The sequence below is a fragment of the Cucurbita maxima genome, unplaced genomic scaffold (genome assembly GCF_002738345.1).
Source record: "Cucurbita maxima cultivar Rimu unplaced genomic scaffold, Cmax_1.0 Cma_Scf00026, whole genome shotgun sequence".
Taxonomy (NCBI): Eukaryota; Viridiplantae; Streptophyta; class Magnoliopsida; order Cucurbitales; family Cucurbitaceae; genus Cucurbita; species Cucurbita maxima.
Window position 1 is genome coordinate 2,676,698 of NW_019272042.1, and position 66,308 is coordinate 2,743,005.

Here is a 66,308-nt window from a genome sequence, read left to right on the forward strand (position 1 = left end):
TGTTTTTTTTTTTTTTTTTTTTTTGTCTTTTTTGTTCCCGGATGTGGAAAATTGTATACATCTAAATTATAATTTAATGGGAATCTATGTTTAAATCAAGATATAATTTAAAGTAAGATATAAAAAAAAAAGTTATTATAGTAAGATAAAAGTCAAATTTAAAATTAATATCCCGTTTAAAAAAGAATCAAGCGCAGAATTAACATAAATTCAATTTATAATTAATATCTCGTTTAAAAAAGAATCAAGCTTCGTATAAGAGCATAAAGATAATTCTAAGTGATAGCAAAGTAGAGTCAAATTTGAATCTAAGATGGTAGACCCAATTAAAACATGATATTAAAGGTAGTTGATTGTTTATTATAAGACAAATATCTAGATATTTACTTCATATTATCGCTTACATATTTACCCTTTTATTATAAGTAATCATTTATTATTATTTCTTTTATTATTCTTTTCATATTATTTGTAATTTACCATAATTTTCTCTAAATGATAAATAGAGAACTTTCACCACCATTTAGGTTGGTGATTTCAGCAAACATTTTCATGGTATCATAGATTGTTTCGGTTTTTAATATGATCCTTTTTTCTCTATGACTTTTGAATCCTCTTATCATCTTCTTCCTCTCAATACTCTAATCCATATGATCACCATCAAACTTTCTTAATCCAATTATCTTCTTTGAAAAACAAACTTCTCCCTTTCTTTGAGAGTCAAGACATGCGGTGGGCTATTTTGATGTAACTATGGTTCCACCACCTCGCTTTGAACTAGAAACCTCTTCAACACTCAACCCCAAATATTTGGCGTGGAGAGTAGCCGATCAATGACTTCTTTATCTCTTACTCTCCTCTCTCACCGAGGAAGTCATTGTTGTTGTCGTTGGTCTCTCCACTGCACGTGATGTTTGGCTTGCGTTGGAAATTACATTCAACCATCATTCGAAAGCTCGTGAACTGAGACTTGAGGATGACTAATAATCTTTTTACTATCTAGAATTGTCAAATATTTCCTTTCTCCGTTACATTTACTAACGTCTGATTAGTGGCTGCAAATGAAACGTGACACCAAACCTGTTGTTGAGTATGTCCGTGCCTTCAAAACAATTTGTGACCAACTTCATGCCATTGGCAGACCCGTCGAGGACATTGATAAAGTTCACTGGTTCCTTCGTGGACTCGGCACCGATTTTTCAGCTTTTTCTACTGCCAGATGACTTTCACCCCTATCCCCTGTTTTGCAGATTTAGTCTCTAAAGCTGAAAATTTTGAGTTGTTTCAACGCTCCCTTGAGTTCTCTGACTCCACTCCTACAACATTTACAGCCACTAATCGTGGTCGCACCCATGGAAGCCACCCTCCTTCCTCTACCAATCAGCGAGATCGTTCTTATTTCCACAAAAACAACTCTTCCAATCGATGACGAACCCACTTAGGTTAGGGTCGTCGACCACCTCACTGCCAAATATGCCGCAAAGAGGGTCATTATGCTGACCGCTGCAATCAACGGTATGTTCAACCTGATTCTACTCATGCTCACCTTGCTAAAGCCTTCAACACGTCCTGTTCTATTGCTGGACCCGATGCTGCTGATTGGTTTCTAGATACTGGGGCTTCGGCCCATATGACCGCCGATCCATCTATTTTAGAACAGTTTAAAAATTACAGGGGTAAAGACTCTGTGATCGTAGGAAACGATGCATCGCTGCCTATTACCCACATCGGTACTCTTTCTCCTGTTCCAAATATTCACTTATTAGATGTCTTGGTTGTTCCTCATCTCACTAAAAATCTTCTTCCAATCAGTAAATAACGTCTGATTTTTCTTTCTCCGTTAAATTTACTAATAATATTTTTACTATTCAGAATCGTCAAATAGGAAGGGTAGTGACAACTAGTAAAAGAGATGGACAGTTATATGTGTTGGAGCGCGGCAACCCTGCTTTTATTTCAGTACTTAATAACAAATCTTTACATGCTTCATATGACTTATGGCATGCTCGCCTGGGTCATGTGAATCATTTTGTTATTTCTTTTTTAAATAGAAAATGTCATCTTTCTCTTATGTTTTTATTGCCTTCTCAATCACTTTGTAGTACTTGTCAGTTTGCAAAAAGTCATCGATTGCTTATTCCCACAATGAACGTAGGTTGTCTCTGATGGTGTTAATATAACACATGCGGAAGCAATTTGGTTCTTAGGCACTTTTAGAACATCAATTATAGTAAATAACTAGCATGTTCATAAGTATTAAAACTTAATGAGTTTGAATACTAACCTTTTGTAGTTCAAATTCCTTTTTCCTCACGAACCGGTTTTGAACCACCACTAGTGTCTTCTCCACTATCCTCCGGCCTTAGAACAGGATTGTGGAATCCGGTGAGTGACTAAACTTGGGAGGGATTTTGTATATATGAAGAGAGTGTTTGTGAGAGGTTTTTCTCCAGGTTTTTCACCAAGAAGAAGACCTTTCATGTTTTATGATCACTCTTTTTATAGAGTCATATTTGCATGTTCATGCAAATTTGAGATCACCTAATTTTGACATTCAAAATTTCACTCAAATGTTTGGGGTTATGTGGCAAGCAGCATGCTTGAGTTAACCAAATTTTGACACTCGAAATTTCACTCAAATTTGTGGGGTTTATTTGGCAAGCATGCAAGTTTGGTTAAACCAAATTTTGACACCTCAAAATTCCACTAACATGAATTTTTACATTAAATGAAGTCAACATTTTGAATTTTTTATTTTGATTCAACCATCAATTTGAATTATTAATTTCAAATTAAAGTAATATTAAATGATCAATTAAACTATTTAATTAATATTTAATTTTAATTCAAATGTCAATCCAAATTAATTCGGACACATATTTGATTAAAATATTTAAATATCTCAGATTCTCTCTTTTTGTTTAATTCGTAAATAAAACAAAATTGCGGTTAAATATATCGTATATATGTAGTGCATTCTCCCTAATTTGAATTCGAACACTTCGAACACACTCGTCACACTATTTTATGGTTTAGTCTGATATGAGCTACCAGAGGGACCTAATAAACCTATAGATCATAGGTTCTAACGATCCAAGATTAACCAGTTAAACTCATTAACTTGTTAACCAACATTCGTTAACTACTAGGACACTCCACTATAGACTAGTAGTTGCACTCCCCTCAGTATAGATATATTTCTGTCCATTTGATATAACCATGATTAGTAAGTCAATCCTTCACAGGTTGTTCGTAACTAGAGCTGGGTCAATTTATCGTTTTACCCTTGAAGTTACTTCTTGTTCCTTATGTCTCACCGATCTTCTAATGAACAATTAGTTTGTGGTCAAACCAGTAAACCGAATCCCTCTCATGCCAATGAGAGAGTGGGGTCCCTTGTTCAAGATCTGGAGTCAGTACTTAAGGGAACTACCTCTCTTCTATCCCTAAAAGTGGGTAGGAGTGAATTCCATCTTGCACCCCACGTTTTCAGCCATTTACCCAGTCTTACCCATGAAATGGGAGGCTTATTGAGTCGGCGAACTTGAGCAACTCTCACCCATCAAATCTAAGGATAATTCTGAATAAACAGGAGTTCATGGTTAGCTCAGGATTAAAATCGAGTTACCTAGATCATCGAATGAAAAGAAAATTAGTCTCAACAGTAAATGACATTATAAAGTGAGAGTGATTTTCTTCATGGTCCGATCTTATGCAATACCCATTGCATAGGACACCTCCACTCACATATCTTCACATGTACAATTTTAGTGATCACATTGTTTATATCATATACAGAAGTGGACCGCATCCATAGTGTCCTCAGAATAAGGTACTCAGCCTTATCCTTATATTAGAGATCATTTTGACTATATACTTGAACTTGATCAACTCTTATGTCTCTACATATAGTTCAAGTAATCATACTATAGCCAGAGTGTTCTTCGTTTATTGGATTTAGATTAATGATCGTAAAGTTCACTTTATTCAATAACAATCTTTACTTAATAAACAACAATAATAACTTTATTGAAAATAGAATATGTTTGTGTTTACAAACTATGAATTTTAGGACATAAAACCCAACCGTCTCATGTGTTAGATCTTATTCATTGTGATCTTTGGAGTTCTTCCTCTGTCAAATCAAATTCGGGTTTTCTTTACTATGTTATTTTCATTGATGATTATTCTCGATTCACTTGGTTTTACCCTTTAAAATTTAAATCTGATTTCTTTGATATTTTTCTTCAATTTCAAAAATTTGTGGAAAATCAATATTCTTCTCATACCAAGGTATTTCAAAGCGATTGAGGTTTGAATTTACTAGCACTTGTTTCAAATCTCATTTACGTACTTCTAGCATCCACCATCAACTCTCTTGTCCATATACATCTGCTCAAAATGGTCGTGCTGAGAGAAAACACCCTCATGTGACTGAGACTGGCTTGACCCTTCTCTTTCACTCCCATTTTTCTCCACGTTTTTGGGTTGACGCCTTCAGCACTATAGCTTATATTATCAACCGGTTGCCTACTCCACTTCTTGGAGGTAAGTCACCCTTTGAACTCCTCTATAGCTACTCTCCGCATTATGACAATTTTCATCCCTTTGGTTGTCGTGTTTATCTTTACTTGCGTGATTATATGCCTAACAAGCTTTCTTCCCGCAACATTCGTTGTATTTTTTTTGGGTTATAGTCCTGCTCATAAAGGGTTCTGCTGTCTTGATCCCACCACCACTAAGCTATATATCACCCGTCATGCTCAATTTGATGAAACTCACTTTCCTGCTATCCCTAGCTCCCAGGCCCAACCTTTTTCTCTCTTCATATTTCAAATTTCTTGGAACCACATCTTTATCATATTGATTCATCCTCCCCTACCACTTCATCATCGCACATTCCTCGATCTAGTTCATCCCTGTGTGATATTTATTCTGACCTTGTGGATGAGTCTATGCAGGTTGATACTTCTCGTGCAGGTTCTACTTTGCCACCCTCGACTTCTTATCCGACCTCTATTGAACTTACTGTTGATTCCTCTTCTTTGGGCTCTCATCCTATGATCACATGAGTCAAAGTTGATATATTCAAGACTTGTCATCCAACAAATATTGGTATTTTGGGCTCATCTGGACTTCTTTCTGCTCTTCTTTGCATCCACTGAGCCAAAATGATTCAAATCTGCGACTAAGAATCATGCTTGGGTTGCTGCAATGGATGAAGAAATTCGAGCTTTACAACAAAATGATACTTTTGGTTCCTCGCCCTGCCAACACCAACATCATGGGCTCTAAATGGGTGTTTCGTATTAAATATTTGTCTGATGGATTTGTCGAGCGTTTCAAGGCTCGTCTTGTTGCTAAAGGTTATACTCAGGTTCCTGGTCTTGACTACACTGACACTTTCAGTCCGATTGTCAAAGCTACCACTGTCCGTGTTGTGCTTTCTATTGGAGTCACAAATAAATGGCCTCTTCGACAACTTGATGTCAAGAATGCTTTTCTCAATGGAACTCTTATTGAACATGTTCATATGGAACAACCTCCTGGGTATATTTATCCTTGATTTCCCACTCATGTTTGTCTATTAAAGAAAGCCCTCTATGGTTTAAAGCAAGCTCTGGTTTTAGTGTTTTAGCTCATTTCTTCTCACACTTGATTTTTCTTGCAGACGAGCTGACACGTCCTTAGTTTTTCTTGCAATCGCGCTGATACGTCCCCTTTTGTCTTTCATCAGCAATCTAACCTTATCTATATGCTTCTTTATGTTGATGTCATCATTGTTATCGGCAACAACTCATCTTTATTGACAGCTTTACTCGCAAGCTTCATTCTGAGTTTGCTACCAAATTTGGGCTCTCTCAGTTACTTTCTTGGTCTTGAAGCTTCACCCACTCCTGATGGTCTCTTTCTTAGTCAGTTAAAATATGTTCGAGATATTCTTACTCGTGCTCAGTTGCTCGATAGCAAACCAGTCCACACTCCCATGGTTGTTTCTCAACACCTGACTGCTGATGGTTCTCCTTTCTTTGATCCTACTCTCTATAGATCTCTTGTTGGCGCCCTTCAATACTTGACTATTACGCGTCTAGATATTGCCTATGCTGTCAATTCTTTCAGTCAATTCTTGCATGCTCCTACTGCAGATCACTTTCTTGCTGTTAAATGTATTCTTCGCTATGTCAAAGAAACACTCCACTTTGGTCTTACCTTTCGTCCATCCACTGTTCCTAGTATGCTAGTCGCTTATTCAGATGCTCACTGGGCTGGTTGTCCTGATACTCGTTGTTCTACATCCAGCTATTCAATTTATCTTGGTAATAATCTCGTTTCTTGGAGTGCCAAAAAGCAACCTACTGTCTCACGCTCCAGCTGTGAATCTGAGTATCGTGCTCTTGCCACGACTACAATTGAACTTCTTTGGGTTACGCATCTTTTGCATGACCTCAAGATCTCTATTTCACAGCAACCCTTTACTCTTAGTGATAACAAAAGTGCTATTTTTTTGAGCTCTAATCCCGTTTTTCATAAGCGGGTCAAACATGTTGAACTAAATTATCATTTCCATCGAGAACTTTTTATCGCTGGCAAATTTCGCACACAATATGTACCTTCCCATCTCCAAGCTGCTGACATCTTCACGAAAAGTATTTCTCGACCTCTCTTCGAATTTTTTAGATCCAAGCTTCACGTTCGTTCAAAATTGACGCTCAGCTTGCGGGGGGGTGTTAAGGATAGTTGACCGTTTATTACAACTAGATATTTGTCTTACATTACGGCTTACCATATTTGCCATTTTATTAAAGACAAATATATTGGATTCATTTATTATTCTTTCCTTTTATTGTTCTTTCCATATTATTTGTAATTTACCTTAAATGATTATAAATAGAGAACTTTCACCACCATTTAAGTGGGGTGATTTTAGCAAACATTTTCAGTAGTTGCATGTGTTCACATTTTCTAAACAGTATGGTAACTGATCGAGTATATCTTATTATTATTAACCATTTTTGAGGCAAAGATAAAAGACTAATGTATGAATGGGGACATCTACTAAAAAGACCATGGAATTAAAGGCTTAATTTTTTGTTTTTTCCACCTTTTGTTATGCTTTCATTATTAAGATAACATAATAATGTTTTCCATTTGAATTTTTTTTACCGTCAAACTTTACTTCAATTGTAATTTCTCTATGTAACAATCAAAAATTAGAAAGAAAAGAAAATGGTAGATTGAGAAAGTGAGAGTTGGACTCTTTGTAATAAAGGAGGTCACTTGATTTATTAAGTCACAACAATTGCTCCGGTTTATTTCACTTGGGCAATTCAGAGCCAGTCGAAAAATGCATTTTCTGACAGCCCTAGCTCGACCTCTCGACTGATCTGGTTTAGGTTTAATATTTTTAGACCCTTGCGAGGCTGGCTGATCTGGATTTAATATTTGTATATGATTGCATTTACCAACCTCAACAATAGGTTACTATATTTCTTTAAATACTATTTATTTTTTCAAGTAAAGATAAGACACTTTATACGATGACGAAGATGTAGAACATGAGAATGAAATTAGGATGGTTACATTTTCTATTTAAATTGTATCCCTTGTGATAAATCAAGACCGTTTCCATTACTGTGAAATTATTGTTATTTCATTAATATTTATTTTTATTGAAATGAATTTTATGAACTTTTTCTTGCATAATAAACGTGGCATGGCATGCATGGACTGACGACCTTATTTTAATAAAAAAATTAAAATAGTTAAAGTTAGTTTATGATTATTTTTTTAAAAATAATATTTTAAATAGTTTTCTAACATAGAATTTTTTTTTTCTTTTTTAAAAATTAATGTTTGAGCAATTCAAACCAATCAAGAAATAAGAATGAAAGTTTTCTCAAACATTGACTAATGAGAACAAGTCAAGCATGTTTCTCTATTTGCTTTGACCGTTAATATTCTCTAAGCCTTTGACTTAGTCTCGAAAATCAACCCATAAGAGGAATTTAACTATATATATATATATTTATGTTTTTCTTTTTTAATAAAAATAAATAAATGTTGGATATTTAATAAAACATATAAGAAAAAAAAAATCCTCATGTTTTTTGACCATTGACTATTTGGAAAAAGAAACAGCCATCCTTTTAGAAAGTCAACAGTATCGATCTCATAGTCAACAAACCTAATAAAAAAGAATTAAAATTTTTTAATTTTGTAAAACAAGTAAGTATTTTAATTATTTTTTTAATTAAAGAAAATACAACTTAATGCCAAAAGAGAAAAAAAAAATGCTACGTCATCGTTCCTTCATAATTATTTTAAAGATACCGTATTAAGCTATCATACATTATAATTTAATGCAAAAATTCATTACATAATAATAATAATAATAATAATAATAATAATAATAATAATAATAATATGGTCAAATTACACTATTAATATACATACTTTAACCATATTACTCTATCCATCGAGAACTTCAATTCTTATTTGCACTGGATTTTCTTTCGATCGAGAACTTCAATTCTTAAATCGGTTGTCAGTATCAGTTTGTTATTCTCTTTATTTTTCATTACCCTCGAACTTGATTTATCATCCATTCGTTGTAGCAAATGCAAAGCTTTTTAGAATCACCCTCGGCTAAAATTTCTATCCTCTCCCTCTTTGACATCAATATCACCTGTCGACCGGCCAACAAATTAGGACTAGTTCATTGTATTCAAGAGTATCGCTCTATCTATCGCTATCTTTTTCTTATTCTTGCTCATATTTTAGTCGAGTTCAAATTCCTCTAGTTAACCCTAGATTTCCATGTCGTATCAACAATCTTCTTTTTCTTTTGAATCTCCAAGTGCCCTTTTTTGAAAGAGTGATGAGGTTCTCATGAAAAATTAGATGAACAATGCCTAAATCTCATAGGAGTTAGGTCGAAAGTATTGTTGTGTTGAGTGTTGAGTTTATTGGGTCAGGCTATGTATTTGGTCTCTATTTCGTGGTGTTTTGTTCTCAGTTCTTGTATCGATATGATTTTAAACTCTCAAACGATAATAACGGGTAGAGTTTCATTAAAATATTCTTGTCTCTTCGAATTGAATCATTGTTCCAACTCAAAATATGATTAATCTAGCATCAACTACATGAGTCTTTATCGGCCATTTCCGACACATTATCCTTTTTTATTTTCATAGCGAACTAGTGAGACGAAGATTTTGAGTCCTCTGCTCTACCAACTAACTGATACCGGCTATTTCCTAGACGTATTTTCAATGGCTTACTTGTTGGGCATTCCTGAGTGGTTCTTGGTCAGCAAAAATGTATCACAAAGCCTATGAGTCAAGCTTAAAGAAACAAACTTTAACACTCCGAAAGGAACTTTATGTTACAAATTTCTATATATCATCAAGATAGAACAAGTTTTAACTAGGAATCGTCTATTCTCGTGCTAGATCTAACTTTCTTAATATCCATCACGAACACTTTTAACCACGAGAAGGATTCAAATTTGGAAGAGATAAAATCTAATTTGAAACGATAACACACACATGATCCTCAGTTAGCGGGATCCGGGTTGAACTTCATGGATTCTCTCCATACAAGTTCCTTAATGTGTTCTTCGGTATACGATGGCTGCTCGAAATCAAAACTGAAGGGCCTTGGACATACTGGCTCCACATTGGTATCATGAAGAGGTGCTAAGTAAGGATGGCACAGCGCCTCATCAACTGCAAAGCGTTCGAGGTTCGAGGTGATCATCCAAACGAAGAAAATAATGTATAATCTTAAAATCCCAATCTCATCTTGTTAAAGGCATGACTTAGAGCTAGTTGGTTTAGTTTTACTAGTCATCGATTCGAATTATACCTGTAATGCGCTTCGTAGGATCGAAGACGAGCATCTTCTCCAGCAAGTCTATTGCAGCAGGAGACATGGTGGGAAATCGAGTGGAAAACTGTTGCCTGGGGAAGTGAGGAAGAAGTCTAAAATATTTTTGTGGATTGTCGCTTCGTAAGAATCCGAGGCTCGAGTCATCGGGTGATCCAATGAGCTTCATAAACCAAAAGAAAAAGTGTAAAGTCAGATTAGAGGCATGGTGAAGGTTGTGCCACAAAATAGAAATACACCCACTGGAAAAGAAAACAGATATTTAGTTTACTTTCATTCGGTACTCAGACTTGGGGAAAGAGCGAAAAATAGGAAGCTAAGTGTGAGATCCACTTGGGGAGGAGAACTAAGGGTGTAGAAACTTCTCCCTAACAAACGCATTTTAAAACCTTGAGGGGAAGCCCAAAAAGAAAAGCCCAAAGAGGACAATATCTACTAGCAATGAACTTTGACTGAATGGTATCAGATCTAGACACCCATTCTTTTTAAGGGTGTGGAAACTTCTCTCTATATCGGTTGGGGAAGACAACGAAACATTATTTATAAGGGTGTGGAAACCTCTCCCTATATCGGTTGGGGAGGAGAACGAAGCATTCTTTATAAGGGTGTGGAAACCTCTCCCTACATTGGTTGGGGAGGAGAACGAAGCATTTTTTATAAGGGTGTAGAAACCTCTCCCCTAGTAGACATGTTTTAGAAACCTTGAGGGGAAGCCCGAAAGGAAAAGCCTAAAAAGAACAATATTTGCTAGCGGTGAACTTGGACCGTTAGACTAAGGCCGATTCTGATTCTGATAACAGGCAAGCGTACCTCAGTAATAAGTTTTAGCTGATGAACATAGTCTCTTCCAGGAAACAGTGGTTGTCTGTGCATAATTTCACCAAATATACAGCCAACAGACCAGATATCTATTGCTCCACTGTATTCTGAACAATTAAGAAGCAATTCAGGTGCACGATACCACCGAGTAACAACATACTCAGTCATAAAATCAGTTTCAGAAGTTGTCCTTGCAAGCCCAAAGTCTCCAATTTTCAGGTCACAATTTGCATTCACGAACAAATTGCTCGGTTTCAAATCACGGTGTAGAACGTTAGCAGAATGTACGTATTTTAGCCCTCGTAACAACTGGTACACAAAGTACTGCAGACCAAAAACTTGTACTAATAAGATTCAAAATACACAGCTTGGGAAAAAGAAGATAAAATCTAATAATCATTAATTCTTTATGAAGGTGTTTCATCTTTAGTAAGAAGTATCATATCCCACCTATGGGAAAAGGGTGTAAATTTTTTCATGATTCCTCTTACAGAAAGAGACTAAAGGAAAAACTGATGATGTTAAGAATGAAACAAAGCTGAAAAAATTTAGAACATGAGTTAAGTAAAAAACTGTAAGAGCCCAAGCATACCGCTAACGGATATTGTTTTCTTTGGATAGTTCCTTTCGAGTTTTCCCTCAAGGTTTTTAAAATGCATATAGTAGGGAGAAGTTTCCACACCCTTATAAAATGCTTCGTTCTCCTCTCCAACCGATATGGAATCTCACAATCCACCCCACTTTAGGGTTTAACCTTCTTCTTGGCACATCGCTCGGTGTCTGGCTATGATACCATTTGTAATAATCTAAGCCCACCGCTAGCAGATATTGTCCTCTTTAGACTCTTCCTTTCGGGCTTCCCCTCAAAGTTCTTAAAACACGTATGCTAGGGAGAGGTTTCCACACCCCTATAAAAAATGTTTCGTTCTCCCCAACTGATGCGGGATCGCACAATTTTCATCCCCCTTCGGGACCCAGCATCCTCGTTAGCCCTCGTTCCCTTCTCTAATCAATGTGGGAACCCCTAATCCAACCCCCCCTTTGGGGTCCAGTGTTTTTGCTGGCACACCATCTCGTGTTCACCCCCCTTCAAAGCTCAACCTTCTCGCTGGCACATCACCCGGTGTCTGGCTCTGATACCATTTGTAACAGCCTAAGCCCACCACTAGCAGATATTGTCCTCTTTGGACTTTCCCTTTCAGGCTTCCCTTCAAGGTATTTAAAATGCGTCTGCTAGGAAAAGGTTTCCAAACCCTTATAAAGAATGCTTCGTTCTTCTCCCCAAACGATACGATGTGGGATCCCACAAAAACCACTCAAGTTGGAGGCTATCTTATTCAAATGTTCATTGTTATGTAATTGCAAGAAGATGAGAGGTGCTAACCCGACAATGTTCATCAGTCAATGATTCGTTGGACCGTATTATCTGATTCAGATCAGTATCCATCAATTCATAAACAAGGTATACATCATTGAAATTCTCCTTCTGAGGAGGTCTTATAATATCTTCAAGACCAATAATCTGCAGTTTGGGGGGAAAGAAAGTTAGCCCACATGGTTCACATAATAGCAGCAAAGTGTAGTCAATACTCAATGCTCATACTTAATATGGCGATGGATACTCCAATAAGGCAAAAACTAATAGATATTAGTAATATTAAGATCAAGAAAAGGATATCATAAACAAGTTACATATTGTAAATAAAAGATCTGAAGTAATATAGACACTGAAATTTACATTATCATGTTCCATGTGTAGAAGAAGCTTGATTTCTCGCAAGGTTCTTTTAGCGTCAATTCTATTGTCAAATGCATTGCCAACCTTCTTAATTGCAACCTCTTCATTTGTTTCTGAATTCAAAGCAGCACTGAATAGACAAACAAGTAATGTCTTGCTTTAATTGTTCATATACAAATATGTAACTGGTAATAAACCAAGCTTTCATTGAGAATAATGAGAAATACATCTGAACAAGTCAATGTGATGCAGAAGAGCAGGAATAAGAAACAATGTCAAATCTCACATTCATCGTTACAAGAAAGGATTAATGTCTATAATGATTGCCTAAACATGTTTAAAAAATTTTACATCGATCATAGCAAGACGAGAATCGTAACAGCCCAAGCCCACTACTAATAGATATTGTTTGATTTGGCCCATTACATATTGCCGTCAGCCTAGCGATTTTAAAACGCGCCTTCTAGGGAGAGGTTCTACACCCTTGTAAGAAATGTTTCGTTCCTCTCTCCAACCGATATGGGATCTCACAATCCACCCTCCTTGGGGGCCAGTGTCCTCGCTAGCACACCGCCCAGTGTCTGCTTTATACCATTTGTAACAACCTATTATGTATCGCTGTTAGCCTCACGGTTTTAAAACACGTCTACCAGAGAGATGTTTCCACACCCTCATAAGGAATGCTTGTTCCCCTCTCCAACCAAATGAGATCTCACAATCCACCCCCTTGGAGGCCTAGTGTCCTCGCTTGCATACTGCTTGGTGGTCTGGTTCTGATACCATTTGTAACAGCCATTACGTATCACCATCAGCCTTATGGTTTTAAAACACGTCTGCTAGGGAGAGGTTTCCACACCCTTATAAGGAATGCTTCATTCCCCTTTTCAACCGATATGAGATCTTACAATCCACCCCCTTAGGAGTCCAGCGTTCATGCTGGCACACTGCCCGGTGTCTGGCTCTGATACCATTTGTAACAGTCCAAGCCCACTGCTAGCAAATATTGTCCATTTTAGCCCGTTACGTATCATCGCCAGCCTCACGGTTGTAAAACGCGTCTACTAGGTAGAGGCTTTCACACCCTTATAAGGAATGCTCCGTTCCTCTCTCCAACCAATATGGGATCTCACACGAACCTAGTAAATTGTAGAGGCCAGAGAAGATGATATACTCAAATAATATAGGTAAAAGGAAGAGCCAGTCCATATTGATCTGTAAAAGGTAATAATACCCTGAAGATGTCCTTCCTAACTGATTGTTTTGATCACACTTTCAGCTCCCTTTTCTAAAAACTATTGTTGCTCTCTATTTCCAAAAATTACACAGCACAGCAAAAATGTGTTGTAAAGAAAAAGAAGAAACAAGAACAAGCAAAAGCAAAAGGAACAAGCAGAGAAGAGAAGCTTCATACCAGACAATTCCATAAGCTCCTCTTCCAACAGGCCTTATGGGAGGAATATACTTCCTAGGAACTTCAAATAGATTGCCATAGATATTGTACTGAATGTATTGACCCCCATGAGTGGGCACTCCCCTGATGTGGTGATTAAAAGGACGGGGCTCCATTGACACTCCCGAGGCCCCAATGAAGTGAACAGATCAAAACTCACGAAAAAACCTAAATCGAAAATTAGAAACAAAGATTAATCGACTTAGATTAAGGCAAAAACTGAATTGGGAATTGGAGAGAGGGCCAAATTTGAAGAGGAGTGTGTTGAAATTTGCAGAAAAAAGTAAGTGAGCATTTCTGCCAAGATTGTTCGACTTATAAGAGAGTTAGAAAGGCATATGAACCTTCATCCAGACGACTTCGAGGAGACTGGCAGCCCTGCGTCTGTATCCGCTCTCTGATTAGCACCTCCATGGACGACTTCGATCATTTTTTTTTTTTTTTTTTGACTACTCAACTTATTAATTTAAAAATAGTTTTGTTATTGAATAAATTTATGAATTTTTAATGTTGGAGGATGAAAGTCGCACATCTACTCATTTAGGGAAGAATATTATCTCCATTGACATGAGATTTTTTGAGCCGTCCAAAGCAAAGTCATGATGTATTTATACTCAAGTGGATAATATCATATTAAATTTGTGAATTTCACTATTGAAATAATATTTTAGAGTATAAGAATGTCTAAAGATATAATTTATGAACATTTTGTATGTAATTTTGTTCAAAAGAGTGGAAAAAAAAAAGGAAAAAGTTCGACCAAATTGGAGGAGTTGGAATTGTGGAACTAATTCTAGATTTGACCTCGTTTTTTAAAATAGTTTTTTTTTCTTGTATCTTCTCCTCGTTTTCTTCTCGATTTCTCTTGTTTCTTCTCTTTCTTGCTCCCTCTCTTATTTCTCGATCCATGATGATTTTCACATTTGGGCAACGAGTTTTAAAGGAAACGAATGATTGAAGTATTGAGAACCAATTTGATTTTATTAAAAATTAAAATAAAACATTCGAATATAAGAACAAGAACTCATATTTAGTTTTTAGTTCAATGACATTTGGAGAAGTGAAATGATCCGAACATTTGACCTATTTGACCTATTGATTGAAACTATATGTCTTAACCAATTGAAGTATACTTAGTTTGGTAATTCAAGGCGTTGATAGAGTCAAGGCAGGGATTAATACTTATAATATGTCTCTATCTTTGAAAAAAGTTGGAGAAAATTTTCTTCGAACTCCAATCCCGACCGACCTTTCTAAAGAAATAATGGGTCTTTTTTTATTTAATCATCTTTTGAAATTGCATCTTTAAGGACGACTACATCAAAGGTAATACACAAAATTAGTCCATTGAAAATTCTAATATGGAATCTCCACATTAAGTCAATGGACATAATTCTCATAGGATGGCTATGTCTATGGACGGATCTCAATCACATGTTGTCAATTATTTATTGCTTTCACTTTACGTCCATTTTTAAGAAAGTCTTCAAATACGATATATATGGATTTATATTAGAGCAACATTGATTATAGAATGAATGATCACATGACTTGATAGATATATCACTAAGGTACTCTTATAGGATTTGTCAAACCTCGATAAAACTATCGTTTAAAATTACGAAAAAGCTCATACAAAAAAGAAAGTAAAACTCGTTACCCGTTAGTTCTATAACCATTTTTATTAGATATAACTTAGTCTCAACTCGATCAAAATAGGTCATATTTGTATTAGAAAAACTCTAAAAAAAAAATAATGATTAGATGTGACACTTACTATCATTGCTCATCATTCCAATTTGGAGAAAAAGGCTTAAAAAAAGATATGACTTTGCCCACTTAATTCAATTCAATTTTTGCACCTTATTTCTGGTAGCTAGATCCTTCTGAGTAACTAGACAAACCCATTTTAGATTCCAACCAGTTTCCAAGCCTGCTTTCTCCACCTATGAGCAAAATTGTGGTACTGTATGATGTACTCGTTAGGGACTACGAGTATAAGTAAACTACAATTAGCTCTATCTATTACTTGAGGTGTGTTCCTAAACTACGAGTCATTCTAGGAATATCTATCAAACCCTTTTTGAGACCTCACTTGTTTCTGGCGCACATCTCACACAATTAAGCAATAGTATATGTAATCTTTTGGTGTACATTTTTTGTAAGATTGTAAAAATACCAAACATGACCCTTTCTATAACAGAGATATGTCCTTGAACCACAAGCTTACTAAGAAACAATGTTGTTATGGATTCAGCCATTTACATAATTTTTCTTCTATGGAATTAAGTGTTCGTCTTCTAATGCACATCTTCTGCAATGAACTTTGTGCATGATGTTGGTCTAACCCGAGATGGTCTCCAGATTTTGAACTATTAATTGTTGAGAATAACAAACTTAGCCATTTGGGTAAGTTTCTGACATGAGTTTAACTCATGACTAACCATAGGGTATGCCAAGTAGTTGCTTTGGTGCTTTTCTTCTTTGATTTGATGAAGAATTGATTTGCAAGGATCTTTGGGCTTATTAGAGGAACCATCAGTTTAGAGTTTGGATGGGTCGAACGACATGAAGTTCCATCCATAATTGATAAGTGTTAAAAGATATTCCATGAGAACCTTTTTACCATCATAGGACTTGATGGTTAATGTTTTGACTCAATTAGAGCTTCGAGATCCAGTCCTACAACTTGTCGCACCTTTCAAATATGAACATTGTCTATCTTTTTCTCGATCTTCAACAAGTAAATTTTCTATGGAGGACTCTTTGTCTTAACCTCAAACTTCAACTTTCACTTTTCCTTCACTAGTCTCATAAGGTTGATATTTGGTCGTGGCCTCGGTCTCAGCCTCGAGTAAGGCCTCTTCTAGATGAAGTTCTCATTCTATACCATTATGCTATGACCCATTCCTAGCATATCTTTATGCAACCAAACAAATATGTTTGCATTAAGTCACGAGGAACTCGTCTATCTTCTGATGTGAGCACAATAGATTCTAGTCTCTCTAGGTTAGACCTCTTTGATTAGCCTTGGCTAACTCTCTGTGGTCGGAAGATTGATCGACATTAACCCAAACGGACAGGTTTGCCTCAACCAAAGAAGGGTCAACCTCAGACAAAGATGGGATGATCTTGACCAAAAGAATCAACTATTTCGTCTTAGTTTCTAGTAACAACAAGGAGAATATAAAGAACATATGCTCAAACATAGAAACCCCATATTACACATTTCCATTTCAAAGTTCCATCTAACAAAACTAAAAAGCAAAAGACGGCAATATTACACTACTCTATACTATGGTTAGTTAATATTCTTCTGTTAAGAGAAAAAACAAGAGATACCATCCTATTATCCCTGTACACAGGTTCGAGTTTAGCTCCACCACAATTGGTCTGATTTCGTGTTCCTCGGATCCGCTCCATATGATCAAACCTTCCTTAGGTTTGAAAGTAACGCATCACGCCCTGCCAAAACAATTTGGAAAAAGTTGTCGACTTCCTTTGACAGCAAATGTACACCTTCTGATAGTTTCTCTGCCTTTCCTCCCAACTCGGATATGACGTTCTTCAGCGGTTGAACTTCTTCGACTTCAGGATTCTCTGGGATCATTTGACGAAGATTGGCCACACATTGATCAATAGCTTCAAGCTCCTTCAGAGGGGTAAACTTTCCATGGGTGTATATACTTCTAATTTCACTATTTACATCACTTTGCAAGGAGGAGAAAGTTTGTCCCCACGAATATGTAGCGGCAATTTTCAGATCGAAGAGTTTTGGGGAACCTAAGAAGGCTGAGGCAAAGACACTGCACACAAAAACTGTCTGTACCTTGACCCCGTACAATGCGTGCATTAGAACCTTACCCTTGGCTGAGTTCTTAACTTTTGGAAGATCAAGAGATTCTACAAGGCTGTCTAAGATTACACAACAATTCTTAATTCTAGAATTTGTCGTGCTAATGTTCAGTCTCCATTCATCTAATGAAGCACGGGCTCGGGTGAGACGCTTTGAGTCCGCAGAATCCAAATTATGGGTGATGCATCGGAGCATGAGGTTGCTTTGGTTCAAGTGTGAAAGCTCTGAGCTAACAACGTTGCAGACATCGAGTAATTTCACACTGATGTCCAAATAGACATCGATCCATTTCTCATTCCAATCAGTCACAGGGAGCTCTAACTCCTTGATAAGATTTTTAACATCACTGTGAGTTTCACAAAGCAACTCCATAGCTAATATCATCCAAGAAAGGCTAAGAACATCATCCTTACCAGATGGATGGAGCTTTCTTAATCTTTCAGCAAGGTTTCTCTCAAAATCATTCAATATTGCCCAGAGTTTTGAAGAAAAATTCGAACCTTTGGGAGATATCGAGCGGAAAGGATTCCCAAAGGGGAAAAATTGTCTGTGTGGTTCCTGTGGGCGGCTCATTTCCGTGAACTAAGGTATTTATGAGATCTTGATGCTACAAAATGGCTGCAGAGAATATCAGATCACATAGTAAGGTACGATTCATTGATCGAATGAGGTAGAATTCTTCAGAAGTAAATTAAAATCAGGAAATAAAACCATATTGATAAAAAAAGTATCAAGTTTGAATTACATGTGAGTTCATGTTAAAGAATATTGCATTAGCAAACTTTCATCTACAATCAACAGCACTAAAATCTCCTTAGCCAATATGCTCAATAGTATACATGGAAGGTTGCAAAATGACATTGTTCTCTGCGCATAAAAGTCTAATTCTTCGTGCAAGGTCCTAGAACTCGATGTTAGACTTTCTAGTAACAGAATTTGCAGAGCATCAAACAACCAAAGACAGGAAACATAATTGAATAAACCCCATCACATCCTATTTTCCCAATTACAGAAAATTGGATATCGGGGTGGAGGAGACAGCCAGTAATTCTCATTATACAGCCTAAGTTTCAAGTACAAGGAAGGAAAGAAACAGAGAATCCTCTTATCTATAAAACTTTACAAAACATATCTCTTAAGCATAGATCTACAGATCCTACATCAAAACTAATACAGAATCCAAAAAAAAAAAAGACTAATTATCTTGAATTCGCCTTGTGTTGTGTTCCTGAGATTTCCAATCCACAAAAATCAAATTGAACCTCATAGAGTACATCCTTTTCATGGAATAACACAGAACCAAGGATAGAAACTGAGCCGTTCAGATACAAAGTCTTCAGATCTCCGTTTTCACATCTACTAATCTATCCTTTTAGCCGCAAACATAACATACATATTGTAAACCTCAAAGATCCATCAAACTTTCTTCGAAAAAATACTTCCAAGTAGCTAATTCAAAGAAGAAGAAGAAAAAAATATGGAGATCTGAACCTAATATTACGAGAAATCAAACAATACAGTATAAAAAGAAACAAATATCTGAAAAATAACTCACCTAAGAGATAGATCAACGAATTGATGAACCAACAGATGAACAGCATCGAAATCCTAAATATCCAGCGCCAAATCGAACAAAAAAAGAAGAAAAGAAAATCTAACAACTAGAAAAGCGAAAAAAGATCTCTACAACATGAAAAATAGAGCTAACATGCTAAAAAATTCATCCAAAAGAAACGATAAATAACAAGTGGTTGAAGAAAGGGCTCTGGGAATTTCCGGGAATTTCCGGGAATGTCAGTGGATCTAGAAAGAGAAGGTGTATGAGAAAACAAGGGCACGGAGACTTTGATAATGTTATTCATCGGTGACTGAAGGGGAGTCGTGGTTATGACGTGGCGGGACTTGATTGGGTTAAAATGGTGATTTTGACAAGGGTATTTTGGGAAAGTTGAAACGGAATATGTTAAGAAGAAAAAACAAACGCGGCATTCGGCATATTAGGGTTTCTTTGACAAATTCCTTTCCCATACTTTTCTAAATGACCATTTTGGGTTTTTTCTTTATTTAATTTAATTAAATATCTTAAACTTTTTAAAAAATAAAAAAATTGTTAAAAAAGTAAAATGTTTATTCGTAAAACATTTATTTGTTTATTTTTAAATATTTAATGAAAATTTACGACTCAATTTATCACTCAAATTTTCTATACATTAAAAAAAAATAATAATAAAAAGCTAGAAATGGTAGGGGCAAAAGCATAATTTGACTATCTTTGGACGGGTCTATCCGAGTATTCAATTATGGTGTTCTCTTCTTAGCTGTCGCCGCCTTTGACAAGTCCACATTTTCCCAACCTTTTCCAATTGAATAATTGAGTTTTCTTTTTATTTATTTATTTATTTTCTAAAAAATATTAAAAATTTAATCCTTTCATAAACTTAAATTTAGGGTTTATTGAAAAAAACATAATATTGGTTGAAGCTGTGGAGACAATAACTTAGACATGTTTGAAAGTGATTTTGAAATAGTTAAGCTCATTTTTAAAATTAATTTAATGTTTAGTTTCGCAAATTTAAAACACTATTTTATATACTCACAATTATTTAAAATAATGATTTTGAATTTGTAGTTTGCTTCGGAGTCATTTTGTGCCAGCAAAGTGTTCTAAAGATTTATTCTAACTTATTTAATTTTGATTGAATTATTTGACTTATTCTATTCTAAAGACTTGTTCTATGGTTGAGAATGCTCTCTGGGAAAAAATTATGGGTACATAAGTGGGACATTGATATGAACTACGACATCTCAATTGTACAATGAACTTAGGAAGTTGCTAAGAATGCTGTTTAAATTACCACAAGATAAAATAAAGTCAAGTTCTATTAAAGTTGAATTCAAGTTGCAATCAATCAATTTCACATTAAAAAGCAACAAAACCTTTAAGATAAGTTCAATGTGCTTTTAATTTATTCTTATATGGTTACAAATTATGATGAATGATTAAAATCTACATTTACGGTGTTTTGTTGTGTTTTAAATTTTAAGACTTTTAGCTAAACATGGTTATAAAGTACGAAACGTCAAAAAAAATTAGTGTATACCTTTGTAGTTAAGACTTGAAAAATGTAGTAAAAAAATATTTTTTTTTCTTCCCTCTAGCCGAGAGTCAGTTTCTTTATAATTTTATGTAGTTTAGATAGCACGTTTAGAATCATTCAAGTTACTTGTGATTCCATTGAACGACCCTGTTAGAGTCCCCCACAAGATATAATTGTAGATATGAAATACAATTTTCAGTAATGAACGACTCAACTCTTAAAGAAATAATTGAGTGATTCGAATCTTGATTAAGTGTGATCAAGGTAATCCAAATTTTACTTCTCCTAATTCCTTCTCGTTAGAGCTAAGTGTTCTTACTTTTCCACTCATAGCAAAGTTTCTTTGCAATTCCATTTAGTTTAGAACGTATGTTTAGAATCATTCAAACTTGACAAGATCGATTTTCCACGTGGAATGATTTGAATCTCGAATAAAAATTATCTATTAACTTTTAAAAACAAAAAGAGAAACTTTTATCCCTCAAATTCTCAATCAGCAGATTCCAATCATAGAAAAAGGTACGCACCAATCAACCAGCTGTATGCTATCTCATTCTTTCATGTTCCATCGGTACAAATCTCTATCTATTACACATACTTTAATAAACAAAAAGAAAAGAAAAAATCTCTCTGTTACATATAATTTCCTTACATTACCCCACAAAATATGATTTCTAAATCAAATTAAAACATTGACAAGAAAAGGTTTATGATCTAAGCTGTGTTCTTATGAGAAAGAAGAATCAGTCAGCACCTGGTTTCTTAAACCACAACCAAGCTCGAGTGGGTCTCAGAATTTGGTTCAGTAAAGCCATTTTAGGAACATTCCAGTGTTCTACATGCCTGAGAAATGGTGATTTTTTAGCAACGAAGATTCAGAAACACCAATGGATTTAGAGGTCTGCCTATAATAAAGTGGGTATTCATTCTTACCTGCTTACTTTTCCAGATCCTGCATCAAAATAATACTCTGTATATCCAGTTGCTGCAATATACAATATTTTGTTCAGAGTATTCACAGTAACTTCACAATACCTCTATACAAATTTAACACAAAACTTATCTTATACTCTATGACTTTTTTTTTTAAGAGAAAATGCATTAATCCATTAAAGGTAGTCTTAAATTTCCATCTTACTAGGGGTTGTATAGTCCAAAGTGATTTCGAACGGTAACGGCCCAAGCCCATCGCTAGCATATATTGTCCTCTTTGGGTTTTCCCTTTCAGGCTTCCCCTCAAGGTTTTTAAAATGTGTCGGTTAAAGAGAGGTTTCTACACCCTTACAAAGAATGCTTCGGATCTCACAATTCACCACCCTTTTAGGCCCAGCATCCTCACTGGCACTCGTTCTCTTCTCTAATCGATGTGGAACCCCTCAATATTTGTAACGACCCAAACCCACCGCTAGCAGATATTGTCCTATTTGAGTTTTCCCTTTCGAGCTTCTCCTCAAAGCTTTTATAAAATGCATCTGCTAGAGAGAGGTTTCCACACCCTTATAAAGAATGTTTCGTTCTCCTCCCCAACCGATGTGGGATCTCACTATCCACCCCCCTTCGGGGCCCAACAACCTTGCTAGTGTTCGTTCCCTTCTCAAATCGATGTGGGACCCTCCAATATTTGTAATGGCTCAAGCCCACCGCTAGCAAATATTGTCCACTTCGTGCTTTCCCTTTTGGGCTTCCCCTCAAGGTTTTTAAAATGCATATGCTAGAGAGAGATTTCCAAAGCCTTATAAAAAATTCTCCTCCCCAACCGATGTGGAATCTCAAAATCCACCCCCCTTCGGTACCCAATGTCCTCGTTGGCACACCGGCTGGTATTTGGCTCTAATACCATTCATAACTACCCAAGCCCACCGCTAGCAAAGATTGTCATCTTTGGGCTTTCCCTTTCGGGCTTCCCCTCAAAATTTTTAAAACGCATATGCTAGAGAGAGGTTTCCACACCCTTATAAAAAATGTTTTGTTCTCCTCTCTAACCGATGTGAGATCTCACATGAACATTTTAAGGTTAAAATTACTTTTTATTACCATTTCAAAGCAGAGAATGTTCTTAGAGAAAAAACTTAATTAGTGCTCATTCCAGATGTACTGCACTGAAAAAACACCATTCCAAGAAATTACCTCAAACTAACTCTGATGCATCATAAATTAAACATACCAGATAGAATTGGTCTCCAAGGAAATGACAAGATACAACTGAACTTCCAATGTCCAATGCCCTTGTCCTGTACTCAGTCCAATCAACCAACAATTCAACACTAAGCTTAGTAAACAAAAAACAGTAATCTCTATAGAATGAGCTCACCTCAAAATCCACCCATTTGGTAAGCTTCATGTTTGACTTATCAACAAGGGATCCAAAATTTGTACAGTTTCTTTTGAATCGGCTAAGACCTTTGAAAGAACCAGCCGGATCAGCAAATTCGCACTGCTCTTCATAAGCTTCAACAGTCAGGTTCCCTGATCGTCACCAAATAGAAATAAACAAAAGTTGGAAAAACTGCTCACAAGTTCTACAATGAGTGAGCCAAAGTTAATATAAGTGAACACATTCACTTCATTATTTTGCTAATTAGATTCTTTATACAATTTTTTCTAATTTTTTTATTCATTGAATTAGTATTTTTGAATGTTATGTTCTTCAACTTGAAATTTACATAGATAAAAAGGTTTGAATCTCATTCTTTTACTATAGAGTTGGAGCTTTTTGTAACAGCCCAAGCCTACCGCTAGGATATTTCCCTCTTAGAGTTTTCCCTTTCGAGATTCCTCTCAAAGTTTTTAAAACACGTCTACTAGGGAGAAGTTTCCACATCCTTATAGAGAATGCTTTGTTTCCTCCGCAAGCAATCTGGGATCTCATACTTTTATCCCTATATTTAGGGACACCTACACTTGACCCCAAGGCCCAAACCCATGAGACATCGAGGGTTTTTGGGATTAAGCTCACCCAAAGGATCGGACTTGGGTCCTCTAAACCGGTATGACCAAGAGACCTCAAGCCCTTGCCAACTAGTCTGCCCCTCATGGGATACTCATTCTTTTACTTTGAAGAGGTCACTTTTAGTCGATAAACTTTTGTAGTTGATTTACAAATTTAGTCTAGAACTATTAAAGCTTGTGTCTCAATATCTTCAAAAAGGTCTCGAACTTTTATGTTTGTGTCTAACATATTCGTAAATTTTTAAAATATCAATTAGATTCCTAAACTTTTCATTTTGTGCGTAATAGTTTCTTGTGGTATTCGAAAAAGTAACTTATATGTTAGATATAAAATGAACTTTTATGCCTACGACTCTGCACTTTCAATTTAGTGTCTAACCAAGCCTAAATATTTTGTTCGAACACTAAACTTATAATTTAAGTACTGATTTTCCATTCCCAAACATCTTTTTCATATAAACAAACTCTTGATTAAGAATTGGCTAAGAACAACTTGAACTGAACAAAACAAACTATCCTGATTTCAAAAGAACCCTAGAACTCTAGAACTTCCAAACTTCCAGATAAAAAAACAGCTCTCGCATAAACAAAAATTTCCCAAACCTGTGACGAAGTACGACCGCTCAAAATCCTTCTTAATCGTTTCCACAATCACAGGGCGACGAATTGCACCGGACACATCTCTCGTGAGCTCCTGAGCCCTAACAGGCGTTTCAACATCCGTCGGCGGACGGAGAAATGAAGCGGCGATCCCCAAGAGCTCGGAGCCATACCAAGCGACCTTCAGCACCGCATTCTCGGGCTTAGATTCTCGATTCTTCGGCGAATCGGTAGCGGGATTGTCCCCTTGACACCGGATTGTGCAGATCTTGAGAGGGCGATTAGGTCGAATGGCGTTGAGAGATGTTCGAAGAGATGTACGTGATTGAAAAGGGAAGATCGTCGCCATTGCAATTTACAAACATGGATGGTTTGGTAGTTGATTGAATCAGAATGCTTTGGAGCTTTGCCGCGCGAAAACGAATGGCAGCCATGAGAGCTGAAAATATCTTCTTCCCAAGTTTATTGCGGAAAAATTTTATGTTCGGCTAGATAGATAAAAATGTCTTTTAAGGTAAATATATTTATTTACTTTATATGATATATTTATGTAGCTCGTTACGTATCATCGTTTATAAAGTGTCCCCAAATATTGTCCATTTTGACCAGTTACGTATCTTCTTTAACCTCAGTTTGTTAGTGAGAGGTTTTCACGCGCTTTTAAAGAATGTTTCATTCTCTTCTCAAATCAATGTAGAATCTCACAATCTATCGCCCTTACAGCCCAACATCCTAATTGGCACATCGCTTGATGTCTGGCTTTGATATCAATTGTAACAAGGTTCTATATTGAGGCTCAACATCCTTATTGGTACACTGTTCGCTATCTAGCTTTAATACCATTTGTAACTATCCAAGTTTATTATTAACAAATATTATCCATTTTAATAGTTGTTAACCTCATAATTTTTTAAAAAGACGTGGAGAGGTTTCACAAATTTCATTTAAGTTTGGTTCCATCCAAAACAAATACAAATAATATAAAAAATATTGAGAGAAATGCATTATTTTATATTTCATGTATATAATAAATAAAATTATGTGTTATTTTTAGAATATGCATGATCCATGCTTCTAGAAATGCATGATTCCTATCAAGTTATTAATTAATCTTGCTTTTATTATTATCTATTATCTTTCTCGAGAGGTCGATCACGTCTGATATTTTAGTCGAAAATGAAGGAATTAATATTTTTTGTTTTAAAAACTTTTAATAATAGTCAAGTAACCAAGTATTGCGATAGTGAAGGCGTAGTTGAAATTCTAAGAAAAAGTTGATGCAAATGTTTAGATCAAAGATATTCGCGAGACGGCCCAAGAATCTCGTGAATCGAGCATGGGGCTTAAAGACCCTACTACATTTCGGCATTGAGGCCTGAAATTGTCGTTTCTCATTTTTCACTAATGAATAGTGAATTTCCTTTTTAAGGATTCTGACTTTTTTTTTTTTTAATAATATGAACTTAAGATATTACATCATCTACTTTTAAAATAATAATTGAATTCTTATTTAATCATGCCGTCGTACATGTAACAATAATTAAATAATTAAATATTAATCAAATAATTCTAGACGATATATTGATCGGAGTGAAAATAACGTTTTATTATAAATAAAAAAATTCATTTAATCGAAACACAATCAATTGAAAACGAAACTTTTTAAAGTATTAATTTACCTAATGAGATGAGCGTACACTATATCTTACATCAATTTAAACACTCCAATTATATTTAAAAGGAAAAATTAGGTCGTTTATAATTGAGATGTCGGTGATTTGAGTTTAATCATTTTTTAGAATTAACATAAATGTAATTGGTTCGAATAGTTCGAGTCATTTATTCAATTTAATTCATAAAATTTCGTTTTTATTTAATTAAACTCAACTAAAGTAAGTTCATAACTCAACCTAGACAGTACGAGATAGGTTGGTTTAGGTTGGATCGAATTTGTAAGAGGACAAAGCCACTTGTGCTATCACTTACTTTTCTTGAAGTATTGGCAAAGTGTCAGCAATTTTTGGACTTATTCTCCAAGATTCTTTGTCCTTGCCAAATTAAATTAACATTTTTGTCTTTTATTTTATTTTAATTTTGCCCTTTTTATTTTGTTTTCGAATTATAATAAAATTATAAATTTAATTTCCAAAGTTTAAAATAAAAAAAATATATAGATTATTTGATATTAAACCCCAACATTTTTTTAAACTCTTGAATTTAAAAATAATGTCGAAGTTTTATTTTTGATTAAGTACGTGTATATATATATTATTTATTTAATTTTATAATTATTATTCTAAAAAAATAAAAATTTAAATAAATAATTTTATTCCAGTCACTCGAAAGTTCCCAACTATTATATTAAAATTTTGACGTAAATTTATAAAAGTGAACGATAAGATTAATTAAATATAAAATTAAAAATTAAAACTTTTTAAATAAACTAATATACGTGTAATTTAGATTTTTTTTTCTCACCACACGTGTACTGTATTTATTATATTTACTAGCTCCAATTGTCCTACGTGGAAAATTTTAATTTCCCATAATTATTTAACAAAAAGGAAAATAATTACTAATAAACAATTGCCATCATTCTTTTCTTACTACGGAAAACGACGTCATTTTCCTGATCAGAACCGAACTAATATAAAAAAAATTTACCCAATAAATAAATAAATAAATTTTTCAATAAAGTGATGTTGACACGTCACCTTATAATCGCACGTCATCTTAATCGCATTGTCAACGTGGCAGCCATCTACGGTGGGTGGTGGTAGTGGGGCCCACTATTAGCCGCCCAGATTGCGAAAACCCGTGGATGCGCTTTTCTGACGATGACCAGCAGTGGGACCTACACAACTGGATTATTTATTTATTTATTTATTTATTTTCCTATAATGAATGATATGGCCTAAAATGACTGCTAAACTTAAGCCCCCACCACCACCGCCACCACCACCACCAACCACAATTAAGGTACGCTTGGTTTCTCACGCGCCGCCGTATCCTTGTGGATTCTTTTTAAATTTTTGACTGTGGTCGCCAAATGTGTGTATAAATCCCGAAGGGTCACGTGGCGCGTGGTTCTCATGCGCTGCCGTCTTGTGGGGGTGGGAGTGGTGGATGGTATTTGGTTTATGGTCCTCTTGGTGGTTTGACTGTGTAAGCAATTTAAATTGAATATCTTAGATATATTCATATTTTCATCATCAATAAAATCTACATTTTTTTTTTTTACATCAACATTTAAAAAATATATTTGTTCCCGAAAAAATAAATTTGGCTGAAAAAAGATTTATTTATAGAGAAAGAAAAAACTCTATCATAACTCGAGATTCTAGCCCATTGTCCCAATATTTACCAAAATTTCTTCAAGCACATGCACGTGTTATCTCGTCAAGTTCTATAGTATCGAGACGGTACGAGCACCATACCAACTTTATCGTCACAACTAGAATGGCATAGAGTTGTTGCAACACTTCTTTCTAAATCACTTTCTTCTTTTTCTCTTCAATTATTAGCATTTAATTTCATTTTTTTCTATAAATTTTTTTTTGAAAAAGACTCGAAAATATAAAAAATAGTTTTATATTTTTAGATGGCATTTGAGTTTACATGATTATATATCATAGACGTTTTAGAACAATGAAGCTACGAGAATAGGTTAAACCAAAATCATATGCTAGGTTACAGAAGTCTATGCCCATGTTTACGATTTTAATTTAAAGCAGTCATAGTTTTAGACCCTCGGTCGCGGGAGTAGAAAAGATCCTCACACATCATCCATTTATAATTTTTTAGAATTTTACTCTATAAATATTTACTTTTAAAAAATTAAGGTTATAAATCTTCCTTTATTTTTTTTTAATCCACTAACAAATAATTTTTTTTAAACATTTTAACCACAAAAATACTATAATAAATTTTGCATGAGAGGTTAAAGGAGAAGACTTGCGTTCTTTTACACATAAGTGCGCGTGGGTTCAAAACCCACCGTCTGCGGAAAGAAAATTGTGTTTTATTAATAATTTTGCATAAATTTTTTCGTATATTGTAGACATACTATGATGTGGTAGAAATATTAAATAGGGTCGTTACACACATTTTTAATGGTTTATCTCACACATTTAGTAGCACATGCCACCTTGTAGTGGATTCCTTCAATATATATTTTTTTTTGAGTGTTTTAATCAATTTTCATAATTTGGAGGCATTTCGACAAATTTGATACTAAAAAATAGCATTTATCTCAAATATTCAAAATTTAATAGGTTAAACAATCACGTTGGAGCAGATTTTTAACAGCTAAAACTCACTACTAGTAGATATTGTGTTATTTAGGTTTTTCTTTCCGAGCTTCTCCTCAAGATTTTAAAACACATGTACTAGAGAGAGGTTTACACACTTTTACCAAAACTGTTTCATTTTACTTTCCACCGGATGTGAAATCTCACAAAATCTATATAAAGTTCAGAAGCATTTTGTTTAATATTTAAAAATTATTTGGTAGTTAACCATACCTAAAAGGGAATGCTAATTAGACCCAAGCTAGAAGGATACCACCAGGCACCTGGTGCCTCGATTAATAGAACTTAGACCATAACCTTAGCCACCCATTTAGACTATTACGGCCCACAAGTGGACTTGATTAGCAAAACTTGGACCGTAACCTTGGCCAACCAGTCATGACAAAGAGAACTAGATCATAACCGGCGCGTGACTTTCACGCGCCGCCTATGAAAAGTGGTAGAAAATGAGAAAAAGGCAAAAATAGAAAACAAATCTCGAAGATCTAGGGAAAGTGGGACCAAGAATGAGCCATCCAAAGAGGATTTGAAGACAAAAGGCGGCGCGTGGATGTCACGTTGAACAACCCACTAAGCATATTAACAAATGAAACGCATCAATGCATGGGTTTTTTTTAGAAGCGAGGACATAGTGGTGGCTCTCTCTCTCTCTCTCATATACGATACCGTCAAATCTCCACGATCTCTCATTTTTCTTCAAAAACAGCTACACTCTCTCTCTCTAACTTTATCCCACCATTTTATCCCTCTCTTCTCCTCTGCCATTTCTTGTTTGGACTCAAAAACCTTTACCATTTTCTCTCTCTCTTCTATTTGTACTACGACTCCCCACAAAACTAAGCATAATTCTACTTGTTCTCTTCTTCTTCATCATCTCTCTCTCTCTCTCTCTCTCTCTCATCAATACCCATTTGTTCTTATCCTTTCTCATCAACAACGCACCTATGAAGGTCTCTTCTTTTTCTTATTTGATCTAAAAAACAATGCCCTTTTCTCTTTCTTTTATGTTTGTTACGAGAATCCAAGACGTGGGTATTAGAGATTGGATTCTCTCATGTTGGATTCCCACAAAAAAATCAAATCTTTACTTTCTTTTTTCAATTTTCGTGGATTCCGATGATGTTTTTCTCGTGGGTTTTTCATTTTTGTTGAAATAGATCGAATTAGATCTCTTAATTTTGGATTTGGGATTTGCAGAAGTTCATATTGAAGCTTGATTTACACGATGACAAGGCCAAACAAAAGGCTTTGAAGACCGTATCAACACTTTCAGGTTCTTTTTGTTCTATGTTTTTCTTTCCTATGATGTTTTTTTTTTTTTTTTTTTTTTGTTTTGTTTTTCCTTTGAAGTGAAGCTAATTCTTAATCTCATAGGATTGCTTAGAGACATAATTTCTTTGAAAATTAAATGTCTTTGTCAAGACAAATTCTGTTGGTTGTTTGTGTATGTTGATCGATTTTGATCCTCTAACTTACCCAAACCCCACCACCAAACCTAACCCACATGCCCTTTGGCTGCTTTTCACTTTTCATTAAAAAAGAATGATTAACAATTTTTTATCATTTATAAAAAAAAAAAAAAAAAAACCCATTTCAAAAATTTTCCATCCACAATATTCTTTGAACTTTAAATCAACCTTGATTTTGGTCTAATAAGGAATATTCTTCCTAGAGAAAAAGATGGCTCATCTAACACCCTCAATTATATGAAACGATCACGTAATCTTCGATTTTGATATCGTGTAAAACGATTATAGTTCAATCAGCTAAAAGTTTAAGCGTATAGATAAATATCTAGATATTTGTTTTCTATTACGACTTATCATAAGCATCATATTTGCTCTTTTAGTATAAATAAATATTTTGTATCCATTTATTGTTCTTTCTTAAATGATTATAAATTGGCAGGAATTGATTCAATTGCGATGGACATGAAGGAGAAGAAGCTGACAGTAATTGGGACAGTGGATCCAGTGAATGTAGTAAGCAAGCTGAGGAAGTATTGGCCAACAGACATAATCTCAGTAGGGCCAGCAGTGGAGCCAAAGAAGGAGGAGCCAAAGAAGGAGGAGCCCAAAAAAGAGGAACCAAAGAAAGAAGAAGAGGGTAAGAAGGAGGAGCCAAAGAAAGAAGGAGAGGCTAAAAAAGACGACGCGAAGAAAGACGAGCCGAAGAAGGAGGACGACAAGAAAGACGAGTCGAAGAAAGACGGTGAAAAGAAGGAGGACGAGAAGAAGAAAGAGCCACCGCCAGTCGCTGTGCCAGCACCAATGCCGATACCGATGCCAATGCCGATGCATATGCCGATGCCGATGCCGATGCCTATGTATATGCAGCAACCTGACCCAGTAATGGACATGGTCAAGGCTCATAGACCATATAACCCTCACTTGACCAGTCATTACCATGTCCACAGCATGGAAGAGAACCCAAATGCTTGTGTTATTTGTTGAGTATTACAATTTCTATGGTGCCTTAAGCCAAGGCATTTTGGAAGCCAAACCTACTACCCCTTTGAAGCTAAAGCTCTCTCTTGTAGATAAAAAAAAAAAAAAAAAAAAAAAAAAAAAAAAAAAAAAAAAAAAAAAAAAAAAAAAAAAAAAAAAAAAAAAAAAAAAAAAACAAACAAATATTATGGCTTTTTGGTGTTTTATTTACCCAATATTTTAGTTTAATGTGTAGAAATATTCAATAATTTTGGCTCTTTTTTACTATTTTACTCTAAACTTTCAAATGTTAAAGTCAAAAAGTAAACTTAATGTTCCATCTATGATATTAATTATATTGTGAAATTTTCAATGTCAAAGGGGTAGTAATGTGTGGAGTTAGGTAGTTGGTCAAAATAAAACATAACCCCCATTAAATAAAGAACATAAAATTTCAAAGCTACGATTGCAATATCGAGCTCCCATCAAATCAAATTGAGATGTGTTGATGTGTCAAAGGTATACACGTAGAGACTCTTACAAGTTCTTAATTCTATGTACATGTCAAATTCCATGTTGGTTGGAGAGGGGGATGAAATATTCATTAGAAGAGTGTGGAAAATTTTCTTTAGTAGACGCTTGAGGGGAAACTCGAAAAGGAAAGCCCAAAGAGAACAATATAGTAGCAGTGAGCTTGGATTGTTACAAATAGTATTAAAGCCAGATACCGAGTCATGTGCTAGTGAGGAGACTAAGCCACTAATGAGGTGGATTGTGAGATTTCACATTGGCTGGAGAGGGGAAGGAGTGTCAGCGTCTTTATAAGGGTGTGAACATCTCTCTCTAGTAGATGCATTTTAAAAACCTTGAGGGGAAACTCAAAAAGAAAATCCCAAAGAGGACAATATTTGCTAGGGTGGACTTGGGCTGTTACAAATGATATTATAACCAGACACTATGTGCCAGCAAAGACACTGGGCCACAAATGAGGGAGGATTGTGAAATTTTACATCAGTTGGAGAGGGGAAAGAGTGCCAGCAAGAACATTGGACCCCGAAAAGGGGTGGATTGTGAGATCCCCATTGATTGGGGCAGGGGAACGAATGCCAGCAAGAATGCTGGGCTCCGGGGGGGGGAGGGGGGGAGATTGTGAGATCCCACCTCGAGTGTAGATGGGAACGAAACATTCCTTATAAGGGTGTGAAAATCTCTGCTTAATAAACGCGTGCCCGAAAGGGAAAGTTCAAAGAAGACAATACCTACTAACGGTGAGCTTAAACTTTTACAATACTAGCTCGTGACCTCATAATTTATCACAAAAAGATTTCTCGACACTAACCCACCAGACCCTAATTCCTCTTTTACATCACATGGGTATGTGTTCTAGGACAAAGAAATGCACTTAAAAAGATGGCAACATAAAGTTGTTTCTTTTTGAGGATGTGATAATTAATTTATGAAGGGTGTTTATTAGAAAGAGTTGGATGATTATTGGTTGCTTTCTTGGAGTTTTGGTGGATGATATGCATTTTGAATAGGGTTTTGTGGGGCTTGTTTGGAGCTAATGGAGACCTCCCTCTTTCTTGTATGTGTGTGGAGGATATGAATAATTGGCTCTCTTCTTCCACCTCCAAAAGAAATGGCATTATGTTGTTGGAAAGATGTTACCTTGGAGAATTTTTTCTTTGTCAATTAATAATGCATCACTTTCTATTCAAACAGAATATTTTCATGTCTTTCCAAATAAAATAGAGACAATATTGTATACAACAATATCGTACCATGTGGGAACAAGTTCGATTCATTATCTTCGATTTTCATTTTTAAAATCATCAAGTTTTTCGATTGGATATAACCTTTTTGCTTTTGAATTTTAGTTTTAAGAACAAAGATATTAAAATGAGAGCGATCCTGAATATATGATGATTAAGAGAGGTTAGAAGAATTGAAAGTTACCACTATACTAATAAGGTGAACCTTTCTTTTCGGTAGCTTAATCATAAGAACTCCAAAATTAAGTGTGTTTTGCATGGAACAATTATATATTTGGTGGGCTCGTGTGAATTTTCGTAAGATGCATGTGAGTAAAGACAAAACATGCTGAAAGAACCTGTATTAGTTTGTGGGAATAGTTATAAATCTTAAAAGCGAGAAATAAGTAACCTAACCATAACACAGGGGAATGTTGGACATTATCGTTCATAGCAACTCCAAGTTTAGCGTGTTTTGCATGGAACAATTCTATGTTGGATGACATGTTGGAAATTTTCCTAAAATGCATGTGAATGAGGACAAAATATGCTGAAAGGATTTGTGTTGATTTGTGGGGATAGTTATCACTCTTAAAATCGAGAAAAAAGTAACGTGACCGTAACGCAGAGGATGCATGGGAATGTTGAACATTATCGTTTATATATTTTCGATGCAAGACCACCGTTACCTTTTATCATTTCGTTGTACACCTTACTATTTGTCCCCTTGGGCTTATTTAACCTAGTGGTCTCAATGTCGGTGTAGCTCAACTAAGGTCATATCGCTAGTTCCTTTAAGCTTATTAGTACGTAGTGTTACTATTAGAGTATTTTCCTTAATCAAATCACATGTCATATGCATGAATGACCTTACAACTAATAGGGCACTAACGTAGTCAAATCACATATCTTATAATGAGTGACCTAGCAAATGTTAAGGGCGCTATCCTAGTCAAAACACATGTAGTTTAGGAGTGACCTTACAATAATTAAGGCACTACTTTGGTTAAATCATCTATCGTTAGAGAGTGACTTTGTACCAATTAGGGCACTACTTTGGTAAAATCACATAGCTTAATGACTACTAATCAAGCTACTTATCATCCATTAATCATTTAATATACCTCAATTGTCTAACTCAATCATGTTCTAATCATATTTTTGACGGAAAATTTTTGTGGTTTAATCAAATTCTGAAATCAAAGCTCATCCCGACGATGGTTTAATTATCGTGGTTTTTCAGTAATGGTGTTTGTTCTATCAGCAAAAAGTCTATACTTTTGCCGACTTATTGGTTAACTATTCCTTTCAATTTCAATTTGCCATACAACTGTTCGTGGGTTGGATTGGGTTGAATTGAAATGGTTTTTAGATCTAACTAAACTGTTCGAGTTTTAACTCTTATTAAATAATGAACTCAACTCAACCCAACCCAACCGAATCTTAAAGTTTTGAATTGGATTTGTTTGGGTTTGTCATGGCCATATTTGTGGGTTGGGTTGGGTTCCACTGAGACATTTTTTAGACCTAATTCAATTGTTTTGATGGTAAATCTTTTCAACAAAAATAGCTTTTATTAAATAATGAACTCAACCCAGTTCAACTATAAATGTTTAGGTTGGGCTAGTTCACGATGTTTGAATCATTTATTTAATTTTTTTTATTTTTAATAAAAGTAAAATATTAGTTGGTAAAACATGTATTTATTTATTTTCAAATATTTAATTAATATTTACTTTTCCATTAAAATTGCATTTTAAAAATAGTTAAAAATTATTTTTAAAAGTGGTAAAATTATTTTTAAAAGTGGTACAATAAATAATAAAAGTAATTATGAAACTAAATAAAAATAAAAATATGTATATATAATTACATCATAAAAATGAATTTAGTTGGTTCCATTAACACGTTATAATTTGTAAAGGTATTCACGAACCAACTCAATCTACAAAGTTTCATTTATTTTAACTTAATTCTATACAAGCAAGTTCGTAACTCAACTGAAACTATATATATATTGAGTTAAGTTGATCGGATTTTTCAAATTAAAATTTGGTTGATTATCTTCTCATTATTCTATCAACCTTTGCATCGTTCTTTGTCACAAAAACAAATCCTCACTAACCATACTATTAATTGTGCTCTAACGTAAAAAAAAAAACGTTTGTTTATGTATACTTTAATGATTTATATTTCTAGATTCACTAAAAAGTTCATGTACAAACAAAATAGTCGATCACAAAGACTATATTCAGAAGCCAATTTTTATTTTAATTCGACTCGATTTGAAATTATGTTTTTTTTTTTTTCAAATCTAGATAAAGAAAAACAAAAATCTCTCCAAAATTCGATCTCCATTGACTTTTTGGTATCGATCCCTTAATGAACGTGGGTTTGATTTTAGAAGCCCTATTGAATTTTCTTGTTTGAATTTATTAATCTTCTTTGAATGCGATTGACCCATTGATTTGGTTGAGACTCAAAAACCCCAAAACATATATATACGTTTATACCATAAAAAGGTTGAACACGAACTATTACAAATTTAAGTTAATATCACAAAAGTGTTTCGACACATCCGAGTAAAAGTGACCAAAAGCTTAACTTTTTTAAAACAAACTTTGAACCTTTTAACTTTTTATATGAATTGAAAATAACAACAAAATGTTAACATCGTACTGACATCATTATCTTTAACAATTTTCCACCGACCATACTACTAATCGTAGTCTTAAATGAAAGTTCTTATTTTCGTTCTCAAATATTCTAAATAGTTACACATTCGTTTTTATTTATTCATCGTTCAACAGCTATTCTTGTGCATTATTTTCTTCCGTTTATCAATTTACATTTCTAGATCTACTAAAAGTTCATAAACAAACAAAATAGTCGATCCCAGTCGATCCCACCGACCATCTTCACATAGAAATCAATTTTTATTTTAATTCGACTCATTTTGAAATTATCTTATTTCCCCAAAATTCATCTCCTTCAACATTTTGGTGCCAATCCATTAATGAACGTGGGGTTGGATTAGAAGTCCATTGGGTTTTGTTGTATGATTTAATTATTTTCTTTTTGCCAACTTTTTCGTGGTCAAGCCCATCGATTTAAATATTTATTATTTGTTTCTTATCATTTTCTTATAAGCTAATACGGTAAGTTTCTATTTGAGCTAGAAGATTCATATTGGTTTGTGGGATTGTCTAAACGTGACCATTTTGTAGGAGATGCAAGAGAATAATGAGACATACATGTGCTGAATTCAGATTCGGAATTGTTTCAAATCCTAAGTATGGATACTTCGTAGAAGTTGAAAAACTATGCACTACCTCAAACGAGTGAACAATAATATTACCTTTCTTTCGCCCCCATACTCGAAGAAAGCTTGGGACGCTACATAAGAAGTTAAATTAGGTATCATTGAAATAGGATATATTTGTACTTGTATGATGTATTGTCTACTTTGAGTTAAATCCTCTTCATTTTACACTAGTGCAGTTGGATTAAACATCTGAACCCCAACGAGAATTAATCTTCTCGATTTTTTCATTTACGATTAAGCTTTCAAAATTTTATTGAAAACCTTAGAGATCGAATTTAGGAATACAGTAGAAGAGAATAATGCTCGAAATGTTCTCTAGAAGCTCGAAAAAATATAAAATAAAATCGAAGAAAATAAAAAAATGTGTGGTCAAAGTCAATAGAATTTTGCCCCTCCTAGTATTTAGGAGACCCTCGAAAAACTAGAGTGAATGATCATTTTAGGTTTCGATTTTCCTCAAAATCTACACTGTACGAAGAAATTAGCATCTGAAAATTTAGTAGGTTGATCTTGGCATGATTTCGCACATTTTTCTTAAAAGAACTTGAAGTCAAATCATAATGGAACTAGAGATCGAAGAGGACCCAAGAACGGTAAAAACACATACATCTGAAGGTTTTGAGAGGAGACGAGGGACTATATAAATAGTATATTGAGAAGCTACTATTGTGTGTAGAGGAAGCCCACTCTAAGAAGAGATGAGGGACTACAAAAATAGATTAGCTCGTGATAGACAACATTGTGGTATGAGGTAAACATTCAGAGGATATTTGAACTAGGCCAAACTTCTTAATAACCATATGACAAGTTCGAAAAAACATATTAGGTTAAGAATGTGATTAGAGCATACAAATAAGCGGCTTTCTCAGTATTTTATATTCACCCTTTCCCCTTTTCTTTTTTTTTTTTATAGGTACGTCGTGGCTTGTCTTTTTACATGGTTTGAACATGACCCTGTGCTTATAAATTCACTCCCATTTTGTTCTTTCTTTCGTATCTTAACAACCCAAAAGCACTCATTTTTAGGGACACAAAAAACAAACACCTCAACAACTTTGAAATGGGGTTTCATCAAATTGACGAAAGGAACCAAGCTCTTCTCTCTAAGATCGCCGTTGATGATGGCCACGGCGAGAACTCGGCGTATTTCGATGGGTGGAAAGCTTACGATAACGATCCGTTTCACCCCGAGAATAATCCTTTGGGTGTTATTCAAATGGGTTTAGCAGAAAATCAGGTTTCGTATATCGTGTTTTCATGTTTTTCTTATATCACTTCACGTTTGAAAATTTTATTAACTTTGTTTTTGTGTGAATTTCGATAGCTTTCCATTGGTATGATTGTCGAATGGATTAGAAAACACCCTGAAGCTTCAATTTGTACACCTGAAGGACTTGGAAGATTCAAAAGTATTGCCAACTTTCAAGATTATCGTGGTTTGCTAGAGTTTGGAAAGGTAGGAGATATGATATTCTAACTATATTTAAACTCAAATGCTTAAGTTGATGGGTTATAATAAAAAAAAATTTCCAGGCGATTGCGAGTTTCATGGAGAAGGTAAGGGGTGGGAGGGTGAAATTCGACCCGAGTCGGATTGTGATGGGTGGCGGTGCTACCGGATCGAGCGAAACCGTCATCTTTTGTTTGGCAGATCTGGGGGATGCTTTTTTGGTTCCTTCTCCATACTATGCAGCCTGAGTTCTTCTTTCATTTCTTTTTGTTCACTTTTTTTAAGTCAATATTCCTTTTTAACTCTACAAATTCTCTTTCAAAGTTTTTGGAGGGTCAAAACTTAACCATTCTGAGCGTCTTTGTTGGCACGCCGTCTCATATCCACCTCATGCTTCCTTTATAAAGAATGATTTGTTCTCCACCCCAACCGATGTGGAATCTCACAATCCCCCCTTCGGGGCCGAGCGTCCTTGTTGACACACCACTTTGTGTCTACCCCTGTTCGGGGCTTAGCCTTCTCGCTAGCTCATCGCCTGGTGTCTGGTTATAATATCATTTGTAACCGTCAAAACCCAATGCTAGCACATATTGTCCTCGCTTTAGGCTTTCCCTCTCAGACTTTCCATCAAATTTTTTAAAACACGTCTGCTAGGGAAAGATTTACGTATCCTTATAAAAAATGCTTCTTTCTCTCCCCTAACCGATATGAGATCTCACAGATCATTACCCACTTGAATAAACTAACAACTCGTGCTCTTTGTTCTTGATATGAAAATCAACCCAATGAAAAGGACTAACGTCAAATGATAAGGAAATCACTACAAGGGAAGTAAGATTCGGATTACCTTGTTGATCGAGTATCTCAAGGCAAGAACACTTGTTTGAGATTCGAATCACTCCACAAGCAAGATTGATAATGTCTAGCTTGATTGATTCTTGTTGATCAAATATCTCAAGACAAGAACACTTGTTTGAGACTCGAATCACTCTACAAGTCAGATTGATCATGTCGAGCTTGAATGATTATACATGCAATCTAAACTACATAGAATTGCAAATAAACTTAGTCATTGGCTATAAAGAAAGTACCAATGCTTCTTTTACTATATTTTTCAAGTTGGCTTATAAATAAAACATATATGACTTTATATAACCTCAAAATGAAACTATTAAATGCATTACAAGAGTTGTAACATTCATACTTTATGACCATAATTAACGATTATGTAAATGTACCTAAAGTAAATAAAAAGCTTTAAAACATATTAATGAAATACAATAACTTTCAATTACTCTACATTGTAATCCACCCAAAATTTATAACAATGAAACTTCATTCTTCTTTAATGCGGCATAAATTGAAACATCTTTTGATAATTTCAAACATTTTCTTCACATATTCATCAAAGTATATTGTATGATTGATATCTCTTGGTTCATATCACTTATTTACATATATTAATAATCTTTTGGTATGAGGTGAACAATATCATATTATTGTAAAAATACTCAAAAGTCTTTGTCTGACAATCCGTATATTGTTTTTCAGATTTGATCGAGATTTGAAATGGCGAACACGAGCACAAATAATTCGGGTCCATTGCAACAGCTCGAACAACTTCCAAGTCACAAAGGCAGCCTTAGAAATAGCCTACAAAAAGGCTCAAGAGGCCAACATCAAAGTGAAGGGTGTTATAATCATCAATCCCTCAAATCCCTTAGGCACAACATACGACCGTGACACTCTTAAAACCCTCGTCACCTTTGTGAATCAACACGACATTCACTTAATCTGCGACGAAATTTACTCTGCCACTGTCTTCAAAGCCCCAACCTTCATCAGCATCGCACAGATTGTTGAAGAAATGGAGCATTGCAAGAAGGAGCTCATCCATATTCTTTATAGCTTGTCCAAAGACATGGGCCTCCCTGGTTTTCGAGTTGGAATTATTTATTCTTACAACGATGTCGTCGTCCGCCGTGCTCGGCAGATGTCGAGCTTCGGCCTAGTCTCGTCCCAGACTCAACATTTGCTCGCCGCCATGCTTTCCGACGAGGACTTTGTCGACAAATTTCTTGCCGAGAACTCGAAGCGCCTCGGGGAGAGGCATGCAAGGTTTGCTAAACTGCACCATTATTATTTGTAGGATTGAAGAGCATTACAAAATGCAATTAATTAAAGAATGTGTTAATCAAATTCAGGTTCACAAAAGAATTGGATAAAATGGGGATCACTTGCTTGAACAGCAATGCTGGAGTTTTTGTGTGGATGGATCTACGGAGGCTATTAAAAGACCAAACCTTCAAAGCTGAAATGGAGCTTTGGCGTGTGATTATCAACGAAGTCAAGCTCAATGTTTCTCCTGGCTCATCCTTTCATGTCACCGAGCTAGGTTGGTTTCGAGTGTGTTTCGCAAACATGGACGACAACACCGTCGATGTTGCTCTCAATAGAATCCATAGCTTTGTCGAAAACATCGACAAGAAGGAAGACGATACCGTTGCAATGCCATCGAAAATGAAGCGTCGAGAGAATAAGTTATGATTGAGCTTCTCCTTCTCAGGGAGAAGATATGATGAAGGCAGCGTTCTTAACTCACCGCACACGATGTCGCCTCACTTGCCCTTGGTAAGAGCCCGAACTTAATAAAGATGAGTTTGAGAAGATATTATCATAATTTTTTTTAGCTCATTAATGAAAGGTTGGATGTTTAAAACTACTAAGTGTAGCACTCATGCTCCAACGGGAATTAATTTCTCGATTTTTACTTTCAAGTTCAAATTTTAAGACGATATAAAAGAGAAAAATGTTTAGAAAAATCTAAAAAAGGGGAGAAAAATAGAAAATAATTAAAATTAAAATATCAGTCAAAATGAAATGATTTTTATGATAGGTCTCAAATACGATTGCATGTATTGACCAGGGTTACTTATTAAGTATTTCTAGAAATACTCAAGTCACGTGCTACTTTTATTTTCAGGTAAAGACTTATTTTCAAGTAAAGGCAATGTACCTCTTTACGGACGATGATGTCGCGGTGACGCCATGGGATTGAAGCTAGGGTAGAAGTATTCATGTTATTTTTGTAGCCCTTAGGTTAGATCAAGGTATCGTTTTATTTTATTTTTATTTTATCAAAATTTTACGTGATTTGTTTTCCGTTGTAATTGTTCAATAATTTTATTATGAACATGTAAGTTCATGACACTGTAATGAAATATTTTAAAAGATTTTTTCTCGATTCTTAATTAATTTATGCATGTAGTGGCGAGTTTATCATAGTTAAGGAGGATGTTTGTGAAATGTTAAGTTGAATGGTTATGTGTAAAACGGAGAGTTTACTAATGCTATTAAGATTTTTATGTAAACAAGCCTTCCCCTTGATCTTCTGTCATGATTTGCTGCGTCTTGATTTCTTCCGTCAAGAATTTCTCTCTAATGGAATGATAATGCACTTCCACATTCTTTATTCTAGCATGAAATATCGAATTTTCTGTTAGGGGAATTGCAGATTGGTTGTTGTAATGAAGTGGTATTGGATAGTCAATTTTCTGGTGCTAATCTTTCATCAAGAGTTTCAGTCATGTACTTTCCTAAGCTGCTCCAACCGTTGCTCTGTACTCTACTTCTCTAGTTGACAATGATACTGTTGATTTTCTTTTGCTACACTAAGAAGTTGTTCTTGAATTGAGCTTGAACACATACCTGGTGCTTGATCTTCGGGTATCGTGATATTCTGCATAGTCAGCATCATGGTATCTGGATAACTTGTAGTCTTCGCTTCTTTTCTACAAACGATCATAATTGATTGTGCCTTTTACATATCTTAAGGTCCGTCAAGTCGCATCCAAATGAGGTTTCTTTGCACTTTGTATGTACTGACTAATGATTCCAACTCCGTTCTCAAATTTCTTCGGTTGGTTCATGTAGATCTTTCTGTTTAACTCTCCGTGCAAGAAAACATTCTTCATATTCATCTGCCATAATTTCCAATCTTTATTTACCACAAGTGCTGGAGGAACCTGTATGATAGTGATCTTTGCCACTGGATTAAATGTTTCATCATAACCTTGTCCATATTGTTGAGAGAACCCTGGAGCTACAGTCTGAGTTGTGTATCTCACGATTCATCCATTCAGGGTACACTTTATTTTGTAAATCCACTTGCAAAAGATGAATTTGACATCTCTTGGTCTTTGTACTAATTCCCAGGTTTGATTCATCTGGAAGGGTATAATTTCTTTCTCCATTGTCTGCTGTCAAGCCGTATTGTGTGATGCTTCTTTATATGTCTCTGACTCTTTACTTTGTCTTCTAAAATAGTTATATTGAACATACTTTGGATTTGGCTTATGAATTCTTTCTAACCATCTAAGTCATTGAGGTGCCATTTCCTTTTCACTAGGTTCGCTTGATTGAGTTACTCCTTGCTCACCAACATCAGTGCCACTTGAATATTCAGACATATCAACATTTAAGACAATGTGTACAGTTTTCTCCCCTGTATTCCATGGAAGAATTTCTTTAGTTTGCTCCCCCATCTTCGTACTCTGATTGTTAATCAAGTGGTTTAAGAAACCTGAATCAATGATTCTGTAACGAAACTGAAAATGAAAAAAAAAATGGAGGTCGTCAGCAGAGCCGAAAACTCCGGCGTTTTCACTCGCACACGACCCACAAAGGGCGGCCGAAGGATGGGATGCCACAGAACTCGTCCCCGACCGCCGCCCCAAAAATGACCTGCAAAGAACGAAAACAGTAAAAAAATGAGAAGGAACAGAAAACCTGGACGAAACTCCAGCGAAGCCGAACCATACGAGAATCGACATCAAAACCTCCATTTTACATCACAAAAGTAATCTCAGAACCCTTTACACATGTCAGGAGTAGGTTTTAGACGAATCCTTTACGCTAAACACCGTCGGCAAGGAAGACGGAAGGTCAGACTTCCGAACTCCTCCAGATCCGGGAGTGTGAGGCCCTTACAAACGAGATCCAACAAAAACGGGGTTAGGGTGAAGAAGAGTCATATTGTTGGGATTATGTATGATACGTAAAGAAATGAAAATGAGAATGACATGTAAGCATGAAACGTGACAGGGGGTTATGCATTAATGGTAAATGTAGGACTAGTGGGGACCTCATGCATATTGTGTGTTCATGCATCTGGGGATACCCCTATCCCATCACGAGGGTATGGACGCGTACATCCAATGGCATGACAACGATCGTGGCCCAGCGGGTCCCGGCATAAGGGGCTTCCAGAGTATGCCACCGGATAAGAACAGTGGCCCAGCGGTGTGCGAGCTGGTGAGCCCATACTCGCACGTATGGGTTGTGTGTAGAGTATATGGTACACGTCCACGATTACCTGTTAAGATTGCACCGTGGAAAAACGAAACCGAAACGATAAGGTCCCATCATTTCATTGCATGTGATTGTTGCATAACCCCGATAGGGGATCACTTACTAAGTATTCTAGAAATACTCAAGCCTCGTGCTACTTTACTTTTGCAGATAAGGGCAAGACACCCATGTGACAACGACGGCGACATCGTACTCCTCGGGACTGTGGCACATGCATAGGATAGTTGTTTGTTTTTTTTTCGTTTCGTAGTTTAGACCGAATTCGGTTTGCATCATTAGTATAGGTTAGTATAGGTTGAAATGTATGTGCATAATAAACCGTAGGGTAGAATAAAACATTCATTTTGGTTTTGTTACTTTTCCTTTATATCAATAATGTTCTTTTCCTTTTTCTTGTAATCGTTTTCTCTTTCACAAGGCAATAAAAGGCGAGAGTAAGTCGCATTTATGAATAGGGTCCATTAAATGTATATTCCACATTTCAAGGTATAGTAATGACCTCAGATTAAATAGGTAAAATATTAGGGTCGTTATAGATAGTCATCCTCATAATCAATATGTTCTCTCTTCGTTACCATGAGTGCTAGCTCGTCTTCTTCTACGACACATATTGCCTTTGCATCCCACATATCTTCCATCTTCTTTTTTGATGTTGTCACATTGCTTTCAACAAAAATTTTCTTGGACCAACAATCCCTGTACATGTGACCCTTTTTCCGCAGTTGTAGTAAGTACCTCCAAATCTCTTCACTTGAGAGTTATTGTTGTCGTTCTTCTGAGCTCTCCCTGGTTGTGCTTGATAGCTTCTTCATTTCTCACCATTTTTGTATCCATGTTTGGTAAATGACTTATTGTTGCTCTGACTTTCACTTGTGTAAAGTGTTTCTTCTTCCCCCTCTAATGTGATTCTTCCCTTTTGTTTAGACATGAGTCCGTCTGGTGGGATCATGTACGTGTGCATGGGCTGATTGTAGAAAAGTACAACACATTCAACTTTGCTCAGACTGAAAATAGAATATAAGGCCATAATATTTTTATGGAAAGATAGATCTCATAACGATTCCATGTGTTTAAAGAATGGGTCTAACACTTCACCAAACAAACATTGTGCGCATGACTTTGGATTAGGGTCAAAATTCCTTACGTTCACCTAGCACTAACTTTAAAGTTTAATGCTGAGTTTTTGTTGAGGATTGTTGAAAGGGAGTCCCACTTTAGCTAGTTTAGAGAATGATCATGAGTTTATAAAAGAGGAATACATCTCCATTGGTATAAGACTTTTTAAGAAAGTTCAAATCAAAGACATGAAAGCTTTGATGGGGTTAATATAACACATGCGGAAGCAATTTGGATTTTAGGCACTCTAAGTACATCAATTATAGTAAATTAGCTAGCATGTTCAAAAGCATTAAAACTCAATGAGTTTGAATACTAACCTTTTGTCGCTCAAGTTTCTTTTTCCTCACGAACCGGTTTCGAACCACCATTAATGTCTTCTCCACTATTCTCCGGCCTTAGAACGGGATTGTGGAATCTGGTGAGTGACTAAACTTGGGAGGGATTTAGTATATATGAAGAGAGTTTGTGAGAGGTTTCTCTCAAGGTTGTTTTTCCCAAGGAAAATCTTACATGTACCGTGATCACTCTATTTATAGTCATGTTTGCATGTTCATGCAAATTTGAAATCACCAAATTTTGACACTCAAAATTCCACTGAAATGTTTGGGATTATGTGGCAAGCATGCAAGTTTGAGTTCACCAAATTTTGACACTCAAAATTTCACTAAAATTTGTGGAGTTTATTTGGCAAGCATGCAAGTTTGGTTAAACCAAATTTTGACACCTCAAAATTTCACTAACTCAAACATGGATTTTTTCATTAAATGAAGTCAACATTTTGACTTTCTTTATTTTGATTCAACCATTAATTTGAATAATTAATTTCAAATTAAAGTAATATTAAAGGATTAATTAAACTATTGAATTAATATTTAATATTAATTCAAATGTCAATTTTATTCAATTATGATACATATTTGATTAAGATATTTAAATCTTATTTAAATATCTCAGATTCTCTCTTTTTGTTTAATTCGTAAATAAAACAAAAATGCGGTTAAATATATCGTATATATGTAGCACATATTCCATAATTTGAATTCGAACACTTCGAACACACTCGTCACAATGTTCTATGGTTTAGTCTGATATGAGCTAGCAGATGGACCTAATAAACCTATAGATCATGGGTTCTAACGATCCAAGATTAACCGGTTAAACTCATTAACCTTGTTAACCAACATTCGTTAACTACTAGGACACTCCACTATAGACTAGTAGCTGCACTCCCCTCACTATAGATATATTTCTGTCCATTTGATATAACCATGATTAGTAAGTCAATCCTTCACAGGTTGTTCGTAACTAGAGCTGGGTCAATTTATCGTTTTACCCTTGAAGTTACTTCTTGTTCCTTATGTCTCACTGATCCTCTAATGAACAATTAGTTTGTAGTCCAACCAGTAAACCGAATCCCTCTCAGGCCAATGAGAGGGTGAGGCCCCGTGTTCAAGACCTGGAGTCAGTGTTTAAGGGAACTACCTCTCTTCTATCCCTAAAAGTGGGTTGGAGAGAATTCCATCTTGCACCCCATGTCCCCAGCCATTCACCCAGTCTTACCCCTGAAATGGGAGGCCTATTGAGTCGGCGAACTGGAGCCACTCTCACCCATGCAAATCTAAGGATAATTTCTAATAAATAGGAGTTCATGGTTAGCTTAGGATTAAAATCGAGTTACCTGGGTCATCGAATGAAAAGAAAATCAGTCTCAACCGTAAACGACATTATAAAGTGAGAGTTATTTACTTCATGGTTCGATCTTATGCAATTGCATAGGACACCCCTACTCATATGCCTCCACATGTACAATTTAGTGATCACATTGTTTATGTCATATACAAAAGTGGGCCGCATCCATAGTGTCCCCATACTATAGATCATTTTGACTATATATTTGAACTTGATCCACTCTTATATCTCTACATATAGTTCAAGTAATTATACTATAGTCAGAGTGTTCTTAGTCTATTGGATTTAGATTAATAATCGTAAAGTTCACTTTATTCAATAACAATGTTTACTGAATAAACAACAGTAATAACTTTATTGAAAATAGAATATGTTTTTGTTTACGAACTCTGAGTTTTATGAGTTTTAGGACATGAAACCCAACCAGTTTATGCTCAAAGTGAACCATATTCATACCATTATGAAGAGTTGTTATTCCTAACAAGTTTGACATACACATAGTAAGGTTTTAAGTAGTGATAAACCTCGTTGTAACAAATAGATTTAGGGAACAACTCAGTGTTCAGTGAAAGCAATCTTCCTCGTCTAAACACACTAAAGTTCTAAATTCTCAATTACATGGGAAATCAGGAGAAGTAACTAGGTATGTTTTACGTGTTGGAGACCACAACTTTACGTCTTATTTATGAACTCTTCCCTGGCTTTGTTTAGTGCAATGAGACTTATTGGATATCCACCAAACAAAATTTCATACTTCCATCAAAGTTGAAGTATGATGTTTATGGGGAAGCATGGAAACGGGGAATTTTTTCCCGTCCCTGTGTCTTTCTCCTACTTTCATTTTCATTTTCATTTCCACAAAATTTCTCATTTATTCTATTATATAGATAAGAAGTGAGCAGGGTAGAGTATGATAATTCTTGTTTCCGACTCTGTTTAAACAGGATTTACCACACCATTTAAAGTAGATCTTTGATCCGGATAACCCCTACTTAACCGGTTAAATGTACATCTATCTATCATAATCAAATCATCCTTGCATATATAATGACATAGATGATTATCCCTTGGAGTGAGAGAAGAAAATTTAAACTCGAAACATCCTTGGAACTAAATGGATGAGAAGGGCGACTACTTTACAGCTAACATTTTGACCACCGTGTTCAAACTCAAGTCAAATACATAAGATCCCATTTCCAAGTAATTAATATTGATTAAACAATACATAAAAGACATAGACTTTTAGAATAAGACCATGATAGTTTTAATTTCGTTAGAATGTCAATAAGGATTATCTAGTAAGATCTCGATGTCAACTTTCATATTTTATTTTAATAAAAAAAAATATATGTTTTTTTGAACAACTTTAAAATTCAAATAAAAATTGAGAGCTCGACTGAGACATAAACATTATCGTACCATTCTAAGTTATCACCGTTTTGGTTTAAAAGTCAAATTTTTTATCTAACATTCAAACAAATTTTTGTTGAATATAAGGAGAACCCACTAGACAATGGAGATGAGTGTTTGTGGAAATGGGCAGCTGAAAATGACAGGCATTATATTGTTTTACGTCCAAACCTGGTTCATGGGATTATATATGTCCACTTGTCTTGTCTTCATTTTGTTCATATCAGAGTTCGGCCACACGGTGTCCACCTTCTTAACAATGGCGGTGCCATTCCAATACGCAAACTGTCTGCTGCAGATCTACCTTTATACAAAACCATACATACAAACACAATAGTGATAAAATCTAATAGGACGGTATGATATCGTGGATGTGAATATTATTTATGGAAAGTTAACTAATATACTTTTCTACAATACCATAAAGTCACACTAAATTTGGGGGAGCGACCTCGTGTGCTTGCCAGCTACTAAGTTACCTGTATGGTCCCTCGCCCTCTCTCGAGATCAGTTTATGGTGTAGAGACCTTGTTTAGGAGTCCCCTAGTCATTTTGACCAGATAAAGATGTTGAACACAACTCTATGTTGGAAACACTCGACACTTTATTAAGATCAATCGAGAATAGATTTACAAAATACTCATAGAACTACTACTCTATATTGCTTGTGATTTCTTGAGAAGATGAATTAGGTAGAGTGAAGGGGTATTTATACTTAGTCAATCTTTTCCTAAAATTTCTGCATGTTTTTCCTAAAATACATAAATCATTTTCTAACTTTATTCCTAAAATCCCTAAATCTTTTAACATTCCCCCTCAAAACTAGTTCTCATTAGTTCAGCCCTTTTGTAAACAAGTCTGCCATTTGATCATCTGTCTTGATCTGTTGCACCTCAATTTCTTCCTTCAAGACTTTCTCTCTAATGAAATGGTAGTGTACCTCCACATGCTTTGTTCTAGCATGAAATACCGAATTTTCTGCTAGGCGGATCGCAGATTGATTGTTGCAATGAAGTGGTATTGGATAGTCAATTTTCTAGTGTCAATCTTCCATCAAAAGTTTCAGGAATGTACTTTCCTGAGCTGCTCTAGTAGCTGCTTTGTACTCTGTTTCTCTAATAGACAATGATACTGTTGGTTGTCTTTTCCTACAACAAAAGATTGTTTTCGAACTGAGCTTGAACACATACCCAATACTTGACCTTCGAGTATCGTGATATTGTTTGACATATCTCAAAGTCCATCGAGTCGCATCCAAAGGAAGCTTCTTCAGACTTCGCATGTAATGACTAATGACTCCAACTTCATTCTCAAATCCATTTGGTTGGTTCATGTAGATCTCCCAGTCCAACTCTCCATGCAAGAAGGCATTATTCATATCCATCTGCCATAGTTTCCAATCTTTATTTACTGCAAGTACTAGAGGAACTTGTACGATAATGATCTTTGTCACTGGACTAAACGTTTCATCATAGTCTAGTCCAAATTGTTGACAAAACCCTCGAGCTACATGTTGAGTCTTGAATCTTTCGATTGATCCATCTGAGAGACACATTATTTTATAAGCCTACTTGCAAGAGATGGATTTGATATCTTCTGATCTTGGTATTAGTTCCCAAGTTTGATTTTGCTTCAGGGCTATAATTTCTTCCTCCATTGCCAGCTGCCAAGCCATATTTTGTGATGTTTCTACGTATGTCTCTGGCTCTTTAACTTCGTCCTCTATAATAGCTATATCGACATACTTTGGATTTGGCTTCTGGATTCTTTCTGACCGCTTGAGTTGTTGAGGTGTCATTTCATTTTCACTAGGTTCGCTTGGTTGAGTCACTTCTTGCTCACCAACACTAGTGTCACTTGAATCTTCAGGCACATCAGCACTTAAGCAAATGTGTACAGTTTGCTCCCCCGTCTTCTGTGGAAGAATCTCTTTAGTTTGCTCCCTTGTGTTCTGTAGAAGAATTTTTTCAGTTTGCTCCCCCGTGTTCTATAGAAAATTTGCTCAAGGCCTGGTAATACTTCCTTCTCTAAGGGCCACTCCTCTTCCATTGCACCACATTGATCGTCAATCATGTGGTTTGAGTATCCTGAATCAATGATCCAATCATTCTCATAATCGATATAGTCTCCCATCATCGCCATGAGTGCTAACTCATCTTCTTCTATGGCATAGAGTACCTCTGCATCCCATTCCTCCTCCATCCCCATGTTGGAGGATGCCGCATTGCTTTCGACAGATTTTTTCTTGGACCAACAATCTTTGGACATGTGGCCTTTCTTCCCGCAATTGTAGCAGATGCCTTCAAATCTCTTCCCTTGAGAGTTATTGTAATCGTTCTTCTAAGCTCTTCCTGGTTGTACAGTTCCTTGGTGACTTCTTCTTTTGTTACCATTGTATCCACGTTTGGTAGACGACCTATTATTGTTCCGGCTTTCACTTGTGCAGAGTGCTTCTTCTTCCCCCTTCAATGTGATGCCTCCTATTTATTTAGACATAGCTTCTTGGCTGGCTAACAAATTTTTGAACTCTACAAGTGATGGTTGAGTGGGTCATCCTTGTACAGCAATAATAAAGCTTCTATATTCTGGTCGCAATCTGTGGATTATAATCCTCTTCATTCGAGATTTTACAATGACAAACTTCGGGTCTAGTTTAGTAATCTCCCGACAGATCGACTTGACCTTGTGGAAGTACTGAGCAATCGTCATGTCACGTTGTGAAATTGACAACAACTCATTCTCCAGAAGTTGTAGCCTTGTATCGTTCTTCTTTGAGAACAACATCGTGAATGTGTCCCATGCTTCTTTCGGTGTCTTGTCATCCCAAATATGCTCTAACATCTCTTCTCCGATTGTGATCTTCAAGGCAAACATTGTTTTGCCTGCTTTTGCTTCTCCATTTGCGCAAGACGTCGTTAGAATCATTCTCTGGCGGCGTAGTTTCGCACCCTTCAATGATCTCCCAAAGATCATGTCCTTGTAAATAGGACATTATGCATGTTGCCCACGTGTTGTAGTTGTTGTTGAGTTTCTTGATTCCTCCAACGATTTAGAAATCATCAATCGTGTTGGCTATACCTCAGTAATACCAAACAAGCTTTTTCGACACAAGACTTGCAGAGTCACAGACTACTCACAACACAAAAGAAACTCACTCACTACTAATCTCAAGAAATTGTTTCTAATGTGGAAGATCAGACAGAGCTGCAACCATAGAGCATACTAAGAATTCCAAGAGATCAGATAACCTACAATAACCTCGCTCTGATCCCAGATTGTTGAACACAACTCTCTGTTGGAAACACGTGCACACTTTATTAAGACCAATCGAGAAAAGATTTGCAAAACACTAGTAGAAACTACTACTTTGTATTGCTTCTGATTTCTTGGGATGATGAACTAGGTAGAGTGAAGGGGTATTTATACTAGATAGTAGTCAATCTATTCCTAAAATTTATTGGGTTTTTCCTAAAATACCTAAATCATTTTCCTAACTTTATTCCTAAAATCCCTAAATCATTCCTACATTTCTTCCTAAAATCCTAAATCATAAATATAATTACTCGCCCTCTCTCAGGATCAGTTTATGGTGCAGAGACCTTGTTTAGAAGTCCCTAGTCATTTTGACCAGATAAAGAGACATGGCGCCTCAACGTGCTATACTATTTGTCCTAGGCCAAGCTTGATGGTACAACTCTTGTGCTCCTACCACTTGGCAGGCCACTAAAAGAATTTGAACTAGGTCATTGATAGAGCTAATGACTTTCCGAAGAAGATAGGAGGCAAAGGCTTTAATGACACCGTTCACACTGCTAATAGCCTTGTTAAGATTTCTTAGTCATCATTGGATGCCTTCGAGGTTTACTTGATTTTAGGGCATGTAGGTTGTTTAAATCTCCAACTCTCATTTTTAGGAACAATGGACTGCACCTTGGGACTAATCTAGTTTATAGGAGCACTATGATCTTGACCACTGATCGTTGCTACGATCCTAGCGTGCTCGGTCTAATGAAAACGTTCTGACCTAGGTCAACGTGAAATTGTTCTAACTCTAACACCCCATTCTAGAACGAGCACCCTAAGATTGTGAGTGAAGATCAGTGATCAAGACCATAGTGCTCCTATAAAATAGATTAGCCTAGAGGTGTAGTCCAAAGTTCCTAGAAATGAGAGTTCGAGATTTAAACAACCTAAACGTCCTGAAAACCTAATAAACCTCAAACCATCCAAGGATGACTGAGAAAGCTTAGTAAGCCTAATAGCAATGTGAACTGCGTCACTAGAGCCTTTCCCTCCTATCTTCTTTGGTATGCTATTAGTACCATCAATGACCTAGGTTGACCCGTCAAGTGGTAGGAGCACAAGAGTTGTACCATCAAGCTTGGCCTAGGCCAAATAGTATATCATGTCAAGGCAACCATGTGTCTTTATCGGGTTGAAATGACTAAGGGACTTCTAAACAAGGTCTCTGCACCATAAACTAATCCCAAGAAAGGGCGAGAGACCATACAAGTAACTTAATAGCTAGCAAGTACACGAGGTCGCTCCCCCAAATTTAGTATGACTTTATATTCTTGTAGAAGAGTATGTTAGTTAACCTTTCATAAATAATATTCAGATCCACGAGATCATGTCGTCCTATTAGATTTTATGAGGTAGCCTCTCAACTCAAGATACTCTCCTCCGCTACCAGAACAATGCAAGCCAACAAGTCAAATGCATATAAATAGATACAACCAACAAAATGCACATAACAAACCCGAGTTATAATTTAACCAAGCAAAAAGAAAAAGTATTTACCAAATCAAAAAAACGATGTAACATTGCATGGTCAGACTCGAAAAAGATGTTATGATCCTAATTTGTCAGAAAAGTACTTGACTTAATTTGGTTGTTTGTATGAATGGTTTTGTATAAAGGTATATCTATTAGACCAAAACATAGACAAACCATTTATAAAGTATTTTTGCATCCTCATTGAATAAAAGCTATTGCTTTTAGAGGAAGAAAAAAAAAAAAAAAGTGTGCTAATAATGACAAAATGTGACAACAAAAACATCGATGTCAATGAAGTGACTAATCCAACAAACGTAATAAACTTGAACATATCATACCCTTTGTCCCAAATCTTTAAAGTCAATAAAGTTTCCATAAATATAATACATTTTAAGTATGAACAAAACTTCCATAAGAAGAAATAAAATATATGTTTATTCCCTTTGACTCTATACCTTTTCCATTCAATTACAATTCCTCACAATACTTAATTTATTTTTGCAATGAAATACTTTAAAGATAAATATACAATTATAATTCATAATCACAATCATTTCATTAATAAATAAGTATGAGTTCCCTGAGGGAAAAACCAAATACATTACATCTATCACCATCCCACCAAAAAATATGAAGCTTACACCATATCCACTGTGGAAAAAATGTACGTAACTTTAGTCAACATGACCCAAAAAAAAAACTATATGAATAGTATGAATATTGTGAAAAATATTTTTAATTAATTTTTTGCTATTACTAACGGCGAGTGAGGCGACATCGTGTGCGGTGAGTTAAGAACGTTGCCCTCATCGTATCTTCTCCCTGAGAAGGAGAAGCTCAATCGTAACTTATTCTCTCGACGCCTCGTTTTCGATGGCATTGCAACGGTATTGTCTTCCTTCTTGTCAATGTTTTCGACAAAGCTATGGATCCTATTGAGAGCAACGTCGACAGTGTTGTCGTCCATGTTTGCGAAACAAACTCGAAACCAACCTGGCTCGGTGACATGAAAGGATGAGCCAGGAGAAACATTGAGCTTGACTTCGTTGATAATCACACGCCAAAGCTCCATTTCAGCTTTGAAGGTTTGGTCTTTTAATAGCCTCCGTAGATCCATCCACACAAAAACTCCAGCATTGCTGTTCAAGCAAGTGATCCCCATTTTATCCAATTCTTTTGTGAACCTGAATTTGATTAACACATTCTTTAATTAATTGCATTTTGTAATGCTCTTCAATCCTACAAATAATAATGGTGCAGTTTAACAAACCTTGCATGCCTCTCGGCGAGGCGCTTCGAGTTCTCGGCAAGAAATTTGTCGACAAAGTCCTCGTCGGAAAGCATGGCGGCGAGCAAATGTTGAGTCTGGGACGAGACTAGGCCGAAGCTCGACATCTGCCGAGCACGGCGGACGACGACATCGTTGTAAGAATAAATAATTCCAACTCGAAAACCAGGGAGGCCCATGTCTTTGGACAAGCTATAAAGAATATGGATGAGCTCCTTCTTGCAATGCTCCATTTCTTCAACAATCTGTGCGATGCTGATGAAGGTTGGGGCTTTGAAGACAGTGGCAGAGTAAATTTCGTCGCAGATTAAGTGAATGTCGTGTTGATTCACAAAGGTGACGAGGGTTTTAAGAGTGTCACGGTCGTATGTTGTGCCTAAGGGATTTGAGGGATTGGTGATTATAACACCCTTCACTTTGATGTTGGCCTCTTGAGCCTTTTTGTAGGCTATTTCTAAGGCTGCCTTTGTGACTTGGAAGTTGTTCGAGCTGTTGCAATGGACCCGAATTATTTGTGCTCGTGTTCGCCATTTCAGATCTCGATCAAATCTGAAAAACAACATACTAACACTACTCAGTATTTTTACAATAACATGATATTGTTCGTTTACACGTAACTTTTCTATTAATTTTACTACAAAAGGACACAAGTTGTTAATTTATGTAAATGGGTAATGATGAAAGTCAAAAGGGTTTAATTAAAGTTTAAGAAATGATTAAGCAATTTATTGTTTTTTAACCTATAAAGCATATTGACTTTATTAGCATTTAAAAAGGTTGACTTGGATGGCCTAGTTGTTTTTTCGTTATAATTATGATTTTTTTTTTTTCCCGAAGGGAATGGTTGAAGTTTTGACCTTAAAAAAACTTTCAAAGAGAATTTGTAGAGTTATTAATTTGTCAAATGGTTTCTTTCTCTCTCTTCTTTCTCTTTCCAGGTTGGACCAATGGAATATTGACTTAAGAAAAGTGAACAAAAGGAAATGAAAGAACTCACGCAGCATAGTATGGAGAAGGAACCAAAAAAGCATCCCCCGGATCCGCCAAACAAAAGATGACGGTTTCGCTCGCTCCGGTCGCACCGCCACCCATCACAATCCGACTCGGGTCGAATTGTACCCTTCCACCCCTTACCTTCCCCATAAAACTCGCAATCCCCTGAAAAGAAAGAAATTTTATCATAGCCCATCAACTTAACCTTTTGAGTTTAGATATAGTTTGAGTAATTCATATCTAGTACATTTCGAAACTCTGGTAAGCCATGGTAATCTTGAAAGTTGGCAATGCTTTTGAATCTCTCAAGTCCTTTCGGTGTACAAATCGAAGCTTCGGGGTGTTTTCTAATCCAGTCAACAATCATATCAAAGGAAAGCTATCGAAATTCACACAAAAACAGAGTTAGCGAAATTTACAAACGTGAAGTGATTGATATAAGAAAAACATGAAAACACGATATACCAAACCTGATTTTCTGCTAAACCCATTTGAATAACACCCAAAGGATTATCCTCAGGGTGAAACGGATCGTTATCGTAAGCTTTCCACCCGTCGAAATATGGGGAGTTCTCGCCATGGCCATCGTCAACAGCGATCTTAGAGAGAAGAGCTTGGTTCCTTTCGTCGATTTGATGAAACTCCATTTGAAAGTTGTTGAGATGTGCCTAAAACTGAGAGGTTTTGTGTTGTTAAGATAGGAAAGAAAGAAGAGAATTGAGTGAATTTATAAGCAGTGAGGAAAATCCAACAAGATCAAGTTCTTACCAAGAAATCAAACGTGTAGAAAATTCAACTTTTCAAAGTTCAAACAATGGAAAAAAAAAAAAAAAAAAAAAAACCAGTGATGAAAAAACAAAAAACAAAAAATAAAAATGGAAGAGAGAGAGTTAAAATGGGGTTTGAGTCAAGAAGGGCGTAATTGCATGCGTGGAGGGTTGTGATTCAAGCAAGCAGACGAGCCACACACACAGCCGACCCCGCATGTGTGGAGCCATATTTTAGATTTGGAACATAACAATAATGTCAAGTTTTTTTTTTAGTTTTTGTTTTTTTTTTTTTTTTTCTATCAAATTTATATTATAATTCAAAGTATTTGAATTCTTAATCGGTATGTCTGTATTTACGTTCTTGATTAAAATATGTTACGTTTATGATCTTAATTTATGTTCTTGATTAAGATGTTCCTCGAATCTTATTATAGATTTATGAGTAGAAGGAAATTAATTTTTGGGTTATCTTAATTGTTTTTTATTTTCCTTCTAATACATAATGAATTTGAATTTTATTGCATATTATAAGAACCTAGTTATGAATTTTGTTGATCCTATGATTATCCTTTTTTTGTGTTTTATTTCGTTGAATCTCTTTCATATTTTGACCTATAATAACCTCTTAATAGGGATCCCACATTTGGAGTGGGAGCTAAACATTTCTTATGAGGGTGTGAAAATCTTTTCTTAATAGACATGTTTTAAAATCGTGAAGTAGATAACAATACGTAACAAGCTAAAATGGATAATATTTGTTAGTGTTGAGCTTAGACTCTTACAAAGATACATAGGTCCATAGTTAAATATGTAGTTTCGAAGTTAGGATAAGAGATTTGAATTTTGTGATTTATGGAGTGTACGGGTTCTCTCATCCCAAAGCTAAGAAGTCGAACTTTCAATCCAATTGTTCCCTCGGAGGGCATAAGTCGATGAATGAAAAGAATGTCCTAGACTAAATCAAAATGGTTGCATCCAATGTGATGAAAAATAAAAAGGATTAGGGGACCAAATTGAAGGGTCAAAAGTTTGGTCGTGAACGAGTTTGTGTGTGTGTAGCATGCAAGAGAATGAAGCTTCGTTGGAAGCAGCAATCAATACCCACATGCTTTTGAATTGAAAGATTTGACATTTTGAGTGATAGAACCGTTTAGGCACATTTTTAAGAGTGCTTTTTGGTGTGGTTTTGGACTTTTTCACCTAAAGGAAATACGTATATTTGTATAACTCTCACATTGTCTAGTACTACTACCACTTTTTACCTCATTTTTATTGTGAACTTTCTTTTCTCGTATACATCTCCTACCTATCAAACTAAATCAAACTTTATTGTATCTATTAGATCTCAACGGTTGTTTCCACGGTACCTCTCAACTTTTGATTCTGAACCTAATAAATTTTAGTTGTTAGTATTTGTGAGATTTCACATTAGTTGAAGAAGATAACGAATCATTCCCTCCCTAGTAGAAAGTTTGAAAAAGACAATATCGGCTAACAGTGAACTTGGACTGTTGCAGTATTCTTATTTAAACAACGAAATATGATTTAAACAAATGAAATGAAAAAATGAGTAGACGAGCTATGAAAAGTTTCAATATAAACAAATATACAAATATGAAATGTTTTAAGGGTCTAAATAAGGATATTTTTGTTAGTACGATGTTTATTTTACGCTACATAGTATGGAGAAGTACTCAGTCTTGCATTTTTCGCAAAACATCACCTCGGAGCTGCATACTTCATGCAACAATCAAATTTTGTTGTATCTATTTAGTCTCGTTCAATTTTTGAATTTGATACTAATAAATCTATTCATTAAGTCATTTACGAAAGTAAACTTTAGAGGATTTAAATCGAAATGAAGATATCCTATTTTTGTGAGAGACTTTCTTTGAGTAACGTCTCAAAATTTCTTGAAATATATTATAAAGGTTGCATATTCAACCGAGTTGGTGAGAAGAAACAATGTTATTGTTCGTATATTTGACTCATTTTTGTTCCAAAAATGGGGGGTTGGGTAGTAAAAGTTATTGTTTGTTGGAGGTGCTTGTGGGGGCGAAGAATGGTAAGTGGGACATTGAGTGTCACACTATTAGTGATAAAATTTGGAGAAGACAAGCATGATAGCTCGTTTTGTTTGCTTAATTTTGAAAGATGAGTGTGGATTCACATTTGATACAATTAGTTTTTCAACTTCTACTTCACCAACAACATTACTAATAATTCTCTTGTTTGAAATGAAGTTTAGGCCGCCTTTTTGAAATCCCTTCCGAAATTTTCATACTTTTATAAAAAATGTTTTGTTCTCTTTTACAATTGATGTGGGATTTCAAATTCATCCCTTTTCGAGGTCCAACATTCTCGCTAGCACTAGTTCCTCTCTCTTACTAATGTGGGATCTCACAATCCACTCTTTTTTCTGACTAGCATCCTCGCTGAGATTCGTTATTCTCTCCATTGATGTGGGATCTTACAATCCACCCTCTTCGTGATCCAGCGTTCTCATTGGCACACTGCCTAGTTTCCACCCTCTTCGAAACTCATCGTACTCATTGGCACACCGTTTAGTGTCTTGCTATAATATCATTTATAACCGCCCAAGTAAGTTACCTAAAATCCTTGTTTTTTCTTTATTTAGTCTTTGGAGTCAAGGTGAATTATTTTTTATAGACAACTTTACTCATCCAGATTAGCATAATTTTAGCAGGTAATATAGTTGGCCAATTACATTTTTAGGGTAGGTTTTTTATTTAAATTGGGCTTTTAGTTCTTACCAATATTGTCTTGTTTAGGCTTTTGTTTCGTACTTACATTTAAGGTTTTTAAGGTTTTAAAACGCTTCTGGTGCTAAGGGAAAGTTTCCACACACTTCTAAAGAATGTTTCGCTCTCATCTCACATTTTCCCTAATCAAATGTGACTAATTTACGTATAAGGTGATACGATATCATGTCGAAGAAAAAGAATAAAACATTTAGATTCGAAACGTTCAAATGTGTTAGAACTAAAATTCTTTGATTAATTATAAATTCAAAAGACTCCCACTATACAAAAAGGAAGAGGGTGAGATGGAGTATTCAAATTTGCAGTTTACACAAACATGGGTTTGGTGAAAAGTGGAAAAAGGAGTCATAAAGATATGATTCTTGAACAACAAGTTTGGATTATGTTCATTATAATCTTGTTTATCCAATTAGATTAGCTTTAATTACAACCACTTTTTTTTTTAATTTTAATTTAACACATTCTACAATAACACATTAAAATATCTCTTCATTCTTTCAACTCTTAGTGTTCAAACCAAAGATATCAAATGGGGTCTCTTCCTCTTGCGTGAAGGGATTGTAAAGCTTTTGGACTTCTTTTTCTATTCTCGATGAACTAACTGGTTAGAGGTCCGAATCCTTCGATTTCATATGTTATTCAACGAAATAAATAAATAATGCCCTTGTAGTCCATTAGTTATTTAATGTAGTATTATTATTGTTAGATATTGGATACAGACTCATTCGGTAGTATACTCCCACTCATATGTCTTTACATAAATTATTTGGATCAAATCGTTTGTAATAATACTATTTGCAGAAGGTTGTGTGCTACCTAGTCTTTTTGATTTCTCGTGGTGGTCCCATAAGTCTCTAGGGCAGCTTGACGGCCAAGATGTGGACTCTCGTCTCCAGGTTTCTCTTGGTGGACTCCTTGAGTTTCTTCTCTGGTTTGAGAGCATTAGAGTTCCAAACCGTCGATTGTCGTTTACATTCCTAAGGTATTCGATCTTCTGAAAGCGTCATCTCCCTATAGCGTTGACTAGCTAACTGTCTCTAGTACCCTAGACTTAACCCTTAACTGTTGTCACACTCTGTAGGGGGAAACAAGCATTCAGGCACGTGGAGCTATTATACAACAAAGCATACAAGCAGCCACACATGCTCGACAGAACGATAACGTCCATCAAACTCCGAGGTCATACAATTTCTAGCCACCTAAAATCCAACTCAAAGATAGGTCTGAAATCTCTAAAATTCATGCTCTTTTGATTGTTCTAACACAGGTCATACAATTTCTAGCCACCTAGGGTTGGCTCTATTAACATGCATGCGATTCCAAGCGATCCCTATAAATATTTCGTGACCTAAAATTTATGTGGTTACATGCTTGGTTGTCGTGTGTCTTCCTGAGCATGCTTAACTACTAGAAGGAGGCTCCAAATTTTTTAGAACTTTGCTAGAGAGACATAGTTTGCAGAAAAATAGGATCAGTACCAAAACTGGGCCAAAAGTGGGACCTCAAGCGTCCCCACGCTCGGCTGGAAGATCAGCTACATGCACAGCCACACACGGGCAGGCAGGCAACATGCGAGGAGCTCCAGCATTTGATTCCCAACAAACGCGATATGACCTCTTCTAGTTGCCACGTGTCCACGAGTTATTCATCTCCGACCGAATTTTTTCAGTTTCTGATTGAGTTCAGTTTCCATACTATTTTTTTTCATGATTTTGTATATTTTAGCATGAGATAATTCATTCACCAAAGTCGTAGAGTTTATTACCACCTACACAGAGGTATTTTTCTTAAATTTTATATTAATCCTAGGGCAAGATAAACACGTTTGAATTTGATTGAAAACAAGTTCTTGACGAATCGTGCGGCCACAACGAAACTCAGACTTTTGGCCTAAATCACAATCGAGTTCTTTCACAGAGCTTGTGTATAATCATCCCTAGGTCAGCATATTCAAGATTCTAAGTCTAGATTCCAAAAAATCATCTAGATCTAAAGAAAAATAAGTTAACGAAAGCATGGACTAACCTCGAAACTTCAAAGATTCTTAATAGATTCCAATGCTACGACTCAGAAGAGTCCTTTAACACATTTCAATTGCACGTGAAGGAGTCTTGGTTGAATCCAAGCCAAAGTTCTATTTCGATTCGAAGATTTATATGATGAATGAATGACATGTAGCCTTTGGCCCATGTACTTTTATGATGATATGGTGTGTTATGTATAATGTGTTGATCATGCTAGGCATGATTATGATGCGATATGAATGTCATGTATGTATGTATATATATATATTTCATATGAATGATTGTCATAAAAGGAATGGAAGCATGATTTGCATCATATTGATGCATGCATACTACATGTCGCGTATATTAGAATGCTTCTCTAGTATGATTAGTATATATGTGTACACCTCGATATGATACACGTTCCTTTTCCTCCATGGTGTTCGACAGCGTGAGCATGCACTAACCGATAGTTAGGCCCATGGATATGTTATTCGAACCCACCTTCTAGATACATATGTGCATATGTAAGGCGTATATAAAAGTAGTGCACGTCCTACAGAGATTGGAAAGATTGAAAAGTAGAGTCCAAAAGAGTTTTCAAAAACATACGTCATTGCATGTGGTTAAAAATGCATTAACCATAGCCACATATTTTTAGTCTAATGAGTTAATTGCGGGTTGTTTCTAACATTTCTTTTTACTAGTGATGTTTGCTTTCCAAATCAATCTTTTCCCAAAACATATATATTATATATATCATACGCTATTAGGTTAACTATTTGCATACTAAACTCTATGTCTAATCATGCTTAAAGGGATGGGTTTGACCATGAAAACGTTGACAAAGAAAAGATGAACCAAAATGGTTAAGTCGGTATTGTATGAATTTTCTCATTTCAAAAGACAAAAGCTTTTAGATATCAACTTTTTGTATTTGATACCTACCTTTTGTTTCGAGTGGTTGGTCTTTAACCTTTTTATAGTATAAACGTATATATATGGAATTTTGAGTCCCAGCCAAATAAATTAATGCCAAAAAACTCAATAGGGCTTATAAATCAACCCCATGTTCATTCATGGATTGGTACCAAAAAGTCAATGGAGATGAATTTTGGGGAGATTTGTTTGTTGGGTCGAGTGAATTTATTTTAATTTTGCGATTTGAAAATAATATAATCTTAAAATGAGTCGAATTAAAATAAAAATTGGCTTCTACAAGAAGATGATCTTTGTGATTGACTATTTTGTTTGTGTATGAACTTTTCAGTGCATCTAGAAACGTATTTTGAAAAAATATATGAAAATAATAATCAAAATGAATGCGTATTTAGAATATTTGACCTTCCATTTAGGGGCACAATTAGTAGTATGATCTGTGGAAAATTGTTAAAGGTAATGGTATCAATACGACGTTAATAGTTTGTTGTTGTTTTCGATTCTTATTTTTTGTAAATGAATTAATTCATATAAAATGTTAACCTAGAAAGTTAGGTTTATTTCTCATATATTCAAGCTTTTTCGCTCTTTATATTGTTTATTTCATATTTTTGTGTTACTTATTTCTCACTTTAAAGGGTGAAGATTGCTTCAAGTAAAACATGGTCCTATGATTAAACCACAAAAATGGAACGTACATCTTGTCGGTATAAGTAGTAACGTTCAATTATTTTAAATTTCTCTTAGCTATACTATCTTCAAGATCACTTTCATTTGCATGTATTTATGATGTATTTATGTATACCTCTTTTGTTCGAGCGTCATAGTTTATTACGTGGAGTTTCAAAATATTCAAATGTTAAGTATTAAAACCATTTAGTGTCATAATAATGAGTCATGCAAAGGAGGTATGGAGGACTGGATGAGCTGCAAGATAGGTACCATAGGGAAGGGCCATCGTAGAACAACTACTAACATATGTAGTAATACACTCCAATAGAGGGTTACAATTTCCATACATTAGCCTAAATGATAAAAAGAGGGATGCCCAAATAACCTATCGGGAAGGAAGCCAAGGTGATACCAATAAACTCGGTCAAACCATTAGCCTCGAGCAAAGAAAGCCTACACAAAATAAATAAAAATAATAAAAGTATGGTTAAAAAAAAAAAAAAAAAAAAAAAAAAAAAAAACTCAAACACAGTCTTATCAATGTATGATTGGTATCTTGGATTGAGGTGTTATCTCAGATTTGTTAGTACAGTATGACATCTAGCTCGCCTGAACATCATCAATAGAAGGTTAGTTGGCAACCCTTCCATAGGGCCATAAAGTCACTCTGAATCTGAGGGGAACGACCTTCATGTGCAGACGAACTACTTGGTCTAGTCGTGTGGTTTCACGTCCCACTCTCAAAATAGATTTTGGTGACGTGCTCAGTTCAGGAGGCTTGAGACCATTTCCACACTCACTAGGGGCACTCGTATGAACCACCTACTTGTGTAGACCCCAATCTCCTCTCAATACCAGTTTATGAAATTACAACATTAGCCTTTTCATCATTCTTATACTCAATGGGAGAACTCACTCTAAACCAATGTAACGACCTATGCCCAAGATTCAAAATCCAGATTTGACACCAACGGAACTTAATTTCGTCTTCAACCAACAATTATTTGTATGTTATTGGACTTGTTACATATCTATCTTATTAATAGAAGTGAATGGTACATCAATTGATTTTTGTTTTTATAACAGCTCAAGCTCATTGCTAACAAATATTATCTATTTTTTAACTGTTACGTATCGTCGTCAGCCTCACAGATTTAAAACACGTCTACTAGAGAGAGATTTCCACACCCTTATAAGGAATATTTCGTCCCGATTTTAAAACATGTCTACTAGATAAAGATTTTCACACCTTTATAACGAATATTTCGTCCCGATTTTAAAACGCGCCTACTAGAGAGAGATTTTCACACCCTTATAAGGAATGTTTCATTCCAATTTTAAAACGTGTCTACTAGAGAGAGATTTTCACAGCCTTATAAGAATGTTTCGTTCCAATTTTAAAACATGTCTACTAGAGATAGATTTTCATACCCTTATAAGGAATGTTTCATCCCTCTCGAGATCTAACCATTTCTAATCGGTAATAGTTAACATATTTTTTTGGTATTAATTTCGAATATAATTGATCTTACTATATTTTGAATTAGGTAGAAAAATAAAATTGAGATTCAAAAAATTAAAAATGTTTTTGTAATTTTCTTCCATTTTTCTTTGTTCTTATCCATTTGCACAAAATGTACTCTCTTTGTAGGAGACAATCTTTGGTGGATTAAATGTTGTGTTGGAAATTAATGATCAAAGGAGACAAAGTTCAACACAATTGTCTATTTTGACTAAATAAAAATTGGTCAACTCACTTAAAATTCTTTCAGCTGCCCACGTGGATGGGCTGTTTGGCTTTTTGGTGTCTTTTTTTTCCATTATTTCGCCTAAATATTCTGTCCACCTCATCCCTCCTTGACTTTCTGCAACTCTATTTGTTCAAACCCTAATTGAAAAAAACCAAAAATTATATATTTTTTTTTAAAAAAATCCTTTTTTCTTATTATTTTTGTTCTTGGGAAAGGTTGCACATAACCTAGAATGAGATGTAAATGTTTATTGTTCTCGAGTTTCTAGGTATGACCTACCTACTTCATACGACGAGAGATACTTATTTCATATTTGGGACGGGACCAGTCTAGAGCTATACGAGAAATGCTCGTTTAAATGAAGAGTTGACATAAAAATTTCTTTGAGATAAGTATTTTAAATATATATAAACTTTCAGCAAAAAAACGAATTCTCCACACGAGAATCCTTGTTTCGATCTCCAAAAAATTAAAAGTGTTATAGGAGAGGGGAATGAGCATAGAGAATCCTAAAGGCATCTCTACATACGTTCATGTACTCAATCAATCTTTAAATATGACCTAGCTATCTATCTCGTGCAGAAATGTATATTCTTGTATAGTTCTGCTTCTTGCTTATATCAATCTCAACGCTATAGTGTTGCATAGCATCTGTTCTGTGCAAGGATTTTACTTATAACGATGCATGTTTATAAATCGGTTCGATAAAACATTAAATAGAACTTATCTGAATCCGTGATTGTTTACCTTACAAGAACGATTATCTTTAAATATGGAGTTCTTTAAAAAAAACGTAAACCCACCAAGATTTGACATAACTAATAACATTAAATTAGAATCAAACACAAAACACAAAACACAAATCATAAAGTAATTTGAATTGTTGGAGATGTAAAATCTTTTTTTTTTTTTTCATGAGAATCAGCCACGTGTCCATAATAGAAGAAACTAGAGGATCAAATTTAATGCCGGTCAGCTTCAGCAGTGGCGGGCAGCAGACAGAGGAGGCAGAGAGAGGAAGAAAGATATCACTTCGGGCAGGACATAGAGGTTGCGGGCAGTAGACAAGAAAGTCAAAAACGTGTACAAATAGAATTGTATGACACCCATAATTACGAGAGACATTCGGCGGTTTTGTTTGGTAATTGTCAAATAAAAAGATTAATTTAATTATAAATATAATACGAGACCTAATATAGATGATAGCACACGATGATACTCTATAAAATCCTATGATACAAGCGTTTACCGACAATAAAATGACAAATCTAGTTAAACTTCGTACTTAATGAGAAATCTAATGAAAAGAGAAGCCCATCTTCGAGTCCGACAGAAGGGATAGTCAAAAAATAGATAGTCTTATATCTCGTTTGTACTATTACAAAAAGCACAGACGCAATAAACATGAAAATACCGTTGATTATCATACATCTACAACCTATTTCACACAACTAAAGGGTATATGAAAGAGTTAATGTCTATGAATATGTCATCAAACTAAATAAACTACATCACGACACCAAACAACGCCTAGAACGTAAGGATTCCCATATATTGGCACAGACAAGATTTTAGAACGACAAGGAAGTCGAACGGTATATTTCGTCCTATCATTCTCAATTGTTGTGGAATGCACCTGTTATGAGATTCTAACCAAATCACAATAGTTAGAAAGACTGGACCAGAAACTATATGGGAGAAGAAACTCGAATAATTTAACATAAAGTAAACTATTTGTATCTAAGATAATCGTTGTATTATATTGCAGGAATCAAATCTCGTTCAACTAAGGATCAAACATAATATAATAGCAATGATCATTCTAATAAAGATTGGTAGTATTATTTATCCATAGATTTAATAAACTAAAAGATTGTCGATTTTTTTCTAAAAACTCAAACTCCGTGCAAATAGTGAATAAAAAATAGATTTAAATGTGATTTGAATCTTTTAATACTCTAGATGTGACAATATTGGACTTTTTCAAGGTCATTGCATTTGAACCCAAGCGTCATTATAATTATGAGTGTATTGCAGAGGTTGAGAGGAATTTGATTGACATTTTCTTAGACCCAACTCGAACATGACCGTAAATTTTTCAATCATTATTAGATAAGGAACTCAACTCAAAATACGTATAATTATATCATAGAAATTAACAATAAATAGTATAAAATTTTTATTTATTTGAATTTAACTCAATCAAATTAAATCTATAATGAAATTCAAATCAACTTCATTGGGTGGGTAGAACTTTCAAGAGGTTCATCTCTGACCAATTTTTTTGAAGTCATACTACAAAGACTCCACACTGTTAGACAAACACGACTCTCCACAATGGTATGATATTGTTCACTTTGAGCATAAGCTCTCATGGCTTTGCTTTGGGCTTCCCAAAAGGCCTCATACCAATGGAGAGTGTAAATTAACCGATGTGGGACTTTCATCATCCAACACCTCCCCTCGAACAAAGCTTTGGGCTTCCCAAAAGGCCTCATACCAATGAAGAGTGTATTCTTAGATTATAAACCCATGACCATTCCCTAAATTAACCGATGTGGGACTTTCATCATCCAACACACACCCTAATTTTTTTTTTGTCGACATTTAATTATTAATTATTAATTATTATTATTATTAGTATTATTGAGTTGATTAGACAGTAATATTTTTTTAAAACAGTATTTTAAGGTTAGAAAACATTTTTAATAAAATAAAGTAAAATACATAATTATATTTAAATAATCTCAACGCCATACTATCTAGAATCTAGATTAATCAAAACGGCCCAAATTATATTAGATTAGACGTGAAATTAGGTCTTTGAATCAACCCATTTTATTCTTTAATTCAGATTAAATTTGACTTCACCATCATTGAAATTATTAAAAAATATATATTACCAATTTTTCTTAAGTGGATTATAATAAAAGTTAAATAGAATGTCAAATAATAGGGGAAAAGATGAAATAATAAAATAAAATAAATAATAATATAACAAATTAAATGTTAAAAAGTAATAAATTATTTATAAAAAAAAAAAAAAAAAAAAAAAAAAAAAAAAAAAAAAAAAAAAAAAAAA

At 35.2% G+C, this 66,308-nt stretch overlaps 6 protein-coding genes across 11 annotated transcripts; 2 read left to right on the plus strand and 4 right to left on the minus strand.

Moving 5' to 3' along the window:
* Nucleotides 1–9,339: 9,339 nt before the first annotated feature.
* Nucleotides 9,340–14,318, minus strand: LOC111499276 (mitogen-activated protein kinase homolog MMK2-like). The gene is made up of 7 exons (XM_023150827.1): nt 14,240–14,318; nt 13,857–14,063; nt 12,446–12,575; nt 12,092–12,229; nt 10,699–11,031; nt 9,868–10,051; nt 9,340–9,728 (listed from the first exon to the last, which is right to left on the minus strand). The coding sequence occupies exons 2-7, from the start codon at nt 14,009–14,011 to the stop codon at nt 9,556–9,558; spliced, it is 1,113 nt and encodes a 370-aa protein (XP_023006595.1). The 5' UTR covers nt 14,012–14,063; nt 14,240–14,318; the 3' UTR covers nt 9,340–9,555.
* A 2,764-nt stretch (nt 14,319–17,082) lies between these two features.
* On the minus strand, nt 17,083–19,600 carry LOC111499286 (protein BPS1, chloroplastic-like). Of its 2 annotated transcripts, none has more exons than XM_023150842.1 (2): nt 19,496–19,600; nt 17,083–18,369 (listed from the first exon to the last, which is right to left on the minus strand). In XM_023150842.1, exon 2 carries the CDS (start codon nt 18,322–18,324, stop codon nt 17,323–17,325), a length of 1,002 nt encoding a protein of 333 aa, XP_023006610.1. In that variant the 5' UTR covers nt 18,325–18,369; nt 19,496–19,600; the 3' UTR covers nt 17,083–17,322. The 2 variants fall into 2 exon arrangements, with proteins under 2 accessions (XP_023006610.1, XP_023006608.1); XM_023150840.1 differs by lacking the exon at nt 19,496–19,600 and adding an exon at nt 19,307–19,472.
* Nucleotides 19,601–21,359: 1,759 nt separating this feature from the next.
* On the minus strand, nt 21,360–24,868 carry LOC111499312. Its single transcript, XM_023150883.1, has 5 exons — nt 24,402–24,868; nt 23,161–23,315; nt 23,014–23,080; nt 21,783–21,834; nt 21,360–21,692 (listed from the first exon to the last, which is right to left on the minus strand). The coding sequence occupies exons 1-5, from the start codon at nt 24,745–24,747 to the stop codon at nt 21,593–21,595; spliced, it is 720 nt and encodes a 239-aa protein (XP_023006651.1). The 5' UTR covers nt 24,748–24,868; the 3' UTR covers nt 21,360–21,592.
* Nucleotides 24,869–29,346: 4,478 nt separating this feature from the next.
* LOC111499316 (heavy metal-associated isoprenylated plant protein 39-like) lies at nt 29,347–31,403 on the plus strand. 4 transcript variants are annotated; one of them, XR_002720919.1, is made up of 4 exons: nt 29,347–29,658; nt 29,906–29,981; nt 30,614–31,261; nt 31,332–31,403. XR_002720919.1 is itself a non-coding variant. In XM_023150890.1 (3 exons), exons 1-3 carry the CDS (start codon nt 29,653–29,655, stop codon nt 31,159–31,161), a joined length of 627 nt encoding a protein of 208 aa, XP_023006658.1. In that variant the 5' UTR covers nt 29,350–29,652; the 3' UTR covers nt 31,162–31,257. The 4 variants fall into 4 exon arrangements, 1 of the variants encoding a protein (XP_023006658.1); XR_002720917.1 differs by having other exon boundaries at nt 29,658–29,736; XR_002720918.1 differs by having other exon boundaries at nt 29,658–29,736; nt 30,617–31,261.
* Nucleotides 31,404–37,270: 5,867 nt separating this feature from the next.
* LOC111499264 (1-aminocyclopropane-1-carboxylate synthase CMW33-like) lies at nt 37,271–40,207 on the plus strand. Of its 2 annotated transcripts, XM_023150813.1 has the most exons (5): nt 37,271–37,447; nt 37,535–37,666; nt 37,744–37,904; nt 39,212–39,778; nt 39,865–40,207. In XM_023150813.1, exons 1-5 carry the CDS (start codon nt 37,271–37,273, stop codon nt 40,205–40,207), a joined length of 1,380 nt encoding a protein of 459 aa, XP_023006581.1. The 2 variants fall into 2 exon arrangements, with proteins under 2 accessions (XP_023006581.1, XP_023006582.1); XM_023150814.1 differs by lacking the exons at nt 37,271–37,447; nt 37,535–37,666 and having other exon boundaries at nt 37,759–37,903; nt 39,211–39,778.
* Nucleotides 40,208–52,559: 12,352 nt separating this feature from the next.
* On the minus strand, nt 52,560–55,029 carry LOC111499253 (1-aminocyclopropane-1-carboxylate synthase CMW33). Its single transcript, XM_023150798.1, has 5 exons — nt 54,776–55,029; nt 54,553–54,684; nt 54,310–54,470; nt 53,295–53,861; nt 52,560–53,208 (listed from the first exon to the last, which is right to left on the minus strand). Exons 1-5 carry the CDS (start codon nt 54,950–54,952, stop codon nt 52,764–52,766), a joined length of 1,482 nt encoding a protein of 493 aa, XP_023006566.1. The 5' UTR covers nt 54,953–55,029; the 3' UTR covers nt 52,560–52,763.
* Nucleotides 55,030–66,308: the final 11,279 nt, after the last annotated feature.

What these genes read in the sequence shown, in the direction of transcription:
- LOC111499316 (XM_023150890.1), top strand. An exon ending in GACCGTATCAACACTTTCAG is followed by an intron (nt 29,982 to 30,616) that starts GTTCTTTTTGTT and finishes ATAAATTGGCAG; the next exon opens with GAATTGATTCAATTGCGATG.
- LOC111499286 (XM_023150842.1), bottom strand. Translation starts at nt 18,324, where the DNA reads ATGAGCCGCCCACAGGAACCACACAGACAATTTTTCCCCTTTGGGAAT.
- LOC111499312 (XM_023150883.1), bottom strand. Translation starts at nt 24,747, where the DNA reads ATGGCGACGATCTTCCCTTTTCAATCACGTACATCTCTTCGAACATCT. An exon ending in TTGGAGACCAATTCTATCTG is followed by an intron (nt 21,835 to 23,013) that starts GTATGTTTAATT and finishes TGTATATTGCAG; the next exon opens with CAACTGGATATACAGAGTAT. An exon ending in GGATCTGGAAAAGTAAGCAG is followed by an intron (nt 21,693 to 21,782) that starts GTAAGAATGAAT and finishes ACCATTTCTCAG; the next exon opens with GCATGTAGAACACTGGAATG.
- LOC111499276 (XM_023150827.1), bottom strand. Translation starts at nt 14,011, where the DNA reads ATGGAGCCCCGTCCTTTTAATCACCACATCAGGGGAGTGCCCACTCAT. An exon ending in GGAGCTTATGGAATTGTCTG is followed by an intron (nt 12,576 to 13,856) that starts GTATGAAGCTTC and finishes TTGTCTATTCAG; the next exon opens with TGCTGCTTTGAATTCAGAAA. An exon ending in AGCTAAAACTTATTACTGAG is followed by an intron (nt 10,052 to 10,698) that starts GTACGCTTGCCT and finishes TGGTTTATGAAG; the next exon opens with CTCATTGGATCACCCGATGA.
- LOC111499264 (XM_023150813.1), top strand. Translation starts at nt 37,271, where the DNA reads ATGGGGTTTCATCAAATTGACGAAAGGAACCAAGCTCTTCTCTCTAAG. An exon ending in GTTTGCTAGAGTTTGGAAAG is followed by an intron (nt 37,667 to 37,743) that starts GTAGGAGATATG and finishes AAAAATTTCCAG; the next exon opens with GCGATTGCGAGTTTCATGGA. An exon ending in CCTTCTCCATACTATGCAGC is followed by an intron (nt 37,905 to 39,211) that starts CTGAGTTCTTCT and finishes ATTGTTTTTCAG; the next exon opens with ATTTGATCGAGATTTGAAAT.
- LOC111499253 (XM_023150798.1), bottom strand. Translation starts at nt 54,952, where the DNA reads ATGGAGTTTCATCAAATCGACGAAAGGAACCAAGCTCTTCTCTCTAAG. An exon ending in TGGGTTTAGCAGAAAATCAG is followed by an intron (nt 54,685 to 54,775) that starts GTTTGGTATATC and finishes GAATTTCGATAG; the next exon opens with CTTTCCTTTGATATGATTGT. An exon ending in CTCGCCGAGAGGCATGCAAG is followed by an intron (nt 53,209 to 53,294) that starts GTTTGTTAAACT and finishes AATCAAATTCAG; the next exon opens with GTTCACAAAAGAATTGGATA.